This window comes from Bufo gargarizans, chromosome 3 (genome assembly GCF_014858855.1).
Source record: "Bufo gargarizans isolate SCDJY-AF-19 chromosome 3, ASM1485885v1, whole genome shotgun sequence".
NCBI classification, from domain to species: domain Eukaryota; kingdom Metazoa; phylum Chordata; class Amphibia; order Anura; family Bufonidae; genus Bufo; species Bufo gargarizans.
Genome location: NC_058082.1, coordinates 42,976,618 through 43,048,706, shown reverse-complemented (window position 1 = coordinate 43,048,706; position 72,089 = coordinate 42,976,618). Strand labels below are relative to the sequence as shown.

At 46.3% G+C, this 72,089-nt stretch overlaps 1 protein-coding gene across 1 annotated transcript; it reads left to right on the top strand.

The window, feature by feature from the left end:
• Positions 1-16,449: 16,449 nt before the first annotated feature.
• PAK1 (p21 (RAC1) activated kinase 1) lies at positions 16,450-70,322 on the top strand. The gene is made up of 14 exons (XM_044285412.1): positions 16,450-16,656; positions 31,833-32,036; positions 33,681-33,787; positions 34,823-34,970; positions 40,992-41,029; positions 48,645-48,758; positions 54,858-55,032; positions 57,097-57,160; positions 61,326-61,374; positions 62,117-62,229; positions 62,795-62,912; positions 67,988-68,087; positions 68,381-68,577; positions 70,227-70,322. The coding sequence occupies exons 2-14, from the start codon at positions 31,856-31,858 to the stop codon at positions 70,320-70,322; spliced, it is 1,500 nt and encodes a 499-aa protein (XP_044141347.1). The 5' UTR covers positions 16,450-16,656; positions 31,833-31,855.
• Positions 70,323-72,089: the final 1,767 nt, after the last annotated feature.

Below are 72,089 nucleotides of genomic sequence, written 5' to 3'. Positions count from 1 at the left end.
CGTCATCTGCTGTGACATCTCGATGTGCTGGGAGATTTATATGACAATAAACCTGTCTATAATCTTTGTGAGTTCCTCATGTCTACAGTACTTAGCTCAGGGCATTATAGATCTGGCTGGGGGTCTGACTCATTCAGCGTGCCAGCGGATTATGTAAAACACCCATGTCTTATACGTAGTCCACAGTTCCTAGCCCTGCAGGGATAAACAGAGCCTCTCATACCTCCAAAACACTTAATAGCCCTTAATCCATAAAATGACTACAGGATAGTTCTTCGAGGACATCCCTTTGTTGTAGAAAGCACAATTGAAGCAAATATGAGACTTGTGATCCCTAAGAATGGTAATATAAATCATATGGCGGCATTATTTATACAGTGTATAGCACAGTTATCAGGTATCTTTATGTAAGGAGTGTACATCAATGGGGATATTAAAATCACCCATAATAAGAGTTGGTGATTCAGAATATAGGAAGTGGGGAAGCCAGGCAGAAAAGTGATCAAGGAATTGGTGGGGGGAGTCTGATGGTATGAAACTCAAAAGAGGGGAATGTGAAAGAGGGTACAGGGCAAATGACCGGAAACGTGCACTGTGGAGAAATAAATATTCCTACTCCTCATCAGGTCTGGGGGTATGGGAGAAGTGAAGACCACCATAGGATTAGGTTTCTGTAAAGGCCAGCAAGGTCACAGATTTTGAGAGGAAGAACGTGGATTGTGTGGAATTTGTTAAAAACCAACCGTGCTTTCTAGAGCGCACAGTTGAAAGAGACTAGAGAAGATGTACAGTCGTGGCCAAAAGTTTTGAGAATTACATAAATATTGGAAATTGGAAAAGTTGCTGCTTAAGTTTTTATAATAGCAATTTGCATATACTCCAGAATGTTATGAAGAGTGATCAGATGAATTGCATAGTCCTTCTTTGCCATGAAAATTAACTTAATCCCAAAAAAACCTTTCCACTGCATTTCATTGCTGTCATTAAAGGACCTGCTGAGATCATTTCAGTAATCGTCTTGTTAACTCAGGTGAGAATGTTGACGAGCACAAGGCTGGAGATCATTATGTCAGGCTGATTGGGTTAAAATGGCAGACTTGGCCTGTTAAAAGGAGGGTGATGCTTGAAATCATTGTTCTTCCATTGTTAACCATGGTGACCTGCAAAGAAACGCGTGCAGCCATCATTGCGTTGCATAAAAATGGCTTCACAGGCAAGGATATTGTGGCTACTAAGATTGCACCTCAATCAACAATTTATAGGATCATCAAGAACTTCAAGGAAAGAGGTTCAATTCTTGTTAAGAAGGCTTCAGGGCGTCCAAGAAAGTCCAGCAAGCGCCAGGATCGTCTCCTAAAGAGGATTCAGCTGCGGGATCGGAGTGCCACCAGTGCAGAGCTTGCTCAGGAATGGCAGCAGGCAGGTGTGAGCGCATCTGCACGCACAGTGAGGCGAAGACTTTTGGAAGATGGCCTGGTGTCAAGAAGGGCAGCAAAGAAGCCACTTCTCTCCAAAAAAAACATCAGGGACAGATTGATCTTCTGCAGAAAATATGGTGAATGGACTGCTGAGGACTGGGGCAAAGTCATATTCTCCGATGAAGCCTCTTTCCGATTGTTTGGGGCATCAGGAAAAAGGCTTGTCCGGAGAAGAAAAGGTGAGCGCTACCATCAGTCCTGTGTCATGCCAACAGTAAAGCATCCTGAGACCATTCATGTGTGGGGTTGCTTCTCATCCAAGGGAGTGGGCTCACTCACAATTTTGCCCAAAAACACAGCCATGAATAAAGAATGGTACCAAAACACCCTCCAACAGCAACTTCTTCCAACAATCCAACAACAGTTTGGTGAAGAACAATGCATTTTCCAGCACGATGGAGCACCGTGCCATAAGGCAAAAGTGATAACTAAGTGGCTCGGGGACCAAAACGTTGACATTTTGGGTCCATGGCCTGGAAACTCCCCAGATCTTAATCCCATTGAGAACTTGTGGTCAATCCTCAAGAGGCAGGGTGGACAAACAAAAACCCACTAATTCTGACAAACTCCAAGAAGTGATTATGAAAGAATGGGTTGCTATCAGTCAGGAATTGGCCCAGAAGTTGATTGAGAGCATGCCCAGTCGAATTACAGAGGTCCTGAAAAAGAAGGGCCAACACTGCAAATACTGACTCTTTGCATAAATGTCATGTAATTGTCGATAAAAGCCTTTGAAACGTATGAAGTGCGTGTAATTATATTCCACTACATCACAGAAACAACTGAAACAAAGATCTAAAAGCAGTTTAGCAGCAAACTTTGTGAAAACTAATATTTGTGTCATTCTCAAAACTTTTGGCCACGACTGTACACAGCCCCATGGAAATGAATGGGTCCGGATTCAGTGCGTGTGCAATGCGTTCACCTCACGCATTGCACCCGCATGGAAAACTCGCCCGTGTGAAAGGGGCCTAACACAGTATCACTAAAAACTATAGTTTGCCCTGCAAAAAAAAAAAAAAAAAAAGCCCTCACACAGCTCTGTAGATGGAAATATAAAAAAAGTTAGGAGGGTCAGAATATGGCAGTAAAAAGAAAAAAAATACATTTTTCCCCCAAAATTGTTTCCAGCATGAAAATTCAAGAAAAACTATATAAATGATTAAAGTGTAAAAGTATCATTGTAATCATACTGACGTGGAGAATAAAGGGCGCAGGTCAGTTTTACAGCACACGGAACGCCGTAAAAACAAAACCCATAAAACTGTGGCGGAATTAAGTTTTTTTTCCTCCAATTCCACCCCATTTGGATTTTTTTTCCAGCTTCCTGCTACATTGTATGCAATATTAAATGGAGACGTTATAAAGTACATCTTGTCCCGCAGAACACAAGCCCTCATACAGTTATTAGAATGGAAAAAATATATAATTATGGATCCGGGAAGGCAAAAGGGGGTAAAAATATAGAAATACCAAAAAATGGAAAATCCTGTGGGGCTGAAGGGGTTAACCACTGCACACATCCAGGACCAGGCGCTTGCTCAATAATCCAAACACTCAGAACCAGGCACCCAGTCAAAAAGGCACCCACCCTCCCACACACACATACCTGTAGCAGTCACCATTCTTCCCCCTGGGGGTGCTGACCGCCCCCCGATACATTAGTAAGAAGGAGACGCTTATCGTATGTGTCAGAAAAGCTCCTCCTGGCGAGTACGTTATACTCCCATTCACCCGACGGCCCCCATCAGGCTGGGATGCACCGCCATACTCTTGTATCAGATGTATAGTAGGGAAGCACAGCAGACTGCACTTTCCTATATAGGAGGATTTATACAGAAATACCACATGGTGCACTTATTATTTTTTTTACTTGGGATCCTAAGGCCTCTTTCACATGAGCGAGTTTTCCGCGCGGGTGCAATGCGTGATGCGAACGCATTGCGCCCGCACTGTATCCGGACCCATTCATTTCAATGGGTCTGTGTACTATCTTCATTCAGCAGGACCTTCGCTGATGTCACCGCACTCACCACATGGTGAGCGCGATTACGTCATCAAAGGTCCTTTTGCAGGTCCTGAAAGAAGAAGAAAGAAGACTGCGCGAACAACAGGATGAGGTGAGTTAATTTTCTTTATATTTTTTAACCCCTAAAGCCACATTTTAGTAAGCATTCTGTATTAAGAATGCTATTATTTTCCCTTATAACCATGTTATAAGGGAAAATAATAAAATAAATACAATACCGAACCCAAACCTAAACTTCAGTTAAGAAGTCCGGGTTCAGGTCTGGGTACCACATTCAGTTTTTTCTCACGCGCGTGCAAAACGCATTGCACTCGTGCAGAAAAAACTGAACATCGGAACGCAATCGCAGTCAAAACTGACTGCAATTGCGTGCCTACTCGCGCGGTTTTCCTGCAATACACAAGCGACGCATCCGGAGCAAATTCGGAAAGCCCGTGTGAAAGAGGCCTTAGGCCTCAGTTATCACCACGAACAGTGACTGTATCTCTGTTGCCCTTAGCAACCAATTAGAGCTCAGCTTTTATTTCTTTCTTCCAGTAAGACACAACCTATCAGAGCTCAGCTTTCATTTCTTTCTTCCAGTAAGACACAACCTATCAGAGCTCAGCTTTCATTTCTTTCTTCCAGTAAGACACAACCTATCAGAGCTCAGCTTTCATTTCTTTCTTCCAGTAAGACACAACCAATCAGAGCACAGCTTTCATTTCTTTCTTCCAGTAAGACACAACCTATCAGAGCTCAGCTTTCATTTCTCAAACTTCTCTGGAAAACTGAAAGCAGAGCTGTAATTGGTTGCTATGGGTGATAGAGAGTCTTACTGGAAGAAAGAAATGAAAGCTGAGCTCTGATTGGTTGTGTCTTACTGGAAGAAAGAAATGAAAGCTGTGCTCTGATTGGTTGTGTCTTACTGGAAGAAAGAAATGAAAGCTGAGCTGTAATTGGTTGCTATGGGTTATAGAGAGCGTGACGGATTAGGTCCGGATGCGTTCAGGGAAACTCGCACCGTTTTGCATGCAAGTTCAGTCAGTTTTGTCTGTGATTGCGTTCAGTTGTTTAGTTGTTTACCCGCCGGTTCAATGAGTTTTTATGTGTTTTTCCACGCGTGTGATAAAAAACTGAAGGTTTACAAAAAACATCTCTTAGCAACCATCAGTGAAAAACGCATCGCCTCCGCACTTGCTTCCGTTTTTCACTGAAGCCCCATTCCCTTCTATGGGGCCAGGGCTGTGTGAAAAACGCAGAATATAGAACCTGCTGCGATTTTCACACAACGCATAACTGATGCATGAAAAAAAAATAGGTCAGGATTCAGTGCGGGTGCTATGCGTTCATGTCACGCATTGCACCCGCGTGGAAAACTCGCTCGTGTGAAAGGGACCTAAGGGTAATGGCATATGGCATCTACTGAGATCCATGCTCCTCGGGGGGCATATACTTCTGATGGAGGCCTCAAACACTGCACATCCAGAGCCCAAGAGACCACTGATGCCTCCCTACCCTTGGGCTTTAAGCCTCATGCAAACGTCCGTGGAACACGGTCTTTGAGATACCGGACTGGCATCCTGCTTAGTGTAGAAGCGCACGGCGTCATATAGATCATATGAGTGTATTACTATAATGCGGCGGCGGCACAAAGTGCGCTGCGTCATAGCAACCAATGACGCCGTGCGCTCCTGCACTAAGCAGGATGCCAGTCCGGTATCTCACGGACCGTGTTCCACGGACGTCTGCATGAGGCTTTAGTGAGGAAGAGGGGGCGCTGTGGTGCTCCGCCCTGTACCTAATGGGAGACAACTGTGAGAAGAACATTATAACATAGCACTGCTAATTAAAGGGGTCGTGCCCTGAAAAAATATCCTACATTTTTCAAACCAGCACTTGGGTCTGAATATTTTTGCAATTGCATCTAATTAGAAATATAGCATAGCCAGTAAGCTATTCAATAAACTGTAAATGTTTGTTCTTTTCCTTACTTCTCTGTCCACCTTTGTAACATCCCTGAGGTGGTCGCCCATGCTCAGTACCATCTACAGCCGTATCTACTGTGACAGTTACAGAGAAAGAGTTGCAGTAGGAAGGACACGACCCTCAAGAAAGGACACCCCTCCTTAGCTGGTATAAATTTAGCAGAGTAATGAATGAGTAGATCTCTGGATCCACGTGAGGTACAGGGCTGGTTCCAGCTTTGCTAGAAGGAGATTGACATGTACTAGATGATGTCTGATTTTCATCTTTTACATTATTTATAGGAGAACCCCTTTAAGTAACCATTACTGTAAACTGAGCTTAGACATAATAGAGCCGCAGGAGCAGACTACACAGGGTGTGTTTGTAGTCTGTTACCATGGTAATGCACAGTCTGCAGAGGAGCTGTAGAACATTTTTTTTTTTTTTAATCAAGACCAATTACAAAGTTCAAATTTCATGTTATATGCATTGACACAATTGGTTGTAGGGGTGACATAGACAGTCCGACATGTGTAAAGCTAACATTCAGTCCTGAAGAAAATTTGATTCGGCTGCTTAGCCGAATTTTACAAAGAAATTAGATTTGTTACGAATTACTTCATCATGAATCGCATTCCATTGTATGTAGCAAGCGCAATGACGGGGAACGGCGATCGCGCCCCCCCTCCCCATCATTGAACCCCTCAGATGCCACGTTCAGCACTGATTGCAGCGTATGACATTAATTAATTGAGGTCTTTCAGGGGTTAACCAAAAAAAAACGGTGACGTAATCATGTCAAGACACTGGCTGGGCGCGATGACAACATCACAGATGACGTCACTGACCCCAGCCATTGCGGTGACGTGGTGATGACATCACACATCAACGTGAGCTAGGTTTCGCGCGGTTTCTTCAGTCGAGATGGCCTCTCCGTTGGCGAATGGATGAGTATGTGGAGGTTTTTTTTACCGCCATTTACCACAAAGCGCGAGGAAATTCGGCCCTGTGGCGAATCAAATTTTTCCTGAAATTGAGATCGAAGTCAATTTGTTTGACTTCAATTCGCTCATCTCTACTGATGACCCCCGGAGGTTTGCTCCTTTGCTCATAGCAGATATGGGGAGGCAGACCAGATCCGCGGGGGATAAATGTGAGTAACAAATGCTGCTCCATCTGTATTCAGATGTGATAAATGGTGACTCAGGCGATGCAGACTGTTAGCAACTCGGCCAGTGACTCAGCGGTAACGTCGTAGGGTCGGTCGTGTAACCTGTTATGTCTGGGGTCAGAGCCCTGATAATCAGCGGCTGATTCAGCCATCTACAGCTTCCTGACAACTACAAGGTCTGTGCAGAGGGAGCAGCATTCAGTGACTCACTGGGGGGGGGGGGGGGGGTCCTTGTATATAAAGCGTAATCCTTGTATAATAGAAAAGTTCCCAAACTTTGTAACATGCTTTGTTTTTCAACCCTTGCTATTTCCAAGATCTCTGCTTGCTGTCAGTAAATGGAAACCGTCTACTTTACCTCCAGAACCTCTAAGGACCCCTTTCACACGAGCAAGTTTTCCCGCGCAGGTGCAATGCGTGACGTGAACTCATAGCACCCGCACTGAATCCTGACCCATTCATTTTAATGGGTCTGTGTACATGAGCGTTTAGTTTTTTTTCACGCATCAGTTCTGCGTTGCGTTAAAAAAAGCAGCATGTTCTATATTCAGCGTTTTTCACGCAGCCCTGGCCCAATAGAAGTGAATGGGGCTTCAGTAAAAACGCATCGCATCCGCAAGCAAGTGCGTTTTTCACTGACGGTTGCTAAGAAATGTTGTTTGTAAACCTTCAGTTTTTTATCACGCGCGTGAAGAAAGCATCAAAACGCATTATATTGCACCCGCGCGGAAATAACTGAATAACTGAACGCAATCGCAGACATAACTGACTGAACCTGCTTGCAAAATAGCGCGAGTTTCACTGAACGCATCCGGACCTAATCCGTCACGCTCGTGTGAAAGGGGCCTGACATTTGTATCTAGTCTAATCTTCTATTTGGACTCCAGATTGATACATTCTACCTGCAATGATACATCGCAACAAAGTATCAGGATGGGAGGGGACGTGCCTGCTTTCTGAGCTCCACATGATATGAAAAGCCAAGGAACTTTGCATTACGCTTCAGAGCTGCATTCCTAATTCTGCAGGCTTCAGAGCTGTAATCTCCCTGCATTCCCTGCTTATTCAGAGTCTGTGCAGATCTTGCTTTCGTGATTTGCATTTCTGAGAAATGTTGTAGACGGTTGAGTGTGTTACAGGAGCTAAACTAAGCTGTTGGCACACATGCTGGGAGTTGTAGTTTTGCAGCATCCGGAGAGCCATAGTAGCCATTAGTATGAGCGCCTGTGATCAGACATGGCGGGCACGTTATCCAGCCTTCATTAGAGGGCACGCCCCCACCCCCTGACTTCTCATCGTCTTCACTGCCTGTCAGGTCTCATTTCCTCAGCTCCGCGTGGACGTCCTACATCACCGCTGTATAAATAAGCTCCATGAGAAGCTTCGTGTTCTCACCACCAGCCGACACCTCCAGCTTAGGTGGCAACAAACACACAGCGCCCCGGAGGCTGTGAGAACCTGGCAGTAACATGGCAGTGCCATGGAGCAGGAATGTGATTGCCCTGCCGTATGTAATACCGCTCTGCTGGGCCACTCTGTATCGGATTATTCTACACGACATGACAGAGACATGTCAGCCAAAGCCACCAAGAGCCCCAATGTGCTGGGCTTTAACGCTGCCTCCTGGCATTGAATGCCACAGAAATGAATGTTCACTAATCAAATATTCTGTAAGTTTTTAATAGAGTTTGTGTTCCAGTTCCTTGCCGCCTCTGCTTGCTGTCAGTGACTAGAAACACTACCCCAGGGTATGGGTGTAAGTGAGAATCCACCCCCCTCTTCCAACAGCGTGAGTAGACGACTGGGACAGGCGCCACCATTGAGGCTGTATGAGAGTAACCGTCAAGCCTTGTGCTTCTGCAGAGTACAACCACCAAGCTCTGCGCCTACCTGCAGGAAATCACTCTGCTGCTTGTGTACCATTAACCTCCATGTCTGTGGCAGATTCCAACGCCATCACACCTCGCATCACTGGCGCTCTACAATATATTTACAAATATTAAAGGGGGTTTCTGATGTATAAATATCAATATCATCAATTTCAGATCGGTGGGGGTGTGATACCCAGCACGCCCACTGATCAGCTGTTCGGGGAAGCTGCTGCCTCTGCCGGATGGATCTGATAGCAGACAGCGCCATCCACTGTTTAGTGGCAGTGCTGGGTACTGCACCATATGTGGACAGAAATCACGGGAGAACTCAGGGGTTCTGTCACAAAGCATATTCTACATTTTTCAAACCAGCATCTTTATCTGAATACTTTTGTAATTGTATGTAATTAAAAATGTAGCATAGCCAGTGAGTTATTCAATAAAATGTAGCTGTACAGCGCCACCTGCTGTTTGTAAGGGCACTTTCACACTTGCGTTTTTCTTTTCCGGTGTTGAGTTTCGTCACAGGAGCTCAATACCGGAAAAAAAACTGATCCGTTTTATCCTAATGCATCCTAAATGGAGAGCATTCAGGATGCATCAGTTCAGTCCCTCTTACGTTTTTTGGCCGAAATGCCGGATCCGGTATTAATTTACTTAGAAATGCATTAGTGCCGGATCCAGCATTAAGTGTTCCGGCAAAACAGATCCGGTTTAAAAATGCAAAAAAAAATATTTATACCGGATCCGTTTTTCCGGATGACACCGGAGAGACGGATCTGGTATTTCAATGCATTTGTCAGAAGGATTCGCATTTGGATCCATCTGACAAATGCCATCCGCTTGCGTCCAGATTGCAGAATCCGGCGCTCGCCACATAGGAAATTTCTTTGATATTTTAATAGTTTGGACTTTTCAGATGTGGCGATATGTGATATGTTTATTTATTTATTGTTTATATATTTTATATGTAAAATTGGGAAAGGGGGTGATTTATACTTAATATTTTGGTAAGGATTTTTAACCTTTATTTTTTTTTTTTACTTTTTATTTAATGACTATTTCCCCCCTTAGGCCCCTTTCACACGGGCGAGATTTCCGCGCGGGTGCGATGCGTGAGTTGAACGCATTGCACCCGCACTGAATCCTGACCCATTCATTTCTATGGGGCTGTTCACATGAGCGGTGATTTTCACGCATCACTTATGCGTTGCGTGAAAATCGCAGCATGTTCTATATTCAGCGTTTTTCACGTAACGCAGGCCCCATAGAAATGAATGGGGTTGCGTGAAAATCGCAAGCATCCGCAAGCAAGTGCAGATGCGGTGCGATTTCCACGCATGGGTTCTAGGTGACAGTCTATTCACTGTATTATTTTCCCTTATAACATGGTTATAAGGGAAAATAATAGCATTCTGACTACAGAATGCTTAGTATAATAGTGCTGGGAGGGTTAAAAAAAATAAAAAAAGTTAACTCACCTTATCCCCATGATCGCCTAGTTCCCGGTCAGTCTGTTCTTTAGCTGTGGCTAAAGGACCTGTGGTGATGTCAGATCACATGCTCCATCACCATGGTGATGGACCATGTGATTGGAGCATGTGATCTGACATCACCAAAGGTCATTCAGCCCACAGCTAAAGAACAGACCGGGATCTACACGATCATGGGGATAAGGTGAGTTAACTTTTTTATTTTTTTTAACCCTTCCAGCGCTATTATACTAAGCATTCTGTATTCAGAATGCTATTATTTTCCCTTATAACCATGTTATAAGGGAAAATAATACAATCTTCAGAACATCAATCCCAAGCCCGAACTTCTGTGAAGAAGTTCGGGTTTGGGTACCAAACATGCGCGATTTTTCTCACGCGAGTGCAAAACGCATTACAATGTTTTGCACTCGCGCGGAAAAATCGCTGGTGTTTCCGCAACGCACCCGCACATTTTTCCGCAACGCCCGTGTGAAACCAGCCTTAGGGGCTAGAACCTGGGATCTTTTCATCCCTTGTCCTATTCACCCTGATAGAGCTCTATTAGGGCTCGTTCACACGAACGTGTGCTGCTCGTTGCCGGATTGCAGACCGCATTTGCAGATCCGCAATACACGGGCAACGTTCCGTGTGCATTCCACATCATGGATGCGGATCCATTCACTTCAATGGGTCCGCAAATCCGGAACAGTGCAGAACGGAAGCACAGAACGGAACACTACGGAGTGCTTTCTGGGGTTCCGTTCCGTGCCTCTGCAGCACAAAAAGATAGAACATGCTCTATCTTTTTGCGGAACGGAGGGATCGCGGACCTATTCAAGTGAATGGGTCCACGATCCCCATGCGGCTGGGCCACGGTTGGTGCCCATTCATTGCAGACCGCAATTTGCGGTCCACAGCATGGGCACGTGGTGGGCATGGGCTTCACACGGTCGTGTTAACCAATCCTTTGGATGAATAGGAGTTTACACTCTCCCTGCTGCCTTGTGCATAGTGCACACAGCAGCAGGGAGGTTACCATGGCAGCCAGGGCTTCAGTAGCGTCCTGGCTGCCATGGTAACCGATCACTGCTGGGGCTCTGATCAGAAGCTGCCACTGCCACCGCCACCACCAATGAGGAGGGGAGAGGGGACCCTGTGGCCACTGCCACCAATGTTTTTAATACTGCGATTTTCACGCAACGCACAAGTGATCCGTGAAAATCAACGCTCATTTGAACAGCCCCATTGAAGTGAATGGGTCCGGATTCAGTGCATGTGCAATGCGTTCACCTCACGCATCGCACTCGCGCGGAATTCTCGCCCGTGTGAAAGGGGCCTAAACCTACAATTACCATAGTTGGGGGTCAGGACAGATCAATATGTGCCCCAGATTTGCCTAGTCCTGCCCATCTCCTGCGACACTCATTTAGTGAAGGTGCCCTGAAAATCCCATTAGTCAGACCCAGTGCATAAGTCCTCACGCCCGTCGCATGTTTGCCTTGGTCGCTTGTGATTTACTTTTGCATGTAAACAGTTTGGGAGGAGAACTGTGATAAAACTGAGGTAAATTTAGCTGCAGGGAACAGACTTTGTATATTTCCGCAGTGTAGAGCGCGTCCTCCGCACAGATGTCCTGCCCGCTGGTACCTCATAAATATGGAGCTGTTTATTTTAAAGGGCCGCTACCCCAAAAGTGAGCAGCGCACCACGGGGAGCTTTATAAGGCCTCATTCACACGACCGTGTCTGTGTCGTGGTCCCACACCGTTACTGCCCCATGTGAACCAACCCTTAAAGGGGTATTCCCATCCTAGGATATGCCATCACTTTATGAGGCAGGAGTGCTCCTTTAATGGACGTCCTATGTGCGCTCGTTCCCTGCACAACAGAATGTGTAATTTGACAAGGGGTCACAAACTTTTGCATATGACTGTGAAACTGCCGCATCCAGGAGCGGTTATATCCCCCTCTCGGGTATCACTCGGTTGCCATTCAGGAGCCGAGGAAACCTGAGTGACAACCCGGTGGAGGATATAATGGTGGTCATGTTGGTTGTCATCCGGCTTTCCCAGGAACAGATGGCTAAGAAAATTGTGTTATAGTCACAAGGACTTGTATGTCCGGGGGAAGGGGGTCTGGATTTTGAGACGATCAGGACTTTGCTGAGAGCGTCTTGTTCAGATCAGACAGAAAAACATCAGGACGGGCGAATCCGAAGATTTCTGAGAATAAATTTACATATAATGAAGAGAAACGCTCGACCTTCACATGACAGAAAGATCTGAGCGCAAAGACATCTGCTCCTGTGTGTATCCAGAAGAAGACTACAGGCATCATGCCAAGCCGCTGTATCTAAGCCTGTCATGTGTGATACTGCCTTCTGAGCTGTGTATCTAATCCTATCCTGTGTGATACAGTCTGCTGAGCCGTGTATCTAATCCTATCCTGGGTGATACTGTCTGCTGAGCCGTGTATCTAATCCTATCCTGTGTGATACTGTCTTCTGAGCCGTGTATCTAATCCTATCATGTGTGATACTGTCTGCTGAGCTGTGTATCTAATCCTATCCTGGTGATACTGTCTGCTGAAGCTGTTGTATTAATCATATCCTGTGTGATAATGTCTGCTGAGCTGTGTATCTAATCCTATCCTGTACGATACTGTCCTGCTGAGCCGTGTATCTAATCTATCATGATGTGATACTGTCTGCTGAGCTGGGAATCTAATCCTATCCTGTACGATACTGTCTGCTGAGCCGTGTATCTAATCCTATCCCTGTGTGATACTGTCTGCTGAAGCCGTGTATCTAATCCTATCCTGTGTGATACTGTCTGCTGAGCCGTGTATCTAATCACTATCCTGTGGGATACGGTCTGCTGAGCTTTGTATCTAATCCTATCCTGTGTGATACTGTCTGCTGAGCCGTGTATCTAATCCTATCCTGTGTGATACTGTCTGCTGAGCTGTGTATCTAATCCTATCCTGTGTGATACTGTCTGCTGAGCTGTGTATCTAATCCTATCCTGTGTGATACTGTCTGCTGAGCTGTGTATCTAATCCTATCCTGTGTGATACTGTCTGCTGAGCTGTGTATCTAATCCTATCCTGTGTGATACTGTCTGCTGAGCTGTGTATCTAATCCTATCCTGTGTGATACTGTCTGCTGAGCCGTGTATCTAATCCTATCCTGTGTGATACTGTCTGCTGAGCTGTGTATCTAATCCTATCCTGTGTGATACTGTCTGCTGAGCCTGTGTATCTAATCCTATCCTGTGTGATACTGTCTGCTGAGCTGTGTATCTAATCCTATCCTGTGTGATACTGTCTGCTGAGCTGTGTATCTAATCCTATCCTGTGTGATACTGTCTGCTGAGCTGTGTATCTAATCCTATCCTGTGTGATACTGTCTGCTGAGCTGTGTATCTAATCCTATCCTGTGTGATACTGTCTGCTGAGCTGTGTATCTAATCCTATCCTGTGTGATACTGTCTGCTGAGCTGTGTATCTAATCCTATCCTGTGTGATACTGTCTGCTGAGCTGTGTATCTAATCCTATCCTGTGTGATACTGTCTGCTGAGCTGTGTATCTAATCCTATCCTGTGTGATACTGTCTGCTGAGCTGTGTATCTAATCCTATCCTGTGTGATACTGTCTGCTGAGCTGTGTATCTAATCCTATCCTGTGTGATACTGTCTGCTGAGCTGTGTATCTAATCCTATCCTGTGTGATACTGTCTGCTGAGCTGTGTATCTAATCCTATCCTGTGTGATACTGTCTGCTGAGCTGTGTATCTAATCCTATCATGTGTGATACTGTCTGCTGAGCTGTGTATCTAATCCTATCCTGTGTGATACTGTCTGCTGAGCTGTGTATCTAATCCTATCCTGTGTGATACTGTCTGCTGAGCTGTGTATCTAATCCTATCCTGTGTGATACTGTCTGCTGAGCTGTGTATCTAATCCTATCCTGTGTGATACTGTCTGCTGAGCTGTGTATCTAATCCTATCCTGTGTGATACTGTCTGCTGAGCTGTGTATCTAATCCTATCCTGTGTGATACTGTCTGCTGAGCTGTGTATCTAATCCTATCCTGTGTGATACTGTCTGCTGAGCTGTGTATCTAATCCTATCCTGTGTGATACTGTCTGCTGAGCTGTGTATCTAATCCTATCCTGTGTGATACTGTCTGCTGAGCTGTGTATCTAATCCTATCCTGTGTGATACTGTCTGCTGAGCTGTGTATCTAATCCTATCCTGTGTGATACTGTCTGCTGAGCCTGTGTATCTAATCCTATCCTGTGTGATACTGTCTGCTGAGCTGTGTATCTAATCCTATCCTGTGTGATACTGTCTGCTGAGCTGTGTATCTAATCCTATCCTGTGTGATACTGTCTGCTGAGCTGTGTATCTAATCCTATCCTGTGTGATACTGTCTGCTGAGCTGTGTATCTAATCCTATCCTGTGTGATACAGTCTGCTGAGCTGTGTATCTAATCCTATCCTGTGTGATACTGTCTGCTGAGCTGTGTATCTAATCCTATCCTGTGTGATACTGTCTGCTGAGCTGTGTATCTAATCCTATCCTGTGTGATACTGTCTGCTGAGCTGTGTATCTAATCCTCTCCTGTGTGATACTGTCTGCTGAGCCGTGTATCTAATCCTATCCTGTGTGATACTGTCTGCTGAGCCGTGTATCTAATCCTATCCTGTGTGATACTGTCTGCTGAGCTTTGTATCTAATCCTATCCTGTGTGATACTGTCTGCTGAGCTGTGTATCTAATCCTATCCTGTGTGATACTGTCTGCTGAGCGTGTATCTAATCCTATCCTGTGTGATACGTCTGCTGAGCTGTGTATCTAATCCTATCCTGTGTGATACGGTCTGCTGAGCTGTGTATCTAATCCTATCCTGTGTGATACTGTCTGCTGAGCTGTGTATCTAATCCTATCCTGTGTGATACTGTCTGCTGAGCTGTGTATCTAATCCTCTCCTGTGTGATACTGTCTGCTGAGCTGTGTATCTAATCCTATCCTGTGTGATACTGCCTGCTGAGCTGTGTATCTAATCCTATCCTGTGTGATACTGCCTGCTGAGCTGTGTATCTAATCCTATCCTGTGTGATACTGTCTGCTGAGCTGCTGTATCTAATCCTATCCTGTGTGATACTGTCTGCTGAGCTGTGTATCTAATCCTATCCTGTGTGATACTGTCTGCTGAGCTGCTGTATCTAATCCTATCCTGTGTGATACTGTCTGCTGAGCTGTGTATCTAATCCTATCCTGTGTGATACTGTCTGCTGAGCTGTGTATCTAAGGCTTTGTTCACATTTTCGTGTCCGTGAAAAAAAGCGTATGTTTCATCCTTGAAGCTGTCCGTGAAGGATCCGTGGTTGCTCCGTGTGTCATCCAAAATCAGACGCAACACGGACACAACATGGATGTGTGTCAGTGATTTTCAGAGACCCATAGACTTCAATGGGTGTACTTGGTCCTCATCAGGCCTCCTTAACATTTCCGTTTTTCACTGATGTATTTCTGCGGACAGCGCACGTACCCATTAATTTAAATGTGTCTGTTCACAGGGACACGCACTACTTTGATCCGTGATGCGGCCAAGCACGCCCATTGAAGTCTATGGGTCTGTGAAAATCACTGACACACGTCCGTGTAAAGTCTGTTTCGGTATTTATCTTTTACACATTTTTAAAGGTCTGCGCATGCGCAGACCGCAAAACCAGGTCCGTTTTTCTGGAACACTTAGGGCCGGATCCGGCATTAATGCATTTTAATGTAAAATAATGCCGGATCCGGCAAGTGTTCCGAATTTTGGATGGAGAAAATATTGCAGCATGCTGCGGTTTTATCTCCGTCCTGAAACGGCAAAACGGCTGAACTGAAGACATCCTGATGCATCCTGAACGGATCGCTCTCTATTCAGAATGCATGGGGATAAAACTGATCAGTTCTTTTCCGGTATTGAGCCCCTAGGACGGAACTCAGTGCCGGAAAAGAATAACGTTAGGAGCTGCACCTGGTTTTGGCTCAAAATCACTGTTGGAAATCACTGACCAAACACTGACGTGTGAATGAGGCTTTATTCTCAACCAAAACCAGGTGCGGGTTAAAAACACTGAACAGGTGCAGCTCTTTCCATTATACCTGATCTCTGTGGAGGATTTGGATCCCAATAACTGAAGTGTGAACTTGGTTTTTAACATAACAGAGGAAGGCATTACACGGTCAGTAAGGGTTAAATGCCACCCACTTAGTCTGCGCCCGTTCTCACTTCTGGATTGTCATGTGTCACTTTGGGCGGAGCTTATAAGCAGTCAATGAAAAGTGGGCGGTGACCATAACCTGTCTGAGCGACATAATTGGCTCTCTTTTTGATGGGCGGAGCCCTTTCTGTTCATTCGGATGAAGCTGGGTGTTGTTGGGAGGTGTGGCTTTCGCTGAGGAAGCGATGGATTGGTCGCAGCATGTCGTGGGCGTGGTCCGTGCAGCGGCTGCGGGTGCGAGCAGTCAGTGTGGAGTGAAGCGGTTGAGGACGGGCAGCTGTATGGAGATAGCCGGTGCGGACGGAGGGTCTGCCGGGATCGTGTGCCAGGGTCTGCCGCTGCTGTGAGGACGGAGAGAGGCGCAGGAGGCGGATCCGGCGCTGCTGCCGGGACTGGATAGCTGGACAGGTAGGGTCACGTGACTGGAGGTGTCTCACCTGAGTGATTAGGCGGCCGCTGCTGGTTACAGTGTATCCCTCCGCCGACCCCTCAGGGACTAGGTGACACCTACTCTATGGGGGCTGCACAGACAGGACCATGTGTGTAGTATATATATGTTCTATCCTGGGCTCTGTATATAGTAAAGGATGTATATGCGGTATGGACTATGTATACTCTGTAGAAAGTGTGTACCCCATGGCTTGTATATGCTGTACAGACAGTCTGCAGAGATATATGTACATGCTCTATGGACTGTATATACTGGAGCTGTGCATATATACTGTATGTATGGACTGTGTGGGTATAAGGGACCCAGATCATGTACAGGCTGTATATACAGTAGTGTACGGGCCGTGTGCCGTATATACAGTAGTGTACGGGCCGTATATACAGTAGTGTACGGGCCGTATATACAGTAGTGTACGGGCCGTGTGCCGTATTATGTACTGTGTATATACAGTAGTGTGCCGTATTATATACTGTGTATATACAGTAGTGTGCCGTATTATGTACTGTGTATATACAGTAGTGTGTGTGCCGTATATACAGTAGTGTGTGTGCCGTATTATGTACTGTGTATATACAGTAGTGTGTGTGCCGTATTATGTACTGTGTATATACAGTAGTGTATGGGCCGTATATACAGTAGTGTGTGTGCCGTATTATGTACTGTGTATATACAGTAGTGTGTGTGCCGTATATACAGTAGTGTACGGGCCGTATATACAGTAGTGTGTGTGCCGTATTATGTACTGTGTATATACAGTAGTGTGTGTGCCGTATATACAGTAGTATACGGGCCGTATATACAGTAGTGTGTGTGCCGTATTATGTACTGTGTATATACAGTAGTGTGTGTGTGCCGTATATACAGTAGTGTACGGGCCGTATATACAGTAGTGTGTGTGCCGTATTATGTACTGTGTATATACAGTAGTGTGTGTGCCGTATATACAGTAGTGTACGGGCCGTATATACAGTAGTGTGTGTGCCGTATTATGTACTGTGTATATACAGTAGTGTGTGTGCCGTATATACAGTAGTGTATGGGCCGTATATACAGTAGTGTGTGTGCCGTATTATGTACTGTGTATATACAGTAGTGTGTGTGCCGTGTTATGTACTGTGTATATACAGTAGTGTGTGTGCCGTGTTATGTACTGTGTATATACAGTAGTGTGTGTGCCGTATATACAGTAGTGTACGTGCCGTATATACAGTAGTGTGTGTGCCGTATTATGTACTGTGTATATACAGTAGTGTGTGTGCCGTGTTATGTACTGTGTATATACAGTAGTGTGTGTGCCGTATATACAGTAGTGTACGGGCCGTATATACAGTAGTGTGTGTGCCGTATTATGTACTGTGTATATACAGTAGTGTGTGTGCCGTATTATGTACTGTGTATATACAGTAGTGTGTGTGCCGTATTATGTACTGTGTATATACAGTAGTGTGTGTGCCGTATTATGTACTGTGTATATACAGTAGTGTGTGTGCCGTATATACAGTAGTGTGTGTGCCGTATTATGTACTGTGTATATACAGTAGTGTGTGTGCCGTATTATGTACTGTGTATATACAGTAGTGTGTGTGCCGTATTATGTACTGTGTATATACAGTAGTGTGTGTGCCGTATATACAGTAGTGTACGGGCCGTATATACAGTAGTGTGTGTGCCGTATTATGTACTGTGTATATACAGTAGTGTGTGTGCCGTATTATGTACTGTGTATATACAGTAGTGTGTGTGCCGTATTATGTACTGTGTATATACAGTAGTGTGTGTGCCGTATTATGTACTGTGTATATACAGTAGTGTGTGTGCCGTATTATGTACTGTGTATATACAGTAGTGTGTGTGCCGTGTTATGTACTGTGTATATACAGTAGTGTGTGTGCCGTGTTATGTACTGTGTATATACAGTAGTGTGTGTGCCGTGTTATGTACTGTGTATATACAGTAGTGTGTGTGCCGTGTTATGTACTGTGTATATACAGTAGTGTGTGTGCCGTATTATGTACTGTGTATATACAGTAGTGTGTGTGCCGTATTATGTACTGTGTATATACAGTAGTGTGTGTGCCGTGTGCTGCATACAAGAACAATACACACTACTCACAGAAAGTTAGGGATATTTGGCTTTCGGGTGAAATTTAGGGAAAACTTAAAAAGTTCCAACTCCAGTAATATTATCGCAAAAACACAAATGCAACCAGCACTCTGCAACCAGCGCTCTGCAACCAGCACTCTGCCCTGCCTCTATGCTGGATGTTGAATGAGGCATTAGTGTACATTTTGGCCAAAGCGTAATAAGCCACTCACCACGTCAAGGTCGCCTCATTCAACATCCAGCATAGAGGCAGGGCAGAGTGCTGGTTGCAGAGTGCTGGTTGCAGAGTGCTGGTTGCAGAGTGCTGGTTGCAGAGTGCTGGTTGCAGAGTGCTGGTTGCAGAGTGCTGGTTGCAGAGTGCTGGTTGCAGAGTGCTGGTTGCAGAGTGCCATTGCATTTGTGTTTTTGTGTTTGTATCTGTATTTCCTCATAGCAATGTGCACCTGCATACAGGGCTGTGCTGACTGAACCCCCCACATATTTTTTTTCCCCAGTAATATTATATAATGAAAGTCGGGCGTTTCAGTAGAAGCAGCCAAGGTGATTTCCATCTCAGACAATGGAGGCATGGCATCCCACTCTTCTTGAAGGGTGGCCCTCAGGTCATTGAGGTTCTGGGGTACAGAGTTATGAGCCTCAGCTGATCCCATAGATTTTTTCAATGGGATTCAGGTCTGGAGAAAGCGCCGGTCACTCCATTTGAGGTCCCCCAGTCTCCAGCAGCCGTTCCCTAATGATGCGACCTCGATGAGCTGGCGCACTGTCCTCCATGAAGATGACATTAGGCCTGTGGTGTTCCACAATGAGTGGATTATTGATGTTCATCAAGTAGTATGGACTTGTCAGTGGACCATTCACACAGTGTCGGGCAGTTCTGTACTGACTAGACACACCGGCCCACCCTGTAACACCCCCACTACCAAAGGCTGGTCTGGTGACAGGAGTGGCTGATGCACAGCGCTCTCCCTGACATCTCCAACATTGCTGACGGCCATTAGTTCTGCTCAGCATGAAGCGCCTTTCATCATTGAACATCACAGAGGCCCACTGGTCTCTTGTCCAGCGTAGATGCTCCTGGGCCCATGTAAGACGATGACGCCTGTGCCTCGCGGTGTGGTCAGGTACCCTTGCAGGTCCTCTAGCACGCAGACCACGCTGATGTGAACAGTTTTGAATGGTCTAACGTGACTCTTGGGTGCCTCTCGCCTCCCATAAATGTGCTGGAGTTGTGTGGCATTCATCATCCGGTTCCGCAGGGCATTGTTCTCTTCCTTTCTGTGACTCTTCCAGTCTCTTTGATACAACCTGCTGATGACGCTCTAAGCTCTGTGGCCACTTCCATCTGAGAACATCCTTCTTGAAGCCTCGCAATGATGAGGTACTGTTCATCAATTGCCAGGCGTCGTCTTGGTCTCATGATGTCAAAATGTGAACAGCATGATGAGGAGGACTGTTTAACCACTACAGGACCGCCGTACGCAGGATTGCGTCCTGCCGGCGGCCCTGCTCTTCTGGGTGGACGCATATACGCGTCCTCCTGCGAGAGCCGAGATTTCCTGTGAACGCGCGCACACAGGCGCGCGCGCTCACAGGAACGGAAGGTAAGCGAGTGGATCTCCAGCCTGCCAGCGGCGATCGCTCGCTGGCAGGCTGGAGATCCGAATTTTTTAACCCCTAACAGGTATATTAGACGCTGTTTTCATAACAGCGTCTAATATACCTCCTACCTGGTCCTCTGGTGGTCCCTTTTGTTAGGATCGACCACCAGAGGACTCAGGTAGGTCAGTACAGTCGCACCCAACACCACACTACACTACACCCCCCCCCCCGTCACTTATTAACCCCTTATAAACCCCTGATCACCCCTGATCACCCATGATCACCCCATATAAACTCCCTGATCACCCCCCTGTCATTGATCACCGCCCTGTCATTGATCAACCCCCTGTCAGGCTCCGTTCAGACGTCCGTATGATTTTTACGGATCCACAGATACATGGATCGGATCCGCAAAACGCATACGGACGTCTAAATGGAGCCTTACAGGGGGGTGATCAATGACAGGCGGGTGATCACCCATATACACTCCCTGATCACCCCCTGTCATTGATCACTCCCCTGTCATTGATCACCCCCCTGTAAGGCTCCATTCAGACGTCCGCATGATTTTTACGGATCCGAGGATCGGATCCGCAAAACACATGCAGACGTCTGAATGGAGCCTTACAGGGGGTGATCAATGACAGGCGGGTGATCACCCATATACACTCCCTGATCACCCCCCTGTAAGGCTCCATTCAGACGTCCGCATGTGTTTTGTGGATCCGATCCATGTATCCATGGATCCGTAAAAAATCATGCGGATGTCTGAATGGAGCCTTACAGGGGGGGTGATCACCCTGATCACCCTGATCACCCCCTGTCATTGATAACCCCCCTGTAAGGCTCAATTCAGACGTGCGCATGTGTTTTGCGGATCCGATCCATGGATCCGTAAAAATTATACGGACGTCTGAATGGAGCCTTACCAGGGGCGTGATCAATGACAGGGGGGTGATCCGGGAGTCTATATGGGTGATTACCCCCCTGTCATTGATCACCCCCCTGTCATTGATCACCCCCCTGTCATTGATCACCCCCCCTGTCATTGATCACCCCCCCCCCTGTAAGGCTCCATTCAGACATTGTTTTTGGCACAAGTTAGCGGAAATTTTTTGTTTGTTTTTGTTTTTTCTTACTAAGTCTCATATTCTACTAACTTGTGTCAAAAAATAAAATCTCACATGAACTCACCATACCCCTCACGGAATCCAAATGCGTAAACATTTTTAGACATTTATATTCCAGACTTCTTCTCACGCTTTAGGGCCCCTAAAAAGCCAGGGCAGTATAAATACCCCACATGTGACCCCATTTCGGAAAGAAGACACCCCAAGGTATTCCGTGAGGGGCATATTGAGTCCATGAAAGATTGAAATTTTTGTCCTAAGTTAGCGGAAAGTGAGACTTTGTGAGAAAAAAACCAAAAAAAATCAATTTCCGCTAACTTATGCAAAAAATAAAAAATTTCTAGGAACTCGCCAGGCCCCTCATTGAATACCTTGGGGTGTCTTCTTTCCAAAGTGGGGTCACATGTGGGGTATTTATACTGCCCTGGCTTTTTAGGGGCCCGAAAGTGTGAGAAGAAGTCTGGGATCCAAATGTCTAAAAATGCCCTCCTAAAAGGAATTTGGGCCCCTTTGCGCATCTAGGCTGCAAAAAAGTGTCACACATCTGGTATCGCCGTACTCAGGAGAAGTTGGGGAATGTGTTTTGGGGTGTCATTTTACATATACCCATGCTGGGTGAGAAAAATATCTTGGTCAAATGCCAACTTTGTATAAAAAAATAGGAAAAGTTGTCTTTTGCCAAGATATTTCTCTCACCCAGCATGGGTATATGTAAAATGACCCCCCAAAACACATTCCCCAACTTCTCCTGAGTACGGCGATACCAGATGTGTGACACTTTTTTGCTGCCAAGGTGGGCAAAGGGGCACATATTCCAAAGTGCACCTTTCGGATTTCACCGGCCATTTTTTACAGATTTTGATTGCAAGGTACTTCTTACACATTTGGGCCCCTAAATTGCCAGGGCAGTATAACTACGCCACAAGTGACCCCATTTTGGAAAGAAGACACCCCAAGGTATTCCGTGAGGGGCATGGCGAGTTCCTAGAATTTTTTATTTTTTGTCACAAGTTAGCGGAAAATGAGACTTTGTAAGGAAAAAAGAGAAAGAAAAAAAATCATCATTTTCCGCTAACTTGTGACAAAAAATAAAAAATTCTAGGAACTCGCCATGCCCCTCACGGAATACCTTAGGGTGTCTACTTTCCGAAATGGGGTCATTTGTGGGGGGTTTCTACTGTTTGGGCATTGTAGAACCTCAGGAATCATGACAGGTGCTGAGAAAGTCAGAGCTGCTTCAAAAAGCGGAAATTCACATTTTTGTACCATAGTTTGTAAATGCTATAACTTTTACCCAAACCATTTTTTTTTTTGCCCAAACATTTTTTTTATATCAAAGACATGTAGAACAATAAATTTGGCGAAAAATTTATATATGGATGTCGTTTTTTTTTGCAAAATTTTACAGCTGAAAGTGAAAAATGTCATTTTTTTGCAAAAAAATCGTTACATTTTGATTAATAACAAAAAAAGTAAAAATGTCAGCAGCAATGAAATACCACCAAATGAAAGCTCCATTAGTGAGAAGAAAAGGAGGTAAAATTCATTTGGGTGGTAAGTTGCATGACCGAGCGATAAACGGTGAAAGGAGTGTAGTGCCGAAGTGTAAAAAGTGCTCTGGTCATGAAGGGGGTTTCACCTAGCGGGGCTGAAGTGGTTAATACCAATTCTAATGGAACCAGGACATTTATTGGGCGATTCGTGGATCAAACACCTGTTGTGAATTTTGCCGTTAAGCTCCTTGTTAGAGAACAGCAAGTTGTGGGAAAAGTACTGAAACATTAAACAGTTGGACATGTGCATTAAAAAGGTCGTTGAAGGTCACATTAAGTTCACCTGTAAAGATTAGAGGGCATCTTGGGTTCATCTTGAAATTTCACCCGCAAGCCAAATATCCCTAAGGGCTCTTTCACACGAGCAGACGCCGTGCGGGTAATCCGCTGTGCGAAAGGGAGCCAAGCCCCCCTCCGGACAGCAAAGACACGGAGCATTAACACGACTGATAATGCTACAAAATCACAGTGAGATAAAGTTGTTACCGTGATTTTGTAGCAAAAAGGTCACAGAGAGTCAATCCGTGTCTCTGCTGTCCGGAACGGGGCTTGGCTCTTTCACGCAGCGGATTCCACGGACGGGATCCGCTCGTGTGAAAGAGCTGCACTGTGTGCCAGCACCCCGAAGGCTCTGACATGGTTTTCAATGGAGCCAGTTTAGCAGCCTCGTTAACCCCTGGTGTTCTGCATTATGGGAATGAATTAATGATTTTCAGCTAGCTACATGTCAGCACTGCACTGTGTGGCCAGCACCCTAACTTTTTGTGAGTAGTGCATTAACGTCTGTGGATCATGGTACATATGTAGCCTATGATGTATTGGAACTTTTATGCAGTGAGAAATAAATCCTGGCCTATCATCACTCCCATCATCCTCAGGCGCTCAATACCAAGGGTTCAATTTCATATGACGTTGTCTCTTATCTAGAGAACGTGCAGCATGTAATTGTCCCCCCCCCCCGGATGATTGGAACCTAAGACCCTTTGTAGACAGAGTACGGTCTGGGAAAAAGGAACACTCAGACTCTACTTCTGCTAAATGTCCCTAATTGGAGTTTGAACCCCCCCATAAATCACTGATTAGATTTGCACCCACGTGACAGATAGAAAGAGGAAGCACCTTTGCCCTGGAACATGATGTGATGGAAGCCAAATCATCACCCAGCTTTCCTGGTCTCCTGAATGGCGAATGTGCCCAGTGGTGGAGCCATAAATCACTGATTATTTTTTAAATTATTATTATATACATGCACATTGTTATTATTATTATTATTTATTATATCCTTGCACATTATTATTTATTATTATTATTATTGTGTAACGTTGTATCTTCTATATGAATAGTATAGAACCTGCACTGAATTCCGCCAGTCTCCTCGCGATGCGTGATGAGCGCCGCGCAGGCTGCGCTGTCATCTTGCGTCCATCATATTGATGAGCGCTTGTTAAATCCGTCCTGCTGACCTCCGTTTTCGGATTATTCTGAGGTGACGAGGCATCGTCGGACTGATCATCTCAGGAATGCCTTCTCCGGACTGGCGGCGATATATGAGGCAATTGCATAAATTTTGATTACTGTAACCGTACTGTGACTCCTTCCCTGTACACTAAGATAAAATCTCACCTGGATTGCCTCCTGCTCCCTAAGGAGTCCATCGGTAGGACACAGAGGTGCGTCATGACGGGAAGCATCCAATACATGCATGCTCAGCCATCTCCGGCAGTCCCATAGAGATGTATGGAACGTCAGCACGCATGCTCGACCATATGGGGGGCACAGGACCCTGTGTTCTCATAGTCCAGCGCTCAGACCTTCACACTATCCCCCTGTCTTGTGTATAGGAGATGAGTGCAACCCCTTTAAGTGAATGCCCATCGTTCGATAGAATGTCAGCAGGCATTATCGACTGCCGCTACATTCATGTGGGGGACACAGGACCCCCTGTTCTTGTGATCAGTGCAGGTCCCAGCAGTCAGACCCTTTAAAGCAGACTGTGGATGAATTGACACTTATAGGGAAAGAACAACTTGAAATAAAAATGTGGCTCTTCATAAAAAAAAAAATTCCGCTTCCCATAGAATTCCATTTTTTTGCTGCTTTCTAAGACCTCATGCACACGACCGTTGTGTGTTTTGTGGTCCGTAAATTGGGCCTCCACAAAAAACAGATGGCGTTTGTGTGCATTACGCAAATTGCGCGGTCCGCAAAACGGACAAGAATAGGACAGGTTATATTTTTTTTTGCCGGACCATGGAATGGAGCAACGGATGCGGACAGCACACATGGAGTGCTGTCCGCATCTTTTGTGGCCCCATTTAAGTGAATGGGTCCGCACCTGAGCCGCAAAAACTGCGGATCGGATGCGGACCAAAACAACGGTCGTGTGCATGAGGCCTAATACTGTTAAAGGAACAGTCCTGATAAAAACTGGTCTGTTGTGTCCTAGCCAGTGCAGGGTCTGAGGGGGCGGGGCCTGACAGAAATTCATAGAACACTATAGAGAGAATTTCAGTTCCAGGCTCCGCCTCCTCTGACTAGGTTAGGCCTAGTGTATCGGGGCGCTCCTGACGTGTTCAAGGTCTTAGCTCCGCCCACATTCGTCACACCAGTTTTTCCTTCTGTTCATATCCAGGCTTTTCTCTTCCTGAATGCATCCATCAATAATTAACAGGGTGAAAGAGGAACCGTTCAGGCGGATGAGTAAAAATCACCTGGTTATTAGCGCACTGCGAGCTCTTAAGGAAGGCCATTTAGGCCCCTCAGCCCATAAAGTGGCCCCCTGGCTTCCCCTAAGTGTTCATTAGTCTGTTTTCCTTCACTCGATTTCACATCGTTAATATAGCTTCTGTTCTTAAAGGGGTACTCCAGTTATGAACATTTATCGACTATACCCCTTTAAGAAAGGAGAGTAAGATTACATGCCATCCAGGGCTCTAGGAAAGCTGGGTGGGAGATTTAATGGCACCCAGCTTTCCTAGACACAGATGTACCTAAAGTACAATTCTGTGTCCTGGGGAGGACCTTCCTGGTTCATGAACGCAATGCAAGCCCACAGTGAAGACTGGCACTTCCACATGCAGAACAGTAGGAGGCAGCAATGGTGGTAACAGAATCCCTTTAAAGCAGGCATGCTCAACCTGCGGCCCTCCAGCTGTTGTAAAACTACAACTCCCACAATGCCCTGCTGTAGGCTGTTCAGGCATGCTGGGAGTTGTAGTTTTGCAACATCTGGAGGGCCGCAGGTTGAGCATGCCTGCTTTAAAGCAATGTCAGGGTCGACTAGAACAGGTAGTTACTTCTACTAAGCCCCGCCCATTAAAAAAGTCATAAAATCCCCCCCTCCCCCCCCAAATAACAAATTTTTGAGTAAAGTTCCACTTGTGCTCCTTCTACACATCCTCCCCCCGTCTTCAGTGCGCGGTTCTGCTTGGCGCGGCTCATGGCGCCTGTATGTGATGTTGTAATTACTTTGCACGTCGCTGATATATTTAGCACGACGGCTTACTGCGATGAAGAAAACGGTCGGTTTTATCTTTGGCGTTCTCGTTAACCCCTTAATGGGCAGCCATGTTGTGTATTCCGCACAGAGCAGCCCTCTTAGCCACTGCATTCTGGTCTTTTCGCGCGCAGCATCCGTCGGAGAGATTCTGACCTGTGTAGACTTGCGGTGGTCTTTCCTGCCATAGACTTGCATTGTTATAAACATATAGCATGCAGTATCCTTTTTCTCTCCTTTTTTTAATGGAACAGCGCGGTCTACTGGAGAGTTTTAGGATCACGGCACCTGGCAGTCGAAAGGAGTGTTCGTCGTGGTCGCCAAACCAGATGTTGATAAATACTTAGGATCTGTATAGGGATGGGGTCTCATAATATTCAGGTGTAGCAGACCATTTGCACGAATTGGACGACTACCTGTCACGGTCTCTCCAGTGACAGGGGTCAGAAGATCTAAGAGACTGGCTGCACGTGATGTTATCTGACAGTCTTTTTGGTTTCACTTTGTTCAGTGTTGTTGCTGGCCATGACCACACCTTTTGTCTCAGGTGTGGAATAAGTGGTCATTCCAACTCCTATTTAGTCTGGCCTCGCCCATCATGCTATGCAGTTGATAGCTCCTTTTGCTGTGGAAGCGCTGGTGTTGGTTCTCATTTGAGTTCCTGCTCGTCCGCATACTTCGGAGTTGTGTCTATTTTTTTTTTTTTTTTTCCTATTGTTTGTGGGGTTTTTTTTTGTTTTTTTTTTCTTCCTTTTGGTATTAGGCCTGTGGGGGGTCTCCTGTTCCTTCAGCTGGGAAGGAACAGGCTATCCGTTGTCCTGACACTATCTCCAGGGCCCTGTTAGGGTGAGATAGGGCCTAGGTTCTGGAGTATGAACATTGCTACCATCGAGGTCTGTTCATACTATTAGTAGTCAGGGCTCGGATTAGGGGCTCACTAGCGACTGCTTTTTTGCTGGGACCCCCCATCAATCACAGTCACCAAGTCCTCTGTGTGAATGGAGCAGTGATCACACGCTACTGGGCCATTCACACTTGGGGGCCCCCATTTTTCAGGATTGTGGGGCCCCCATGGTCAGACCTCCAGCAATTGCATCCCTCCACACGTGATGTCAGCTTGGGCAGGACAGACTCCATTGCACGTTGGGTGATTCACACATCTAAAGCCTCATTCACATGTCCGTGATAAAATCTGTGAAAAGATGGTCAGCAATGTATCCGTTAAGCTGACCGTGAAGGATCCATGTTTGGTCCGGGTGTCCCTTTTTTTTTCGCTGACACTGCACAGCCAAAAATACATTTTCAAGGCATTTCCACCTAATGGTTCGTGAAACGTGGACCCATAGACAATAAGGGGAGTGATGGATCCGAATACGGACAAAATAGAGCATGCTTCCGTACAAAAACCGCAGACCGTGCTAAAACACAGATGTGTGAATACAGACATTAAAATGATTGGGTACATGTGCTGTCCGCGGAGAACACGTACAGCACGCGTCCGTGAATCACTGACGTGTGAATGTGGCTCAACGAGGGACTGTTGTTCCTTTTGTGTATTTCCCCTTTAAATTTTTAAAGGAATTTCCCAGAAGGTTGGCAGTATTCCAGATCTAAATATTAGGTGACACTAGGATGTCTCATCTGTGTGGTCTCCCTATGACGTCATCTCCCCTTGTAGACGGGTGAGAAACGGCTGCAGCTCCTCCTGTATCTGTGCACCAGAGCCAAGTGATTAGAGCTGATTTCGGAGTAGGTCTGTTTAGCTGCAGGTGTAGCAGAGCTGGGTTTGTCATCTGGCGCCAGTAGGTAATTTGGGTAAAAGCACATGGGTGAATAATGTATTACCTTTTACATACATTAGCTTCTCATGTCTTACACGGCTGTGTTAGAAGAGCTGATGATATTGGAGATGTAGCAGGGCTGAGTTTGTCACTGTTCTGTTTCTTTTTCATTGCTGACTTGGTTTTACCTGCAGTTCTATGGATGTCACTAGGAACTGTGCCAAGCGACATGCTCGGCTCTGCTTCACTTCGGGGCGTGTGCAGGGTCCGAGAAGAGTTTTTTTTTTTCAAAAAAATTTGTAATCGCATTGTAAAATGCAGCAGTCGGCCTCAGATGGCTGATGTTCAACCGTCGTCACAGTAATATCCCTTTTGGAAAGGTGTTTTGCCCTTTTTGAAAGGTGGGTTTATTTCTCATCGTTCTCAAGATCACAGCTTGCTGTCAGTGAACAGAAGCAAGCCCAATAGAATAAATCAACACGGGCTTAAATTCTTCTCACAGCTGGGGGTTTGTGGCAGTCTGGACGGTGCTGTGAGCCGGACTCCAGACTGATACATTGTAACAAACTATCAGGCTGTTTGGCTTCTGATGTGATACAATTGTAACAAGCCCTCGCCTAGGAAAAGACTTGTAAAGAAGAATGTTTCCAGTTACTGACAGCAAGCAGAGTAATTGGTTTAGAAAGTATACTCTATCTAGTGGCGCAGGGCAGGGGGAGTGTAAGACGGTTGTGCATTTTCCTGGGAAGTCTGGTGTCAGGTGCAATGCTCTGCAGACAGCTGATGCTCCGCCCCCTGGGATTAGGGAGCAGATGATTTCTGTGCTGCCTGGTCACCTTTTGTAGATGTAAATTGGCGTCTCCTCCGCCCTCCATGCGCCATCTGGCGTCCCCTGGGCTGCGACACAAACACAGACCTGCAGGCGACGAGGCTGCCTGGGGTCCCCGGGGGCCCTTCCTCTGTTCGGGCATTTAAACTAAATATTCTATAAGCTATAAATCACCCCAGGGCTGTGATTAGTCCACGATTAGTGCCATGGCCCCCGCCAGTTGGGTGGTGCTCCGGCACAGCCTGGGGTCGCCAGTCTTCTCACCATTCTCCATAAGCTCGTGTGGAGCCGTTGAAGAACCAACATAGTTGTCAGATTTTATTTTTTTATAAGAAACAGCGCCACCCTTGTCCATAGGCTGTGTCTGGTATTGCAACTCCAGTAAATGCTCCATTGCCAGGTTTGTATTATTAAAGGGGGTTTGGTTGTCCAGGATTAGAAAAAAAAAAACATTTCTGCTTTCTTCCAAAAACAGCTGTCGGCAGGTTGTGTGCGGTATTGCAGCTCCGTCCCGGTGACTCCAGTGAAGCTGCAGTACCAGGCACGACCCATGGACGGGAGCGGTGCTGTTTTGGGACAAAAGCCGCCATGTTTTTCTAATCCTGGACTTCCCCTTTATTAAGAGTGGACGCTTTAACTTGATATGGCATATGACCCCTTTTATACAGGTGGTCTGGGTCATGTGATCACTTATAATAGGGGGGGTCCTCCATTAAGGGGGAGCAAAGAGTGACTACAAATGGTGTCGGTCGCTGTAGAGGATGCGGCTCATATATTGACATCATTTCGGTGATCCCTCATCTGAGACCACCAGATAGTGGGGTGCTGTGGAGCCCTGGCGTGCACCCCTTTCTCCTTCTGGACACTTCACTTAAAAGTTTTTGTGGTGACGCAGGCGGCGCTCCTGTAAAAATCAGTGGGACTTCACTGGAAGAATAAAAGGGCATAACACTCCTCCGTCAACAGATTGGTGGTGGTCTCTGCCCATGGGACCCTCATTGATGCTATCTTCTTGATCAGGGTGGGGTCAGTGGCCCCTGAATATGAAAAAGCACACGTCGGCAGGATCAACCCTATTAAACCTGGTAGGGTTAATCCTGCTGATTAAAATGATACCTGTTTTGTGAAAATCGGTTGTGCCGTTTGAGAAAAAATGCTTTTATTCTTTATGTAAATGAGAGCGTCACTACAGCAATGGGCGGGGCCTATGGCTTTTCAGTGCTGGCCACGCCCCTCAGCGCACTCAACATAAATGTCGTCGTTTTTTTTTCTCCCCGGAAACGCCTAAACCAATTTTCACAAGATGGGTATCATTTTAATGAGCAGGATCAACCCTACCAGGCAGTATGGTCTGGCTTAATAGGGTTGATCCTGTTGACAGGTGCTCTTGATGCATTGACTGCCAGCAGAGATCTTGATAATGACAGTAATAGGGAATTGTATCACAACAGCGGCATATTTTTCGTTTAGGGGGGCGGAGCGTGACACAAGGAGTCTGTTTTTAGCCTTTTGTTTCATGCTCCGCCCCTGAGGCCCTGCACTTGGCATATCTTAATAAATCAGATTTGCTTGGGAAGGAAATCTCCTTTTAGTATAGTGCTGTTTGGAAGAGTCACAACTTGTGGGTCATTTATAGGAAATCCTGGGTCCCATCTCCTAATATTTAGTACCTCGGGGGCGTGTCCTTCATTTTAGACATTGCAGAAAAGGATTTGCAGGGTGACTACAATCATGTTTGCAGGTGTCTCTCATAGCTAAGGGCCACAGGGCCTTGAAGGAATGCAATGTTGGCGCATAACCGAAGGTGGTATTTCCACCTAGTGGGTATATTTAAAGGGTTTGTCCCCATTTAAAACTATTTTGATTGCTCTCGCGTCTAATTAAAGAAAAAGATTAAGCAACTGTATCCATAAGATTTGTTACAAATGTCTTTCCAGTTTGTGTACACAGCTCATATGCAGTGCTTTGTGTCTCCATGGTAACAGACTACAAACAAACTCTGTGTAGTCAGCCATAAACCATCTGTCACCTACTTCATGCATTTGTAATACATTTTTATTTATTTTTTTAAGTTTGTACATAACCTTTTATTGTAACATTGGAGATGAGCCTTAAAGGGGCGTTCCTCTAAGCTGGAAACAGTTCTGTGAATGCTGAGCCTGGTTGGAAATTCCACATTGTGGGATGTTCACAATAATGTGCTATAGATATAAGGGGAGCTTCTGGTGATCCCTGAAAGTGGAATTCCCCTTTAAATTCTTGTCCATGAAGGAGCCTTTGTATGTTTGAGGAATCTCCTTACTTCTTGATCACATGGCATGTTTTGGCCATGAAAATTACAGACTGTTAAAATTATTGGACTCCTACCATGTACAAGTTTCTTCTAGAAACAGCGCCTCCCCGGTCCACAGGTTGTGTGTGGTATTGCAGTTCAACGCCATTCATTTCTAATATCTGAACTGCAATACTAAACACAACCTGTGGAGCGGTGTGGCGCTGTTTCTAGAATAAAACAGACGTGTTTTTTTTTCTGATTCTGAATAACCCCTTTAATGTTCTAGCTCATCTGACGACCCCTTTAGTATATCGCACTGTGCTAAGACGACCATAGTGATTGAATATTTCATGTTATTTGACACAGGAGCCGCTCTGGGATCGCTGAAAATGTCTGACAACGGTATAGACTTCAACGATAAACCTCCAGCCCCGCCCCTGAGGAACACCAGCACTTTAATTGGAGCCAGTGTGAAGGACACCATAAACCATGGCTCAAAACCTCTTCCCCCAAATCCAGAAAAGAAGACGAAGAGGCTTCTGAACATGTTACCCGGGACTGGAGATAAAAGTATGGAACACTCCTATGTGTCCACCCACGGAAAAGCCGTTCCACCAGGATTTGCATAACTCTGTGGTCCACCTGCCTAGTGATGGTCACCTAATTGACCATTAAGTTCTTGGGGCTTTTTAAAATCAATGAGAGAGGTTTTATTTCACACCTTGTGGCCAAGTTCACATGTTTCTGTTGCTTAAATGAGGGCGTGAAAATTTATGCACTTCCTTTAATTTCCATGAAGGAGAATTTACTCCTCATAGACTGGTTCTTACTGGTCCCCTGCTTCCCTTTATTTGTCTAAGGGTGTGAAAACTTTTGCACTCCTGTTATTGTATAGCGCAGTGTGTGAATTTGAGGGCGGAGGTAACATTTAAGAGCAGGAAAGCAATCGGTATGGCGTCATTTTTTCTTTTTTTAAACACTGTATTGTTTGATTTGTTTGTAAATTATGTGAGGGAGTGAGAACTTATGCACTCCCGTCCATGTATGAAGGACTTGTAGCAGTTTGCACGGTTAGTTTCAGTCGGGGTGGGGAAATAACAATTTGCAGATAAAGTTCTCATGGCCAGGTTCAGACTGGGTGGTAGTGTGCAGTTTGTTTTTCCTCCATTGTTTTATTTGAGATCTAAAAATACATGGTGAGGGTGTGAATACTTATGCACATCCATTACAATTTTGTCATTTTGAGGGTGGGTTAAAGTTATCCCCCACTTATTCCGGTACTATTGGAATTGGGCCTGAGTTATAAATAGATATGAGGGCGTGAAAACTTATGCACTCCCGTTCACTGTAACTATGTTGTGATTGTTTAAGATTCTGTTGCAGTTTTTTGGCTTTTTGAACTCTGATTTTGTCCCGGAACCCTCTTTACAGGCACCTGTTGCGCTGTCAGCGAGTTCAGAATGTTACATATTTAGTAGTTCTCTCCCTGCCACTGTTCTTGCCTCTTTCTTTGCAACTGTCCCTGCCTGTGCCCCCCACCTCCATCAGGCTCCCATTAGACCTCCCAGCCTCAGACTAGACCCCAATCAGACCCTCCCTAGATTCAGATCAGACTCCCCAGCCTCAGACCAGACCGTCATCAGACCCTCCCCAGCTTTAGGGGACCCCTAGCCACAGATCAGCCCCCAGCCTCAGATCAGACCCCCCCCCCCCCCCCCCCAGCCTCAGATCAGCCCCATCAGACCCTCCCCAGCCTCCTTTAACCTCAGATCAGACTTTTAAAATAAATAAATAAACTTACCTCTCCAGTTCGGACGGCGCTGCCTCTTGGCAGATTCACTTACCCTCCCTGGTCTTCTTCCCGCCGCGCTGTACTGTGACCTGACTGCGCACAGCGTCCGGTCATAGTGCGCGTCTATGTGCACTATATCCGGAACGTTGTATGTGTCAGGACACAGTGTGAGGCTGGAAGAAGGCCTTCCTGTGCCTCCCGCATGCTAATGATCGCTTCCATAATTAAATCGGTCGTTAGCATTTTCACAATATGTTGTGACCGGGGGCCACATCCCTGTTTTATAGTAAGGGAATAATGGGAGCAGCTGACCAGTGACGACCAATCGGATCGCTGCTCTCGTTTTTTAGCCTTCCCTGGAATCTGTTCAGGGTCTGTGTATCATCTGATTGTCTTACACTAATGCTTGCCTCTTTCACCAGCCATGAAAAAGACTGTTAAAAAGCCAGTAATCCCAGTAATCTCACCCCCGACGGATTTCGAGCACACCCTTCATATCGGCTTTGATCCTGTAACCGGAAAATTCACTGTAAGTCAAGGGTGGTGGGGAAAAAACAATTTAAAGGCAACAATGAAAACACAATTTCCTCTTTTAGCAATTCTTTTAGAAAATTTTTGAGGGACTTTTATGACTTCTCCATTCACATCCAGAGCTGCTTTTTTGTTTCTTTGGTTTAGCTCCACCCTTATGTCAGTCATGTATTTTTTTTTTATTATTATTATTATTATTATTGCATTGTACTTATTTTGAGCTAAAAATCTTTTTTTTTTTTTTTTTTCAATTGGTCTTTATTAAAGATTTGGAGCCCCTTTCTCTGTGCTGCTCTGAGTTCCTGTAGTAGAAGGCTCTGGATCAGGTAGCTCAGCTGATGGCTTCTTATCTTGGATCTCTGACCTTATAAACATTATAGCTCAATTCTTTTCTTACTGGTTTATAAACTTTTAATAATTTAGAGGTAAACTTTATTAGATGACCGGCACCAAGTAGAAGTACGATTCACACCGCCAAACAAACAGAACGGCTCAATATTTTTTAATAAAGACCAATTGAAGAAATGATTTTTAGCCTAATATGAGTAAATTGCACCCGGAAGTATACATAGCCTTTAAGGAATTTAATTTTTTTTTTTAGCTTTAGATATGTTAGAAGAAATGTGCATGCCACTATGTATGTAAATATTTACTGTGGAAGGCTACCTTTAAATTGTTAACCTTTTAGAGGGTGTCTGGCAAATGCCAAAGCCTTTATTGGGCAGGAAGTGTTGTTGTCATGGGTACGTGTACCCCCCCACACCCCAAACATTGACTGTTTTATTGCCTTTCGCTCTTTATAATCTCCCAGGTGCTTTCCTTTAATGCTGTATCAAGAAGTCCCATTAATGGCAGATTATGCAGCTGCATCTCCCTCCTCCCACCCCTCCATGTCTTCTATTTATTGTATTATGTAGATGGATTTTTGAGGGGACTTCTGGGGGTTTCTGTATATTTACTGGGAAGGGAAAAGGGAATAAGGATACTTAAAGATGAGAAAGTGTTTAACCCATTGTATGCTATGCCTTTGCAGGGTATGCCAGAACAATGGGCACGGCTGTTGCAGACTTCCAAGATTTCAGAAGAAGAGCAGAAGAAGAATCCTCAGGCCATACTGGATGTGCTGAAGTTTTATAACTCCAAGAAACCCACCAACAGCCAGAAGTACATGAGCTTCACAGGTAACCTAAGCAAGAAACTGCACCTGTCCAAGTATATTATGTGCATAGGAGCAGTATTATAGCAGTTATATCGTTGTACATAGGGGCAGTTATATCATTGTACATAAGAGGCAGTATTATAGTAGTTATATTCTTGTACATAGGGGGCAGTATTATAGTAGTTATATACTTGTACATAGGAGCAGTATTATAGTAGTTATATTCTTGTACCTAGGGGCAGTATTATAGTAGTTATATACTTGTACAGAAGGAGGCAGTATTATAGCAGTTATATTCTTGTACAGAAGGAGGCAGTATTCTAACAGTTATATCCTTGTACATAGAAGCAGTATTATAGTAGTTATATTTGTGTACATAGGAGGCAGTATTATAGTAGTTATATTCTTGTACATAGGAGGCAGTATTATAGTAGTTATATTCTTGTACAGAGGAGGCAGTATTATGGTAGTTATATTCTTGTACATAGGAGCAGTATAATAGTAGTTATATTCTTGTACATAGGAGCAGTATTATAGTAGTTATATTCTTGTACATAGGAGCATTATTATAGTAGTTATATTCTTGTACATAGGAGCAGTATTATAGTAGTTATATTCTTGTACATAGGAGCAGTATTATAGTAGTTATATTCTTGTACATAGGAGCAGTATTATAGTAGTTATATTCTTGTACATAGGAGCAGTATTATAGTAGTTATATTCTTGTACATAGGAGGCAGTATTATAGTAGTTATATTCTTGTACATAGGAGCAGTATTATAGTAGTTATATTCTTGTACATAGGAGGCAGTATTATAGTAGTTATATTCATGTACATAGGAGGCAGTATTATAGTAGTTATATACTTGTACAGAAGGAGGCAGTATTCTAACAGTTATATCCTTGTACATAGAAGCAGTATTATAGTAGTTATATTCGTGTACATAGGAGGCAGTATTATAGTAGTTATATTCTTGTACATAGGGGGCAGTATTATAGTAGTTATATTCTTGTACAGAGGAGGCAGTATTATGGTAGTTATATTCTTGTACATAGGAGCAGTATTATAGTAGTTATATTCTTGTACATAGGAGCAGTATTATAGTAGTTATATTCTTGTACATAGGAGCAGTATTATAGTAGTTATATTCTTGTACATAGGAGGCAGTATTATAGTAGTTATATTCTTGTACATAGGAGCAGTATTATAGTAGTTATATTCTTGTACATAGGGAGCAGTATTATAGTAGTTATATTCTTGTACATAGTAGCAGTATTATAGTAGTTATATTCTTGTACATAGGAGCAGTATTATAGTAGTTATATTCTTGTACATAGGAGGCAGTATTATAGTAGTTATATTCTTGTACATAGGAGGCAGTATTATAGTAGTTATATTCATGTACGTAGGGGCAGTATTATAGTCTTTTCCTCATCTTTACAGAAGCAGATGGGGTTTTTTTTCAGATGAAACTACAACACAATATCTCACTCTGCAGCGCTTATGAGCCTGCTTGTTATTCTGCACTTTACCTTCATTCTCTCACTGTGTTGTCAGCAGATTTCTATCCCAGTCAGTTCTGATAAGCTGCCACTTTTTTTTTTTCTGTGCTTTGGGATTTTTACAAGTCAAGCAATAGACTGTAATTGTTTCCGATATGAGTCATGAGTATCTCCCCCCTTCTGCTCCTCTTCCTCGCTCTCTGGCCGGCTTCAGACCTGTCCACATTGTTTGTATTGGCAAGCTTTCCTGAAGCTGACTCTGCTACCGGCATGGCTCAGCAGGGTTGTGTTTGCAGAATGATGCCATGCCGTCATACATACAGTCCACAGTCACGGAAGCTAGAAATAAACTCCTCTCTTTATATGAAAAAATATGCAATAAATGATCATGCCAGGGCACAGCCTGGCACCCAGCATATTGGCGCATTACTGAAGGTAAATACAATGCTCAACATCAAAATTGTAACACCGAAATGTGATGGAATTAAAGAAATCACAGGATTGGCAGACATGTTAATGATAAATATCAAAACAAAATATTCAAAACATCTTAATTTAATCAGCTTGGAGTATGAGTGCCACGTACAGAAATACCCGCACTTGCACACCATGGCATGTTATTAATGGCTGTCTGAGAATGTTCTGCCGCGCTGAATGCTCTTGGGCACACAAATCTTCAAGATCGGCTGCTGGCAGCTCCATTTGTAATTATGAACCAATGACATCCCAGATGTGCTCAACACAAGTCTATAGATGCTGCAGGCCATGGTAGCATGTTTAGGGCACACAGGCTGCTCATAGTAGTACGTGCAAAATGTGGCCTGGCGTTGTCCTGTTGAAAAACGGCCCATGGGACACTTTCGAGAAATGGCCATACCACTGGTTCCATGATCAAACCAATGTGGAACCATATCCCCGAGAGTAGGGCCAGTGTGAGGTTCCCTTGTGAAGGCCTCTTCATGTATTCGCCCCTGTGGTCTCCAGACCAATCTCCAGCTATCATTGTGTCTGAGACAAAACAAGGACTCCTCTCTGAAGAGCACAGGCCTCCACTGCCGTTTTGCTGTGCACCATGACAGCCTTTGAGAGTGGTGACATGAGGTTAGTGGACACCTGTAGCTGGACGTCTGGCTCATAGCCCAATGTCGTGGAGACGTCTTCTGATGGTTTGTGTAGATGCTGTTTGCCGCCCTAGGCTTGGGATGTGATCATTTCACTTGCAGCACAGAATGGATCACTACGAGCCATTCTTCTAATCAGACAGTCTGGCCGCTTAGAGGTTCTCCTATCTCCACGGCTTAATGTCACCCCAGTTCCTCATTGTTCTCCCAACCACCGGGACACACAACATCGAACAGTGCTGACTTTTCGGCCTAGGCGTGTGGAGATCTGCTGGAGCGATAAACAAAGGTCAAGGATTCTCTCTCTCTGTTTGTCACAAGTCCAGGCACAGGAGGCATTGCACAAACGTCCAATACAGCTTAATCCGATTTTTGAGGTTTCATGGAGCTAAAAATCTTTGCTTTCAAACTGTTTTTAAGCCCCTCCCACATGCCAAAGATTGGAGCTAGGTGCTTGAAAATGTAATCTGCATATCGTAGCGACAGCTACTACTTCCCCCATTTGCATAACCTTACGACTTGTCCTTCTTGGTGAGGCAAGTTCGGTTCAAAGTTTTAAAGTGGTTCTCCACTTTAAAAATCAATTGCCGAAGTTATTCAACGAAGTCACGCGCAACTTTGCGAATAACTAACTCTTTTGGAGCCCATACATTCTAAGGCCACATTCCACACCTGCTGGAATTTGAGTTGTCCATGGTTTTTATAAACTATTCTTTTGTATGGAAGGATACCATTTACCAGATTCCTCCATTGTGATAAGGACGGAGGCCTTTCCGCCATCCAACTCATAGCAATAGGTTCTCTAGCGTGAAATAACGCCCCTTGCAAATGTAATAGGATCTGTTCATAATAGGACCACAAATCTTCCCGGATAATACCAATACGACAAATCTCAGGCGATTGTGGAACCGGTTTACCCAGTTTCTCATTTACTAATCATATTTCTGTCCTAAAAGAGGAAACATCAGGTAATAACCAAACGAGGTGGACAAAGTCCATCTATGGCAATTGTTAGTGGGAATCCTGCCCATATGAAGCAGATGCGCTGTGGATAATACAGAGTTGTATCCGTTTATTGCTGTGCCGTTCCCCAATCCTCTGAGGAGAGAGGAAATGCATGTAGGTTCATATAGCAATTTGGCAGATAGCCGGTGGGTGTCTATGAGAGACACAAAAACGCTCGGACCTTGGGAGCAAAGTATCCCAATCAAAGATAAGATGAGAAAGAAGGGCGTGGTGTAACTGAATGCGTTTGAATATCGAAAATGGATCTTAAGGTTCCGTAATGCTTTTAACCACCTCTCGACGTCTGCCTTTCATGTACGGCAGAAATCCGTTCTTTAAAGATATAATAATATTTAAAGATGCACAGCAGGCGCCACAACTGCCAGGTTTAACTGAGGCCAGGAGCTAATGTCTGCGATCGGCGATAATGCCGATCACACACATTAAACGCCTCAAATGTGACCACGGCATCTGAAAGCCCTAAAACCGGAGGCCATGTGCTTTCAGGTCCAGACCACCTTCCACTGACTAAGATCTAGGAAGGCGATTCATGCTAGTAATAGGCTTGAGCCTGTACAAGGCTTCCCGGCCGATTTACTAGCATATTCCAGTGCTGGCCTGCAGGTGGCAGCACTGCATTGGAATACACTGAATCCTTATTCTGTAATCGTCATATATCCATTACAGAATAAAAGTGGCAATTTAATGATAAAAAAAAATGATCAAAATAAAGTAAAAAATTAACTGCTTTCAAAGTAAACAATCAAAAAATTAAGTATCATTGGCATCGCCATGTCCGGAAATGCCTGTGCTATTAAAATCTAAAAATATTATTCTTATACGCCGAACTGAGTAATGGCAGAAAAAAAAAAATTGTGACCGTATCGCCAGTTTTTGGTCACTTCACCCCAGAAGCAAAATTGAATAAAAAGTGATCAAAAAGTCACACACATTGTAAAATGGTATCAATAGAAACTACAGATTGCCCCGCAAAAAATGACCCTTTGCACAGCTCTGTAGGCATAACTATAAAAAAAAAAAAATTATGAGGGTCAGAATATGGCAATGAAAAGTCATTTTTATAACTTTTTTTTAATTATTATTAAAACATAAGAAAAATTATATAAATGTGGAATCGTTGTAATCGTACAGACCCAGAGAATGAACAAAACCCACAAAACTGTGGCGGAATATTATTATTATTATTATATATTTTTTTGGGCTTCCCACTACATTGTATAGACAATTAAATTGTGCCATTAGAAACTATAACTTGTCCCTCCCAAAAACAAGCCCTCCTACGGCTATGTGAACGGAAAATTAAAGAAGTTATGGCTCCGGGAAGGCAGGGAGTAAAAATGAAAAGTAAAAAATAGCAGAGTCCTAAAAGGTGAGATCTCCAAATATGAATATCTGACAGTCTATTTAAATGGGACAGGCCTGAGTTACGCCATAGGGGAGTTTCCGCTAAATATGCAGTGAAACGGGATACCACTTTATAATGTGACCGAGGTGTGTAGGTCTATAGGCCCCCGGGTTCTAATTTAGGCCACAGAGATTTCGGCTGCAAAAATTGACCCAAGTGATGTTTAGAATTGGGTAAAGGAGGGTCAGAGATACATTTAGATGTAAAATGGAGCTGTCCTGCTATACAATGGTATATAGGTCTGCCCGAACAAAAAGTTACCCTCAGTAAAGAATCATCTAACGACTGCATCATCACGTTCCAGTACATACAGTATTTTAGGAAGGACTATCCTTTTCAGGAAGTTAAAGGGGGTTTTCTAAGATCTGTAGGAGTCTGACACCAGGGACCCCCGGCGATCAGCTGTTTGAGAAGGCACCGATCGCAGTAGCATCGCGTCCTTCTTTCAGCTTTTCGAGGCCGTGTAACGTCGCGTTCATCAATCACGTGGCCTAAGAGAAGCTCTGCCCCATTGAAGTGCTGCAATACCAAGCACGACCACTATACAGTGTACAGCACTGTGCTTTGGTGAGCAAAGGAACTCCAGTGCCTTCTCAAACAGATAATCTTCAGGGGTCCCGGGTGTCGTACCCCCACCGATCAGATACTGATGACCTATCCTGAAAATAACTTATCAGTTAAAAAAATCTCAGAAAATCCCTTTAACAAAGTGGGCCAGTAAGCGACTGCAAGAGGCCTTCTCCTACAGTAGGTGTCCATATTCCCTACCAGCAGTGAGCCAAGCCAAACTGGCATCTGGAGCAGCGCGCCAACTCCTCCCTGTCTAGCAGCTGATTTTTTTTTTTTTTATTAAATATGAAAATTAAGAAATTAGGCAGCCCCATAGCGCTGTGCAGGCTTCTGTCCCTTTCTGTGTGTGAGCGGGGGCTGGGCTGGTCATGTAGACGTGAGGGGAGCGGTGTAATAGCTGTGTCTTCTCTCCCTGCAGATAACGAACTTGAGGTTTACATGCCGTCTGACAGCACGGTAAGTGTGCATGTAAAGAACTATATGAATATGGAGTCCCCCCCCCCCCCCCCCCCTTGGACTCCTCTGATGTTCATGTCCTGGGATAGGAAGTTGCTTTCGGACCATTTCCATTGACGACCTATTGGTTTTTATAGGCCTAAAGTCATGTCAAATGTCATTACACCTAGAGGCTCTGCTCTCTCTGCAACTGCCGCGCCCTCTGCTCTTTATTAACAGCACGAGGTGTGATGATATGTTCACTGCCTGGTCCTGTCAACCAATCATCACACCTCCTCCTGTTAATAAAGTGCAGAGGGCGCGGCAGTTGCAGAGAGAGCAGAGCCTTTAGGTGGAATGGCGACGCCCCCGTTGCTCCTAGAGGCTCATTTGCATATATTAAAACATCATTTTTATCAGAAATGTGGGCACATGTGAACATGGGACCAACACAGATGCCTTCAGCTGCCAAGTGCAGATGTAACAGGTCAGCCAGTGTCATAGGGACAGATATAATGTGTCATGCTATTGCAGTCCATACACCTCTGTGTACTGGAGAATGGGTTCTCCTGGGGCTGCACTGAGCGTCATACAGGCCGGAGCATCGCTCCTGTTCTCAAGCCTGAAATAGATGTGTCCCTGGTGGTATCCTTGACATTTGGGGCTTTAGTAGAACGGGCACAGGCAGGAGGAGCGATGTGCCATGTGAGCTCCTGCCCTGCGCTCACTCTGCAAATAGCCTGTACCCATGTGTCAGAATGCTAGGAAACATGGCTTAAAGACTCCGGCAAAGAAGACCGTTTTGCTCCTCTCCTCGCCCATCTCTTCCAGGTTCCTCCATGACCATTTTGTCCATGAGCATTTGGTAAAGCTGAATGCCCCCCCCCCCCCTGCAATGGCGAGCTTACTATTTCACCCAGCTTGTGCCTGATAATGCAGGGGGAGATCTCCCACTCCCATACTGATAGATTGGATGTAGCTAGAAAAGTTGGGTGACATCCCTTGGGAGAAATGTCATGGAGACCATACTGCTCATCATTCAGCTTTTTCCGACCTTCGGGGACAATGGAAAGCTGGGAGACGACCTCTCTCGTCATTACCATTGTGCTTTGTCACACAGCTTTTCCGGATGGCGCACCTTCGCATAAACGGAATACTAGTCCTATATGCCATTCAGGTGCCTGGGAAGCTGGGTGACAACCACTGTGAAAGCTATCATCTTGACGTAACTGCTCATGTTGTATAAAATTTCTCAGGGTGGCGGCCATATTTCTTCTACATTCTTGGAGGAGGAGAAGAAGAATGCAAGTGTTAACCCCATCATGCCCAGTGACTAGCATCGCCACGTCCATAGACCACAGGAGCCTGGCAGCCATTGCCGCCTATGCTTTTCATGTCAATCTGTATCTGCGGGTATTTTGATTTTTATGATTTATCCTAATGGAATTTTTTAAGACATTATGGTTAAAATTTCAAATTTTTTATGAACTTTGAGCAGAATATCTGCATTTGTTATAGCTCCTCACTCACTGATGTCTACATTCAGTCATACTTGCCAACCTTTGATGGTTAGCCTCAGGAAGACGGGAGGGGGCCCACGTGCGGAGCACATCGCTGAGATTTTTTGGGGCATTGGCATGCGCCACTTTTTGTACAGTGCCCGCCGCCTCAATGCACTTTAGATGCAGAATACCGGCTCCACATACTGTACAAGAACATATGGGGGAGATTGATAAAAACTGGTGTAAATGAATACTGGCTTAGTTGCTGATGGCAACCAATCAGATTCATCCTTTCATTTTCCAAAGGCGCTGTGAAAAATGAAAGGTGGAATTTGATTGGTTGCTATGGGCTCTTCCATAGAGTGCTGCTGTCCAAGAGAAAGCGGCGCTCTATACTGTGCTTGGGAAATTTACCACCTCTTCTGGGAGGCCGGGGGAGTCTCTCCCATTTCTAGAAAAGTTGACAAGTATACATGAAGTCAGTGAGGGATCTTAAAACTGGTGTTAAGGCAAACTGGCTTAGTTGCCCCTAGCAACCAATCAGATTGTCTTTCATTTTCCAAAGGAGTGCTGAGAAATGAAAGGAGGAATCTGATTGGTTGCTGTGAGCAACTAAGCCAGTTCTCCTAAGCGCCAGTTTGGATAAAGGTCCTCAATATTGTTTGATTAAAAACTTCTAAATCTCCAAAATGCTAGCTCTACTGCCCCCCCCCCCCCCTAGCTTTTCTAGCCCTGTCTTGTTGCCCATAGCAACCAATCAGAGCTCAGCTCTAGAAAAATGAAACCGGAGCTATGATTGGTTCCTATTGGCAACAGAGACGGGTTAAAGGTGTGGCGTCATTTCAGCAAGTGGCATTTATTATGTAGAGAAAGTTAACACAAGGCACTTACTAACGTATTGCGATTATCCATATTGCCTCCTTTGCTGGCTGGATTCACTTTTTCATCACATTATGCGCTGCCCGTTTCCACGGTTACGACCACCCTGGAATCCATCAGTGGTGGTCGTGCTTGCACACTATAGGAAAAAGTACCAGCCAATGTGCGCTCCCATGGTCCTAACCACCAGAGAGGCCGGCACTTTTTCTTAGTGTGCAAGCACGCCCACCGCTGATGGATTCCAGGGAGGTCGTAACCATGGAAACAGGCAGCGTATAATGTGATGAAAAAGTGAATCCAGCCAACAAAGGAGGCAATATCGACAAGCACAATACATTAGTAAGTGCCTTGTGTTAACTTTCTCTACATAATAAATGCCACTTGCTGAAGTGATGCCACCCCTCCGTCTCTGTTGCCAATAGCAACCAATCATGTAGTTTGTATAATCTGTATGTAGTGAGCTCCCTCTAGTGGTGGCTGTATACATCTGTATGTAGTGATCTCCCTCTAGTGGTGGCTGTATAATCTATATGTAGTGAGCTCCCTCTAGTGGTGGCTGTATAACTTGTATGTAGTGAGCTCCCTCTAGTGGTGGCTGTATAACCTGTATGTAATGAGCTCCCTCTAGTGATGACTGTATAACCTGTATGTAGTGAGCTCCCTCTAGTGGTGGCTGTATAATCTGTATGTAGTGAGCTCCCTCTAGTGGTGGCTGTATAATCTGTATGTAGTGATCTCCCCCTAGTGGTGGCTGTATAATCTGTATGTAGTGATCTCCCTCTAGTGGTGGCTGTATAATCTGTATGTAGTGAGCTCCCTCTAGTGGTGGCTGTATAATCTGTATGTCGGGATCTCCCTCTAGTGGTGGCTGTATAATCTGTATGTCGGGATCTCCCTCTAGTGGTGGCTGTATAATCTGTATGCGGTGAGCTCCCCCTAGTGGTGGCTGTATAATCTGAATGTAGTTATCTCCCCCTAGTGGTGGCTGTATAATCTGTATGTAGTGAGCTCCCTCTAGTGGTGGCTGTATAATCTGTATGCAGTGAGATCCCTCTAGTGGTGGCTGTATAATCTGTATGCAGTGAGCTCCCCCTAGTGGTGGCTGTATAATCTGTATGCGGTGAGCTCCCCCTAGTGGTGGCTGTATAATCTGTATGCGGTGAGCTCCCCCTAGTGGTGGCTGTATAATCTGTATGCAGTGAGATCCCTCTAGTGGTGGCTGTATAATCTGTATGCAGTGAGATCCCTCTAGTGGTGGCTGTATAATCTGTATGCAGTGAGCTCCCCCTAGTGGTGGCTGTATAATCTGTATGCAGTGAGCTCCCCCTAGTGGTGGCTGTATAATCTGTATGTAGTGAGCTCCCTCTAGTGGTGGCTGTATAATCTGTATGTAGTGATCTCCCCCTAGTGGTAGCTGTATAATCTGTATGTAGTGATCTCCCCCTAGTGGTGGCTGTATAATCTGTATGTAGTGAGATCCCTCTAGTGGTGGCTGTATAATCTGTATGCAGTAAGCTCCCTCTAGTGGTGGCTGTATAATCTGTATGTAGTGAGCTCCCTCTAGTGGTGGCTGTATAATCTGTATGCAGTGAGATCCCTCTAGTGGTGGCTGTATAATCTGTATGTAGTAAGCTCCCTCTAGTGGTGGCTGTATAATCTGTATGTAGTGAGATCCCTCTAGTGGTGGTTGTATAATCTGTATAATCACAATACATTAGTAAGTGCCTTGTATCAACTTTCTCTACAGCAGGTGTGGGGAACCTTTTTGCTGCCGAGGGCGATTTGGATATTTGTAACATCGTTCGGGGGCCATACAAAATTCTCAACTTAAAAATTTGACTTTAATTAAAAAAATCTAGAGCCCTGTATTTTTGCAGCACAAAATGCCGCCTGCACTATACATTGCTATATGTGGTCAAAATGGCGCCTGTACTTTTTGTAGTCTAATATTTAAGTTGAGAATGTTACATATTTAGTTCTTTATTTGGCATTAATGGCAGCCAAGCTCATCCCAGGGGGGTCCAGAGAGGGGTTCACTCTGCCTGCCATTGTCCCTGCCTCTTTCTTCGCAACTGTCCCTACCTTTTGTCCCTTTCTCAGCCTCAGCTCTGCTCCCCACCTCCATCAGCCTCCTATCAGACCTCCCAGCCTACATCAGCCTCAGATCAGCCTCTCATCAGACCCCCAGCCTCAGATCACACCCCATCAGACCTGCCAACCTCAGATCAGACCTCCAATAGCCCCCCCCGGCCTCGAATCAGACCTCCCTAGCCTCAAATCAGACCCCCCCCCTTTCCCCCAGCCTCAAATCAGACCCTCCCCACCCTCAGATCAGCCCCAATCAGACCTCAGATCAGACATTTAAAATAAATAAACTTACCTCTCCAGCCCCGGACGGCGCTGCCACTTGGCAGATTCACTTACCCTCTTTGGTCTTCTTCCTGCCCTGCTGTACTGTGACCTGACAGCGCACAGCGTCGGGTCATAGTGCGGGTCTACGTGCAGTACGTCCTAACACTGTACGTGTCAGGACACAGCGTGGGGCTGGAAGAAGACCAGGGAAGGCGAGTACAGCCAGGCCTTCCTGTGTCTCCCGCATGCTAATGACCTCTTCCATAATGGAAACGGTCATTAGTATTTTCTGGCAGCGGGCCGCAGGTTCCCCACCCCTGATCTACAGGATAAATGCCATTTGCTCAAGTGAGACAACCCCTTTAAGCCAGCCATTAGATAAAAGCATGACTACTCTCCCCTGACGGCAGATGCCGGCAGAGATGAGGAATCCAACACCCGATTCTTGGGGAGACAGACACTTGTATGCTGGGCTGGGCTGAGCATGCATGTGTTTGGAGAGATCAGGATAGCTTTTCAACTGACTGCTATCTAGTGTGACAAGCCGGGCTAGGGGTGGGCGATATGGCCTAAAAATCTATATTGCAATATAATTTGAAGCATGTGCGATATATATTGCGATATATTATTTTCTTCTGTATGTATACACAAAATACAAATGACAAAACTTGGCCCATAGTCAGTACCATCAGCCCCATGGCGTTTGCCATCATCATCATACATGATTGTCCCTCAGAGCCAGTGCCATCTGCCCCATGGGCTTTGCCTATTGCCATTATCATACATGTCCCCCAGAGCCAGTGCAATCAGTCCCAAGCCCCATGGCATTTGCCATCATCTGCCATCAGACATGTCCCCCAGAGCCAGTGCCATCAGATCAGCCCCATGGCCATCCTTTGCAAATAGATTCCCCCCCCCCCACCCAAAGAATCTCTATACTTACCTTTCTGCAGGGTGCTCGGCAGTCCACAGGTGTCGCGTCTTCTTCCCAGCATGCATTGGGCGGGACCTGACGTCACACACGTGTGTTTCTATAGAGCCCGAGCATACAGATTATACAATAGATTTCCCTATTTTTTTACCTTATTGATGTTCTAATTAATGTAAAGCAACAGTTGTCACAGCCCCGCCCCTTCATAGAGTATGGGGATACTAGGCACCGCTAAAACACGTCAGACTGCCGCACGTGGAGCATTATATAAAGGAGTGTTAACATTTAAAGAGCCTCTGTCAGCATGATCAACCCTATACAACCAGGCATGCTGGCTGGTAGGGTTGATCATACTGATTTAAAACTATACCCTTCTTTTCTCTGTATGTTAAACAGCTGCAGAGATATCTGCATTGTATTCATATGCAAATGACCAAGTTGGAGCACCAGGAGGCGGGATGAGTCCTTGGAACACTGCTTTGTAACACCCCCTGTGCACTGCACCCCCCCTCCCCTTGATTGACAGGGATGAACATCAGCATGCTGAGGGCAGAGCTGTGTCCTAGCATGTACATATCATATACACTACTTACTATAGCCGTACCTGTTGAGAATAGACGTTTTCTATGCTTAGAAATCTAGTAGACAGTACTGGTTCATTCACAGGCACCATATATGGTTATACAGACACCAGTAATATGTATTGGCTTTCTAAGTCAAGAAAACTACCCTTGACGGTATGATAAGGCTGTAGCCTGGCGGTAAGTGATCCGCCCTTGCATGTAGATGGCCCAGGGGAGGCTTCTAGATTTTATTTAATTTTTTTCTTCCTCATTTAACCCAAAATGAAACCCTATAACTTACTGTATTGAAAATAGAGGTTTTCTATACTTAGAAAGTTAGTACATATTACTGGTGTCTATAATCATATATTGAGCAGATATCTCTGCAGCTGTTTAACATACAGACAAAAGCAAGGTATCATTGTAATCAGCTTGATCAACCCTACCAGGCAGTATGTCTGGTTTAATAAGGTTGACCATGCTGACAGAACCTCTTTAAACCCTTTATGTCATGTGTTCAGCATATGCAAGAAATGTCTTCTAGATTGGGTACAAATAATGGTGGTCCCTGGCCCCCATGCTATAAGTGAAGGCATTCCATGCGTTAAAAATATAATCTTAAAATCAGACCAACCCGGGCGCAAGATGCTCCACACTGATCACAGCATCTCGGGAAGGGTTTGTCGCATCTAGACACTTTTTTTTAAACTTTTTTTCTCTGTCACGCCACCTCTTGGTCAATTTACTTTAGACCAATTTTTTTTATTTTATTTTTTGCACCAAATTTTTGGTACCTCCTCTAAGCCACACCCTTTTCTGCATACTTTTCAAAATGTCGCAAAGACGAGTTAGGCGCATTTGTTTAGTAAATCTCCCCCATTAAGCCTGAATCTGGAGGCGGTCGCGCTGTCTGTACTGAGGTCTAGGGGTGTTACAGGCAGGTAAGTGGTACCTTGGTTTACAGAACAGTGGTCTACATTTAAATCACCAAATTTGGTAGCCTACTGTCAGAAATACCCCCAAAACAATGACTTTTGGGTGGGGTTGGGCCCCTTTTCTACTCCAGTTTGCTGGACTGTTGGCAAAATTGGGACTGGGATTCAGTTTCCATATACACCTCTCCTGACATGTCTGTCTTTAGTAACTACTTAGATTCCCATGCAATAAAGATACTGGAGCATCTTTCCGTCTCTTTGTTGTGCCTGTCCTCTATTATTCCTACTAGAGGTTTATGAATAGTGGTACAACTTGGGTGTTACCAGTTGGGACAGAACGGATTGGACAGTGACCTTAGTAAGGCATGATGTACCTAACTTCTCCTGAGACACAGTTGTTGTGCTCCAGTCTCTGGAGATACATTGTATTTCATATAGATACATTATAACAGAAAATTGTACTTTTACCTGCAGAATTCCAATGTCGTCTCCGAAGTCCATGATATAGCTCCAGTTTGTGAGGATGAAGATGAAGAGGAGCCCGCTGCCCCTCCTGCTGTGGCCCCGCGTCCTATATATACAATGTCGGTGGGTACAACAACTACGGCTTGGGCTACCTTCACACTAGCGTTTTTACTGAATCCGGCACAGTTCAGCAAAAAACGCTTCCATTATTGATGATGCAACCGATCCGGTTGTATTATCTTTGACATTGCCAAGGCGAATCCGTCATGAACTCCGTATAAAGTCAATGTGTCAGTGAAAACGGATCCGTCCCCATTGACTTGCATTGTGTGTCTTGCTCCGCATCCCAGGACGGAAAGAAAACTGCAGCATGCTGTGGTTTCCTCTCCGGTATGAGAACGGAACTGAATGCTCCGTTCTGTTCGTTACGTTTTGTCTCCATTGACAATGAATGGGGACAAAACGGAAGCGTTTTTTTTCCGGTATTGAGACCCTATGACGGATCTCAATACTGGAAAATATTAACGCTAGTGTGAAAGTAGCCTTATTAAGTACATGTACGTCACCTCCAAGATTAAATTTAGGATGTTGCAAAGGTACTCCATATGCATTCCGTTTCCGTATTTCCGTTCCGTTCAAAAAGAGAACATGTCCTATTATTGTCTGCATAACGGGCAAGGATAGTACTGTACTATTAGGGGCCAGATGTTCCGTTCTGCAAAAAAAAAAAGGATGCACACGGATGTCATATGTATTTTGTGCAGATCCGTTTTTTTTGGACTGCAAGATACAGCAAATTGCATACGGTCATGTGCAAGAGGCCTCATGGGGAAGACTGCTGACTTCACAGTTGTCCAGAAGACAGTCATTGACACCCTCCACAAGGAGAGTAAGTCACAAAAGGCCATTGCTAGAGAAGCTGGCTGTTGAGAGTGCTGTATCCAATCATATTAATGGGAAGTTGAGTGGAAGGAAAAAGTGTGGTACAAGGTGGACAAGCAACAGGGATAACCGCAGCTTTGAAAGTATTCTCAAGTAAAAGCCATTCAAGAATTTGGGGGAGATTCACAAGGAGTGGACTGTGGCTGGAGTCAGTGCTTCCACAGCCACCACACACACACACGTATCCAGGACATAGGCTACAACTGTCGCATTCCTTGTGCCAAGCCACTCATGACCCAAAGACGACTCCAGCGTCTTTCCTGGACTATGGTGAAAAAGGACTGTGCTTCTGCTCAGTGGTCCAAAGTCCTGTTTTCAGATGAAAGTAAGTTTTGCATTTCATTTGAAAATCAAGGTCCCAGAGTCTGGAGGAAGAGTGGAGAGGCCACAACACAAGCTGCTTGAGGTCCAGTGTGAAGATTCCACAGTCAGTGGTTGTTTGGTGACCCATGGCATCTGCCGGTGTTGGTCCACTGTGTTATATCAAGTCCAAAGTCAGCGCAGCCATCTAGCAGGAAATTGTAGAGCACTTCACACTTCCCCCTGCTGACAAACTTCATGGAGATGTTGATTTTCAGTTTTCAGCAGGACTTGGCACCTGTCCACACACACTACCACTATCAACGCAACCAGAACACCACAGCAGTGCCACAGGCTGATCGCCTCCATGCCACATTGCTGCAGTAATTCATGCAGAAGGAGACCTTGTATTGAGAGCAAATACTGGACAGACTTTTCAGTAGTACATTTCTGGATTAAAAATCATTTTCAACTGGTATATAGTAGTTATATTCTTATACATAGGAGGCAGTATTATAGTAGTTATATTCTTGTACATAGGAGCAGTATTATAGTAGTTATATTCTTGTACATAGGGGCAGTATTATAGTAGTTATATTCTTGTACATAGGAGGCAGTATTATAGTAGTTATATTCTTGTACATAGGGGCAGTATTATAGTAGTTATATTCTTGTACATAGGAGCAGTATTATAGTAGTTATATTCTTGTACATAGGGGCAGTATTATAGTGGTTATATTCTTGTACATAGGAGGCAGTATTATAGTAGTTATATTCTTGTACATAGGGGCAGTATTATAGTGGTTATATTCTTGTACATAGGAGGCAGTATTATAGTAGTTATATTCTTGTACATAGGGGCAGTATTATAGTAGTTATATTCTTGTACATAGGAGCAGTATTATAGTAGTTATATTCTTGTACATAGGGGCAGTATTATAGTGGTTATATTCTTGTACATAGGAGGCAGTATTATAGTAGTTATATTCTTGTACATAGGGGCAGTATTATAGTAGTTATATTCTTGTACATAGGAGCAGTATTATAGTAGTTATATTCTTGTACATAGGAGCAGTATTATAGTAGTTATATTCTTGTACATAGGAGCAGTATTATAGTATTTATATTCTTATACATAGGAGGCAGTATTATAGTGGTTATATTCTTGTACATAGGAGGCAGTATTATAGTAGTTATATTCTTGTACATAGGAGCAGTATTATAGTAGTTATATTCTTGTACATAGGGGCAGTATTATAGTAGTTATATTCTTGTACATAGGAGCAGTATTATAGTAGTTATATTCTTGTACATAGGAGGCAGTATTATAGTAGTTATATTCTTGTACATAGGAGGCAGTATTATAGTAGTTATATTCTTGTACATAGGAGCAGTATTATAGTAGTTATATTCTTGTATATAGGAGCAGTATTATAGTAGTTATATTCTTGTACATAGGAGCAGTATTATAGTAGTTATATTCTTGTACATAGGGGGCAGTATTATAGTAGTTATAGGCTTGTACATAGTGAACAATATTTGTCCTCCGTAGACTTTTATATGAATTATGTCTGAAGTTGCCATTTAAGCAGCTGTGTAATAGGAAGACTATGAACCTCTGTGTAATTAGGTTGATGCTGGGAGATAATTACAGGTGTAGGGGTGTGATTTTTCACCTCCATTGTGGGGTTTTGCTGCTTAAATCTGGTTTCCTGAGGGGGTGGTAATGGGTTTTCTGCTCACCCTTGTTTAGAGGAGTCTGGTAATACCCGTCCTGCTGATTTGTGGATTTAACCTTTTGTTTCTCTAGTCATAAACCCTTATTTACTGTTGGCTCTGTAATCCATGGCATCAAACACTGGAAAGCTTCCCCAGTCTTACTTAAAGTGCACTCCAGTTGCTCTTCTGAGCCCCCACAATTTGCAGCGCTCTGGTAGCTGGAAAAAGTTGAATGCAGCTGTTTGTGTTAATGGAGTCCAAAAAGAGTAGGTTCACATCTGCGGCACATCACTCCAGTTCCATCAGAGGAAGACTATCAGAGTTACCGTACCCGGCATACCTGTTCACTACCGGGCACCGCTGGATCCCCATTGACTATAATGGAATCTGATGGGATTCCGGCATAAATATTGGAATTTTGCCAAACCGATACCACTGCGGCAGAAAAACAGACAGACTTTTTGCCGGATGCCTGCCGGATTCTAGTATAGTGGATGTGGATCCAGCAGTGATGCCTTCCATTTTTATGTCCTTCAAAATTATTAAAGGGGTTTTCCCTCACAGTAATAAGCGATGACTTATGCATAGAACACGCCATCACTTATTGATCTGGGCTTCTTTGACTTCCATGATTTTTACAGCTTTTACCCTCTTCCTATGCCCAGCTCAAAGGAGTATTCTCCCTTTTTTTTTTTTTATTTCCCCCCCCCCCCTCAAAACGGAATTATTATGTAAAGAAAATTTCAATATCTCTGCTTGCTTTAGTGTAATAGGCTCATGGACAATTTGCATTCATAGGCTGAAAACCTTCACTAATCGTCGTGTCCTGCTGACTTGGTTTGTTACAAGAAAGTGCCCTGATACAATGTGACGAGCTCTGCATCTCTATGGGTTGGAAGGATTTTTAGTATGCCGAGGTCTGTACAACCTTTCAGTAGGGAGTCAGAACATGCTGGGAGTTGTAGTTTTGCAGCAGCTAGATGAGCTACAGGTTGTTGACCACTTGAATGGGAGTGGAGCTGCAGTACCTGGGATGACCACTGCACAATGGATGGAGCTGTCTGCTTCCGGCTCAGTCCACGGTGCTATTTCTGCCGCCTGCGACTACTGCCAGGTGTCAGACCCCCACGATCGGATATCCTGAGGATAAGTCATCAATATCTATAACCCAGTCAACCCCTTTAAGGAATTGTGGGGTTCTATCACAGACTCCACCACCACTGCGTAGTATCTTCAAGGGGAATTTCTTATTTAACCTCTTGGATACCGCCGCACGACTGTATACGCCGTGGCGGTAAGCTGTTCTCTGTAACCCAACGTGTAAAAGCGTCGGGTAACGTTGCGATCTGCCGGCACCTCATGGTGCTGCAGATCGCTGTGACCGCGCTGTAATTAGACAGCTTGGGTCACAGTAAGTATCTGGAGACCAGCCAAGGGGGTCTCCCTGCGTGGCATCCTGTCAATCATAATGTAACTTCAAAAAGCCAGCAGGGGCGCGCTCTTCTTGATGTGACCGCGCTCCCAGCTGGCTGCAAAATGAATTGACAGCCTGCAGTCTGTAAATTTAACCCTTGACTGTGGCAGGAAAGGGTTAATTCACTTTTTTTCTTCCTAAAAAAAAACATTAAATAAGAAAAGTTGATAGACTTTCGTACACACGCACATTTTTTCCCCCCTTTTATTTTTTTGTTCATAAAATATTCAAATGTACACTCCATTTTGTTTTCGAAAAAAAAATATAGGTATTCGTTTTAGGCCCCTTTCACACTTGCGTTGTCCGGATCCGGCATAGAGTTCCGTCGTCGGGGCTCTATGCCGGAAGAATCCTGATCAGGATTATCCTAATGCATTCTGAATGGAGAGAAATCCGTTCAGGATGCATCAGGATGTCTTCAGTTCGTCTTCAGTTCCGGAACGGAACGTTTTTTGGCCGGAGAAAATACTGCAGCATGCTGCGCTTTTTGCTCCGGCCAAAAATCCTGAACACTTGCCGCAAGGCCGGATCCGGAATTAATGCCCATTGAAAGGCATTGATCCGGATCCGGCCTTAAGCTAAACGTCGTTTCGGCGCATTGCCGGATCCGACGTTTAGCTGTTTCTGAATGGTTACCATGGCTGCCAGGACGCTAAAGTCCTGGCAGCCATGGTAAAGTGTAGTGGGGAGCGGGGGAACAGCATACTTACCGTCCGTGCGGCTCCCGGGGCGCTCCAGAGTGACGTCAGAGCGCCCCAGGCGCATGGATGACGTGATCGCATGGCACGTCATCCATACGCATGGGGCGCTCTGACGTCACTCTGGAGCGCCCCGGGAGCCGCACGGACTGTAAGTATACCGCTCCCCACTACTACTATGGCAACCAGGACTTTAATAGCGTCCTGGGTGCCATAGTAACACTGAAAGCATTTTGAAGACGGATCCGTCTTCAAATGCTTTCAGTACACTTGCGTTTTTCCGGATCCGGCGTGTACCTCCGGCAAGTGGAGTACACGCCGGATCCGGACAACGCAAGTGTGAAAGGGCCCTTAGCTATATTTAGTATATCGGGGGTTTGTGCATAAAACATATTAAAGCATTCATAATTATTTATTTATTTTTCATTTATGGAAAGAAATGAAAAAAAATTGTCAATAGCTTAAAATGTTTACTGAATACCTTAGGGGGTCAACATAAAAGAAGTAACTTTGAAGGAGTTTCTAATATTTTGGCAGTGTACAACGTCTGTTCTGGCAGCACGGTGCCATAGAACCACCAACGGAAACCGATTTGATACATATGCAAATTAACCTGGGATGAGTCCTGTAGGTGAGATGAGTCAGGGACAGGACTCATCTCAGGGTAATTTGCATATGTATCAAATCGGTTTTTTTACACAATAAAAGCACACAGAGCTATGGGGACTGGGTATTGCGGATGTGCTAGCGGCCATCTAGCAACCCACGTCCTCGGCTCTATACACAAAATCCCGGCGACAGGTTCCCTTTAAATCCGTGTAGGTCGGCTCATAAATCGGTTATTTACCCTGGTAAGAACGGGGGTAAGCACTCCGGTAATGACAAATCCCAGATGTGTATGTGCTCGAGGTTTCTGTTTCTATGTCTTGGTGTCTCATTAGCTCTGTTGTGTATCTTCATTGTATGTATAGTTTGTGGACGTTGATCAGGTGACCCCATAAGGGGTAGACTTTACCACCAGCCTCCAGGCACTGAGCTCACCTCGGTGGTATAGTGACTGACGCTGCAGTCTTTCTTTTTTACTTTTAGGTGCACACTCGCTCTGTCATAATCCCAGCGCCTCCTCCAGTCAAAGACGAGGCACCCTTACCACCCCCCGAACCTCAAGGAAACGGCGAGAAGTCGGCTGATGCCTCCGCAACACCCACAGAGAAAACCAAGAAAAAGGCCAAGATGTCAGATGAGGAGATCTTGGAAAAACTGAGTATGTACAGCTTATACTCCAGTTTCTGTGTTACTACCCTTATTTAGAAGCTTATTCTAGCAGCACAGAGTATTTCAGGAAATGTCCTTTCACATGCCTGTCGAAGGCACATGGTCATAATGTGAGAAGGGGAATATAGACAATTGGGAGGCCACAGGTCTTGGAAGGAGCAGGGTCCACCAGCAGCACAGAGTATTTTAGAAGTAACATAGTAACATAGTTTATAAGGTCGAAAAAAGCCCTCTGTCCATCCAGTTCGGCCTGTCATCCTGCAAGTTGATCCAGAGGAAGGCAAAAAACCCTGTGAGGTAGAAGCCAATTTTCCTCACTTAAGGGGAAAATAATTCCCTCCCGACTCCAATCAGGCATCAGAATAACTCCCTGGATCAGCGACCCCTCTCTAGTAGCTATAGCCTGTAATATTATTACACTCCAGAAATACATCCAGGCCCCTCCTGAATTCCTTTATTGTACTCACCATCACCTCCTCCTCAGGCAGAGAGCTCCATAGTCTCACTGCTCTTACCGTAAAGAATCCTCTTCTATGTCTGTGTACAAACCTTCTTTCCTCCAGACGCAGAGGATGTCCCCTCGTCACAGTCACAGTCCTGGGGATAAATAGATGATGGGAGTGATCTCTGTACTGACCCCCGATATATTTATACATAGTAATTAGATCTCCCCTCAGTCGTCTTTTTTCTAAAGTGAATAACCCTAGTGTTGATAATCTTTCAGGGTCCTGTAGTTGCTCCATTCCAGTTATTACTTTAGTTGCCCTCCTCTGGACCCTCTCCAGCTCTGCTATGTCTGCCTTGTTCACAGGAGCCCAGAACTGTACACAGTCCTCCATGTGTGGTCTGACTAGTGATGTGTAAAGTGGTAGGACTATGTTCTCATCACCGGCATCTATGCCCCTTTTGATGCAACCCATTATCTTATTGGCCTTGGCAGCAGCTGCCTGACACTGGTTTCTACAGCTTAGTTTGTTGTTCAATAAAAGTGTGTGTGTATATATATAGTGGGGATTCGCTCTGGTAAACAGGATAAGCGGACGCAGTATAGAGGCACCAACCAGTTTGTAAACCAAAGGTTCAGTGTTTATTCACACGTTAGAAAGTTCACTGAACAAAAAAGTCACCTTGCAATTTTTTTTTTATATTTTACAGTGCAAGCCTTCTACAAGATCATTAATAAATATATTGAAGAGAATAGGGCCCAATACTGACCCCTGAGGTACCCACTAGTGACAGTGACCCGATCTGAGTGTGTACCGCTAATAACCACCCTCTGTTTTCTATCATTGAGCCAGTTACTTACCCACATACAGACGTTTTCTCCCAGTCCGAGCATTCTCATTTTATATACTAACCTTTTATGCGGTACAGTGTCAAATGCTTTGGAGAAGTCCAGATACACGACATCCATTGATTCGCCGCTGTCAAGTCTAGAACTTACCTCCTCATAGAAACTGATTAAATTAGTCTGACAGGACCGATCCCTCATGAAGCCATGCTGATATGGCGTTATTTGCTTGGTTTCATAGCGGTAGGGCGGTGTCATGGGACGAGGAGGGTAATGGAGAGAAGCGCGATCTCGCTGCGGAGCCATCAGCAGCACAAATCTCTCTCCTGTCCTGATAGTTTGTTACAGTGTATCAGTGCAGTGAAAATGTATCCATTCAGACTCTCCAGTCTAGACTGGATACAATTAAAGGTCTGTTGTGGATGGTGGCAAAAATGCTCCCGTTCACTAACAGCAAGAAGAGATCTTGCAAAATAGTAAGAAGTTAAAAACAAAAACTGTATCCGTGCATTATCCCTGGGACTGGGTGTAATATGTCGGGAGGCCGGGGTTGTTTCTAGAAGGTGACAGATATTTTCCGTGGCCATACACATTCGATTAATTCTGGCTGAATCCCCCGACCATGTGACTCTCTTCTTTTGTATATGGGGTCCCCCCCGACTCCCTCTCAATTGGTACATGTTGGGGGGATGAGAACTGGGCAGTTGGATTTTAACCCAGGTGATTAGAGGGTTAACGTGGAAATATGTGCTGTGTTTACAGGAAGCATCGTGAGTGTGGGGGACCCCAAGAAAAGGTACACCAGATTCGAGAAGATCGGGCAGGGGTGAGTACATAGCTTGATGTCAAAGGGGTTAAATATTGATGCGCCATCCCGTCCAAGCATTCAAAGAGACCGTGGCGCTCAGGCAAGAGCTATGGCCTCTTCATAGCGCCATACAATGTATAGTGGCAGTACTTGGTATTGCATCTCAGTCCCATTCACCGGAATTGCAGAAAAACCATGTGACCGCGATGTCACCAACCAAGGAAGGGGCAGAGCACCGTGTGCCCTTCCACAAGTTTATTATTGGGGGTGTCAGGAGTCAGACCCCCACGATTTGATATTGATGACGTATCCTGAGAATTGGTCGTGGGTATTTAGCTTGTAGAAAACCTCTTAAAGGATATCCCTATCACAGGGATTTATGGATGGTGATTGCTGGGGGTGACTAATGTGGCAGATGCACCATCAGCCAGTTTTCCTAAATGATTGAAGAGTACACAATGGCATGCAGGAGTTTGGAAAAGCTGGATGACATTCAATATGGCTGCCATTAGCGCCCGGCAGAGATTTGATTTGCCATTCAGGACTCTTGAAACTGAACATGGCCGCTATTAAAGCCTCGCCGGAGGTGGTCAGCCAGCTTTCCCAACAGCAAGTTGTCCTCACATTGGAGGTATCCATACGTGACTAGGTCGACTTGTCATTCAGAAATCCGGGAAAGTGGGGTTGTGTTAACTGCCATCCAAATTTCAGCTCTTAAAGGGGTTGTCACCCAGTTTTTGAAAAGTCTGGGAAAGCTGGGTGACAGCCCTTGAACTGTGAACTTAGATTGCAGTTATTTGTTTGTTACCCATCTTTCTAAGGGGGGGGCGGGGGGTGGGGGGGGGGTTTCACACGACCATAAGTGTCTTGTGGTCTGCAAACCATAGACACCGGCCATGTGCATGTCGCGGTGAAGTTTAGGACATGTCCTATATGTTGCAGCAACATGCGGACCGCAGACCCATTGAAGTCCTCACCGTGATGCAGCATGCGCCCGACCGATATCCGTGGTTTGCGGACCACAAAACACTTAGTCGTGTTAATGCCACCAAACAGCACAGCCCCTTCATTTCGGAAGACAGGCATTAGGACCCTGCAGCAGCCCAGGTGATGCAGGGAAGGTCTACTGTAAGGACTAGCTGGATAAAACTTAAATTGGCAAAAACGAGGTCATATGTCACGGGACAAAGAAGACCCCTATAATTAACCATGGCTTTATTGCGCCCTATTGACTCTAATATGGTGGAGGAAAGCAGATATAGCAATGCCCTAAAAGTTCCCATAATCCCCCACAGCAGGGGCGGATTGGCCATAGACAGGGCAATATCCCGGTGGGCCAATGCCCAAGGGGCCACCTGGGCCATCATGCCAGTGGGAGTTTTTGGGCATTTATTTTGTCGTGGACTCTGGCATTTGGCCCTGTTGGGTGGTATAATGTGCCACACTATGGTATTGCTGGCCCGGCCTTCCATCAATTTGGAACCAACCACAAAACGGGCCACTTTTATTTTATTTTTTAATTTTTTCCAGGGCCACTTTAAGTTCCCAGTCCGCCCCTGCCCCACAGACATAGCTGGCAACAGTCCAATATTTGCGGGGACTGTCCTTAATTCTCAGAGACAATCCCTTTGGACTGTCATGGGCCGAAAATGGGTGGGACTTGTCCAAAAAAGGATGCACTGTTTGGGTCGTGTTCCCGGGGTGGAGCCTATTTGTCCCAAATTTACCTACTGCAAAGTTGGTAATTTATGCATGCACCAATCCGACCCTTCGGGTAACCCCCCACTGTGTAGCCTCTCAGGGGTCGCCCCTCTTTCCCAGGTTTTAGTAGGTAGGTTTGTCATCCTGGACTTTGGGAAAGCGATGTAGGATCTGGAACGGAGACTGCTTTAGATCCCAGAGTGTCATCCGGTCACATTATCCCTCTACAATGAGGTAGGGGTTGCTTTTCAGGACTCCAGGAAAGCTGGGTATGGGATGGGCTGGCAATATTTAGTTCCCAGATAGGCTTTCCCAGAGCCCTGAATGGCAATGATGCCTAGTTACCCGCAGCCTGTACCCCTTAACTATTTTATCGCTATCATTGCCAGGTAGATTTGCCTTTCTGGACTCTAGGAAAGCTGGGTGGAATCTGAAATAATGGCTATTCTGGTTCTGACCCAGCTTTCCCAGTAACAGATAAGACTCCATATTGAGGGATTTCTTTAAAATGCAGTACTAGCCCTTTATAACAAGGTGCCATTTCTTTGGGGGAGGGGGCACATCGAATGCCGCAGGGGTGCCCATCACGAGATGATAATCACTCTCCTGGCAGACGGCTAGTGTCACATTCCTGCGCTGCGCTGGGCCTGGCACGCAGAGTCAGAGAGCCGCCCGGTGCCAGCACAGTTAATAATACCGGTCATGGGCCAGCGGGCACCGTGCATTTGCTCACAGTCGGGGAATGCCCCGGCATGAGATTATCCGCATGAGCGTTCCTCTTTGTCTTCCTGTCAGCCTGGTTTTAACCTGGCAAGAGATGCGAGGCCGTCCCTGCCAGCAGCGTGCGCCCTCTGACAGAAATGGGTCAGGATGAGAGAGTTTACATGAATCCAACCCCTACAATGTCGCCCCTGATTACTAAGGGGCCACGCAGGACTGTAGAAAAGCTGTCCATCGCAACATTATGAAAGTAAATGGGGTCGCGTTGCGACTCGCAAGTGCCATCACCCGACAGTCGCAAGGAATCCAGGAGGTGAGGATGTACAGATCAGTGGCGGTAGTGATTGCAGTTCACACAAGGTCCCCATGACGCCGCCACCCGTTTTTATTGACTTTTTTTTATAGCGCCCCCACTTTTAGGATGGACACTCCTCAAAATTGAAACCGCAAGGGCAACAGCTTCACCGCATGGATGCAGGTGAGGCAGTCGCCCTGTGTCTCCTCCGTCTGTATGGCTATGATGTCTATTATGACGTGGTCCAGAAGGGAGTCAGCTGTGGGTTGTTAGGAGCGGCATCCTGGTGGCATCCATACTAGTCACTGTGCTGGGGAGACCCTATTTTCTCCTCCTCTTCCCTCTTGTCTTTTTTTTGAGGTCCATAATCCTATTATACATGCACTCTGATAAGGAAGTATACTTATTTAACCAAGAATTAAAGGGGTTGTACAAGAATGATGGGGGGTGTTGGCCGCACCTGTGAAGCAAAGATAACTTACCTGCTTCCCGCTGCCGGCTCACCGCTCCTTCTCCTCCAGGCCTGTGATGCTCCCCTAGGCTTTATTGATGTCCACATCCGGTTTGACATCGCTGCCGCCGATCACTGAACACAGTGGTGACTGTCTCTCCTTACGTCATCACAAATTGTCACATGTCGCAACGCGATCCAGTCTCCACAGCAGCCAGCGATTGGCTGCAGGCTATGCCATGCCGAATGTTGACATCGAGGATGCCCAGCGGAGCATCGCAGGCCGGGAGGAGAAGGAGGCGGCATCGGGAAGCAGGTAAGTAATCCTTCCGTTACAGGTCCGACCAAATGGGGGGGGAGGAGGTTGGCCAAACCCTCCCCCTCCCCATTCTTTCACAACCCCCTTTAAGGAAGTCGGTCTTCATGTTTTATCTTTGTGATGTGAATCGTACCAAGTGAAGACCTGTTACTGGACGGACCCTTTATTATATGAGCGTTCTATGTGCTTCCTGACAAGAGGGTCTCCACCAAGGGACAAGAACGGGCCCAGAATCGGTCGCATTTTGAGGGGGAGGGAGTGTTTTTTGTTTTTTTTGCTGTAATGTATCTTGGTCTTGTTGTATTTGGTGTGATGGCCTATGGCAATCCCCTGATAGACCCACATCTGGGGAAACGCATCGGGGTCATTTTGGAGGTGTTCTCATAACCAGTAATATATATTTGTCACCTCTTCCCATATTTGTGTGTTTCTTTTTTTTATGTGTGTAAAATCCTGTTCTTGATATTAATAAAAATTATAGTTTTATTCTTCTGAGATTTTATTTTTTCCTTTTTGGAAAAATTAAAAAGAGCAATCTGCGCTAACGAAGAAACTGCTAAAAAGAATTGTAAAAAGCTCCAGGGAAGAGATCAACTCCTGGTCTCCTATGTGCTAGATGCTTACTGGAGACTTCTGGTTCCAGATGGACAAGCCCTTTAAGCATTTTGTGTCTGAATGTGTCTCTCGTTCCTCGCAGGGCATCGGGAACCGTGTACATTGCATTGGAAGTGGCCACTGGACAAGAGGTAAGGAGTCCATGTCTTCTGTCATACAAGATGTGGTTGGTGGGTTGCGCGTGGCACTTGTGTGAACACTCCCCCCCCCCCCCCCCCCCCCCACCACAGCCCTATTCCTTCTTTACTGAGGTTCACTACATCAAAGTGGTTGGGCTTAAAGGGCATCTGTGGCTGACCTGTTACATGTGCGCTTGGCAGCTGAAGGCATCTGTGTTGGTCCCATGTTCATATGTGCCGCATTGCTGAGAACAATGATGTTTTGTTATATGCAAATGAGCCTCTAGGAGCAACAGGGGCGTTACCGTTACACCTAGAGGCTCAGCTCTCTGCAACTGCCGCACCCTGATTGTCAGGGGTGATCACGTCTACACTGCCTGGTCCTGCCAATCAAACGGCAGAGGGAGCGGCAGTTGCAGAGACAACAGAGCCTCTAGGTGTAAAGACAATGCCCCCGTTGCTCCTAGAGGCTCATTTGCATCTATTAAAACATCATTTTTCTCAGCAATGCAGACACATGTGAACATAGGACCAACTCAGATGTCTTCAGCTGCCAAGAGCACATGTAACAGGTCAGCCGGTGTCATAGGTACAAAACTGCTGACAGATGCCCTTTAATCATAACCAGGCCCCATAGATAGCACTGGACCCTCCACTCCTCATCCTTATCGGGACACGTTGCTTTTATGAATTGCCTCCCCTCCCCCCCATTCCTTGCAATATTAAATAATATGTAATTTTTTTTTTTTTACAGGTTGCAATTAAGCAGATGAATCTAAAACAGCAGCCAAAGAAAGAGTTAATTATTAACGAGATCCTTGTAATGAGGGAAAACAAGAATCCAAACATCGTAAACTATCTTGACAGGTGAAATGATTATTTTTTAAAAAAAATAAAATTTATTTATTTTGATGGGGGAGGCATTTGGCATTTCAAGAGGCTGCGGTAACCTCCGCTGTGATGTGGACCACACACGGTAGATGCATATTGTCCGAACCTGCCAGGAGTGGCCGACCATGCGGTGCATATGGGGCCTCCCGGCTTTCCCAGCAGATGTCGGGGGACAGAAGGGGCGGACATGTTGGGTTCTCTGTATATAAGCTGCCCGTCTGGTAGGGGTTTTCTACTCTCTGCCTTTAACAGCACATGCATGCTCGGCCGAACCTTGCACCAGCGTATGGGGGGGGGGGGGGGGGGATCCGGAGAGCTAATGGCTGGCCAGTATCCCAACACACATAGGGGCAAATGCACATGAGATGGGGGGGGGGGGGGAGTCTATGGCTCTTATTTATTGGGGTATATAGTGGTGGCAATTTTTTAATTTTATTTTTTATTTTTCTAAGACTTGTTGTCGTCTTTGATACTTTTTTGCGTCTCCTCCCGTTCTGCAGTATGGCTTCTCCCACTCATGGAATAACCTTTCTGATTGCAGTTACCTGGTTGGGGAAGAGCTGTGGGTGGTCATGGAGTACCTGGCTGGGGGGTCGCTGACGGATGTGGTCACGGAGACCTGCATGGCTGAAGGACAGATAGCCGCCGTGTGCAGGGAGGTAACGCTGATCTCTTTGCATTTTCCACATCGCTAAATACATCAGTGTTCATGGATATGCACGCGTCACCGTCGCGATTCAATCCGTGCGGGGCCTAGATATTGTATGAGGATTTTTTTTAGTCTACATAAATTTTCAATGACTTAAAGGGGTTCTCCCATGACTAATGTGAAAAAAGTCATCATATAGCACATGATAATCTCTTCCTAACAAAGCCAGAACCAGCCCTGTACCTCACATGGATCCAGAGATCTCCCCATTCACTGCTCTGCTAGATTTATATTAAGTTGGTAGCTCAGGGGGCGTGTCCTTTCTTCTGCGGCAGCTCAGGGGGCCTGTCCTTTCTTCTGCGGCAGCTCAGGGGGGCCTGTCCTTTCTTCTGCTGCAGCTCAGGGGGCCTGTCCTTTCTTCTGCGGCAGCTCAGGGGGGCCTGTCCTTTCTTCTGCGGCAGCTCAGGGGGGCCTGTCCTTTCTTCTGCTGCAGCTCAGGGGGGCCTGTCCTTTCTTCTGCTGCAGCAGCTCAGGGGGCCTGTCCTTTCTTCTGCTGCTGCAGCTCAGGGGGCCTGTCCTTTCTTCTGCTGCTGCAGCTCAGGGGGGCCTGTCCTTTCTTCTGCGGCAGCTCAGGGGGGCCTGTCCTTTCTTCTGCTGCAGCTCAGGGGGGCCTGTCCTTTCTTCTGCTGCAGCTCAGGGGGGCCTGTCCTTTCTTCTGCGGCAGCTCAGGGGGGCCTGTCCTTTCTTCTGCGGCAGCTCAGGGGGGCCTGTCCTTTCTTCTGCGGCAGCTCAGGGGGGCCTGTCCTTTCTTCTGCGGCAGCTCAGGGGGCCTGTCCTTTCTTCTGCGGCTCAGGGGGCCTGTCCTTTCTTCTGCGGCTCAGGGGGCCTGTCCTTTCTTCTGCAGCTCAGGGGGCCTGTCCTTTCTTCTGCAGCTCAGGGGGCCTGTCCTTTCTTCTGCAGCTCAGGGGGCCTGTCCTTTCTTCTGCTGCTGCAGCTCAGGGGGCCTGTCCTTTCTTCTGCTGCTGCAGCTCAGGGGGCCTGTCCTTTCTTCTGCTGCTGCAGCTCAGGGGGCCTGTCCTTTCTTCTGCTGCTGCAGCTCAGGGGCCTGTCCTTTCTTCTGCTGCTGCAGCTCAGGGGGGCCTGTCCTTTCTTCTGCTGCTGCAGCTCAGGGGGCCTGTCCTTTCTTCTGCTGCTGCAGCTCAGGGGGCCTGTCCTTTCTTCTGCTGCTGCAGCTCAGGGGGCCTGTCCTTTCTTCTGCTGCTGCAGCTCAGGGGGCCTGTCCTTTCTTCTGCTGCTGCAGCTCAGGGGGCCTGTCCTTTCTTCTGCTGCTGCAGCTCAGGGGGCCTGTCCTTTCTTCTGCTGCTGCAGCTCAGGGGGCCTGTCCTTTCTTCTGCTGCTGCAGCTCAGGGGGCCTGTCCTTTCTTCTGCTGCTGCAGCTCAGGGGGCCTGTCCTTTCTTCTGCTGCTGCAGCTCAGGGGGCCTGTCCTTTCTTCTGCTGCTGCAGCTCAGGGGGCCTGTCCTTTCTTCTGCTGCAGCTCAGGGGGCCTGTCCTTTCTTCTGCTGCTGCAGCCCAGGGGGCCTGTCCTTTCTTCTGCTGCTGCAGCCCAGGGGGCCTGTCCTTTCTTCTGCAGCTCAGGGGGCCTGTCCTTTCTTCTGCTGCTGCAGCTCAGGGGGCCTGTCCTTTCTTCTGCTGCTGCAGCTCAGGGGGCCTGTCCTTTCTTCTGCTGCTGCAGCTCAGGGGGCCTGTCCTTTCTTCTGCTGCTGCAGCTCAGGGGGCCTGTCCTTTCTTCTGCAGCTCAGGGGGCCTGTCCTTTCTTCTGCTGCTGCAGCTCAGGGGGCCTGTCCTTTCTTCTGCTGCTGCAGCTCAGGGGGCCTGTCCTTTCTTCTGCTGCTGCAGCTCAGGGGGCCTGTCCTTTCTTCTGCTGCTGCAGCTCAGGGGGCCTGTCCTTTCTTCTGCTGCTGCAGCTCAGGGGGCCTGTCCTTTCTTCTGCTGCTGCAGCTCAGGGGGCCTGTCCTTTCTTCTGCTGCCGCAGCTCAGGTGGCCTGTCCTTTCTTCTGCTGCTGCAGCTCAGGGGGCCTGTCCTTTCTTCTGCAGCTCAGGGGGCCTGTCCTTTCTTCTGCAGCTCAGGGGGCCTGTCCTTTCTTCTGCTGCTGCAGCTCAGGGGGCCTGTCCTTTCTTCTGCGGCAGCTCAGGGGGTGTGTCTTTTCTTCTGCTGCTGCAGCTCAGGGGCCTGTCCTTTCTTCTGCTGCTGCAGCTCAGGGGGCCTGTCCTTTCTTCTGCTGCTGCAGCTCAGGGGGCCTGTCCTTTCTTCTGCTGCTGCAGCTCAGGGGGCCTGTCCTTTCTTCTGCTGCTGCAGCTCAGGGGGCCTGTCCTTTCTTCTGCTGCAGCTCAGGGGGCCTGTCCTTTCTTCTGCTGCTGCAGCTCAGGGGGCCTGTCCTTTCTTCTGCTGCTGCAGCTCAGGGGGCCTGTCCTTTCTTCTGCTGCTGCAGCTCAGGGGGCCTGTCCTTTCTTCTGCTGCTGCAGCTCAGGGGGCCTGTCCTTTCTTCTGCTGCAGCTCAGGGGGCCTGTCCTTTCTTCTGCTGCTGCAGCCAGGGGGCCTGTCCTTTCTTCTGCAGCTCAGGGGGCCTGTCCTTTCTTCTGCTGCTGCAGCTCAGGGGGCCTGTCCTTTCTTCTGCGGCAGCTCAGGGGTGTGTCTTTTCTTCTGCTGCTGCAGCTCAGGGGGCCTGTCCTTTCTTCTGCTGCTGCAGCTCAGGGGGCCTGTCCTTTCTTCTGCTGCTGCAGCTCAGGGGGCCTGTCCTTTCTTCTGCTGCTGCAGCTCAGGGGGCCTGTCCTTTCTTCTGCTGCTGCAGCTCAGGGGGCCTGTCCTTTCTTCTGCTGCTGCAGCTCAGGGGGCCTGTCCTTTCTTCTGCTGCTGCAGCTCAGGGGGCCTGTCCTTTCTTCTGCTGCTGCAGCTCAGGGGGCCTGTCCTTTCTTCTGCTGCTGCAGCTCAGGGGGCCTGTCCTTTCTTCTGCTGCTGCAGCTCAGGGGGCCTGTCCTTTCTTCTGCTGCTGCAGCTCAGGGGGGCCTGTCCTTTCTTCTGCTGCTGCAGCTCAGGGGGCCTGTCCTTTCTTCTGCTGCTGCAGCTCAGGGGGCCTGTCCTTTCTTCTGCTGCTGCAGCCCAGGGGGCCTGTCCTTTCTTCTGCAGCTCAGGGGGCCTGTCCTTTCTTCTGCTGCTGCAGCTCAGGGGGCCTGTCCTTTCTTCTGCTGCTGCAGCTCAGGGGGCCTGTCCTTTCTTCTGCTGCAGCTCAGGGGGCCTGTCCTTTCTTCTGCTGCTGCAGCCCAGGGGGCCTGTCCTTTCTTCTGCAGCTCAGGGGGCCTGTCCTTTCTTCTGCTGCTGCAGCTCAGGGGGCCTGTCCTTTCTTCTGCGGCAGCTCAGGGGGTGTGTCTTTTCTTCTGCTGCTGCAGCTCAGGGGGCCTGTCCTTTCTTCTGCTGCTGCAGCTCAGGGGGCCTGTCCTTTCTTCTGCTGCTGCAGCTCAGGGGGCCTGTCCTTTCTTCTGCTGCTGCAGCTCAGGGGGCCTGTCCTTTCTTCTGCTGCTGCAGCTCAGGGGGCCTGTCCTTTCTTCTGCTGCTGCAGCTCAGGGGGCCTGTCCTTTCTTCTGCTGCTGCAGCTCAGGGGGGCCTGTCCTTTCTTCTGCTGCTGCAGCTCAGGGGGCCTGTCCTTTCTTCTGCTGCTGCAGCTCAGGGGGCCTGTCCTTTCTTCTGCTGCTGCAGCTCAGGGGGCCTGTCCTTTCTTCTGCTGCTGCAGCTCAGGGGGGCCTGTCCTTTCTTCTGCTGCGGCAGCTCAGGGGGGCCTGTCCTTTCTTCTGCTGCTGCAGCTCAGGGGGCCTGTCCTTTCTTCTGCTGCTGCAGCCCAGGGGGCCTGTCCTTTCTTCTGCAGCTCAGGGGGCCTGTCCTTTCTTCTGCTGCTGCAGCTCAGGGGGCCTGTCCTTTCTTCTGCTGCTGCAGCTCAGGGGGCCTGTCCTTTCTTCTGCTGCTGCAGCTCAGGGGGCCTGTCCTTTCTTCTGCTGCTGCAGCTCAGGGGGCCTGTCCTTTCTTCTGCTGCTGCAGCTCAGGGGGCCTGTCCTTTCTTCTGCTGCTGCAGCTCAGGGGGCCTGTCCTTTCTTCTGCTGCTGCAGCTCAGGGGGCCTGTCCTTTCTTCTGCTGCCGCAGCTCAGGTGGCCTGTCCTTTCTTCTGCTGCTGCAGCTCAGGGGGCCTGTCCTTTCTTCTGCTGCTGCAGCTCAGGGGGCCTGTCCTTTCTTCTGCAGCTCAGGGGGCCTGTCCTTTCTTCTGCTGCTGCAGCTCAGGGGGCCTGTCCTTTCTTCTGCGGCAGCTCAGGGGGTGTGTCTTTTCTTCTGCTGCTGCAGCTCAGGGGGCCTGTCCTTTCTTCTGCTGCTGCAGCTCAGGGGGCCTGTCCTTTCTTCTGCTGCTGCAGCTCAGGGGGCCTGTCCTTTCTTCTGCTGCTGCAGCTCAGGGGGCCTGTCCTTTCTTCTGCTGCTGCAGCTCAGGGGGCCTGTCCTTTCTTCTGCTGCTGCAGCTCAGGGGGCCTGTCCTTTCTTCTGCTGCTGCAGCTCAGGGGGGCCTGTCCTTTCTTCTGCTGCTGCAGCTCAGGGGGCCTGTCCTTTCTTCTGCGGCAGCTCAGGGGGTGTGTCTTTTCTTCTGCTGCTGCAGCTCAGGGGGCCTGTCCTTTCTTCTGCGGCAGCTCAGGGGGCCTGTCCGTAACTCAGGAGGCAGCTAAAAGATGAAACGGAGCATGTGCTTCCATTTTTTATTTATTTTTGCTCCCATTAAAAACCAGTTGATGTGACAAATAGGCGATTAGGGTGGGGTGCCTAAACTTTTGCAACTTTTTGCATTTTTAAATTATCTTTTGTCCTGATGCGACCAGAAACCTGCCGAAGGAATCCTCTCTGGAGCGTACGTCACTGTCTCTGTACTACAGATGAGATTATAGGGGGGTTAACGAGGGTTCATGTGTACGAGGCGGTCTGTCTGCTCGGGGATGGGAATAAATGTGTCTGTTCCGGCTCCGCCGTCTGTGACCTTATTGTTCTGTCTTGTCCACAGTGTCTTCAGGCCTTAGAGTTCCTGCACGCGAACCAAGTCATCCACCGAGACATAAAGAGCGACAACATCCTGCTGGGGATGGACGGGGCCGTGAAATTAAGTAGGTGACGCAAGTCTGGCACTGTCATAAAGTGAGGGGTGACAGAAAGAAGGTAAAGAGAGTCTGTGCCAGAGAGAGAGGAGGTGTAGAGTATAAAAGAGGGGTAGGGAGGGAGAAAAAGGGGTGAAAAACGGAGATGAAGAAAGTCATTTCCCAGAATGAACACTCCGATTCCCATCACAACCACCTTTAGTCTGGGGCTGCAGGTAGTATGTGATGGGAGGTGCCGTAAAGAAACCCTGATATTGTGGAGAGGCGGTAATGTTAAAGGTGAATATTGTGTCTTCTTTTAGCGGACTTTGGGTTTTGTGCCCAGATTACCCCTGAAGAAAGTAAGCGCAGTACAATGGTTGGAACCCCCTACTGGATGGCACCTGAAGTAGTAACACGCAAAGCGTACGGTCCAAAAGTGGATATCTGGTCTCTGGGGATCATGGCCATAGAAATGGTAGAAGGAGAGCCGCCATACTTAAATGAAAATCCTCTCCGAGTAAGTGATGCTATATAGTAGATATATTCTTATACATAGGAGCAGTATTATAGTAGTTATATTCTTGTACATAGGAGCAGTATTATAGTAGTTATATTCTTGTACATAGGAGCAGTATTATAGTAGTTATATTCTTGTACATAGAAGCAGTATTATAGTAGTTATATTCTTGTACATAGGAGCAGTATTATAGTAGTTATATTCTTGTACATAGGAGCAGTATTATAGTAGTTATATTCTTGTACATAGAAGCAGTATTATAGTAGTTATATTCTTGTACATAGGAGCAGTATTATAGTAGTTATATTCTTGTACATAGGAGCAGTATTATAGTAGTTATATTCTTGTACATAGAAGCAGTATTATAGTAGTTATATTCTTGTACGTAGGAGCAGTGTTATAGTAGTTATAGTCTTGTACATAGGAGCAGTATTATAGTAGTTATATTCTTGTACATAGAAGCAGTATTATAGTAGTTATATTCTTGTACATAGGAGCAGTATTATAGTAGTTATATTCTTGTACATAGTAGCAGTATTATAGTAGTTATATTCTTGTACATAGGAGCAGTATTATAGTAGTTATATTCCTGTACATAGGAGCAGTATTATAGTAGTTATATTCTTGTACATAGGAGCAGTATTATAGTAGTTATATTCTTAACCAAATTTATTTTTATTCAAAGAGTAAGGCATATCAATCGATCACAAACCATCGTAGCATCACTGGTAAGGCATAGTCACAAATCAGCCATGGACGTGACCACAATTGCATGTCAGTGCAACACATGTTGTACAAAATGATACATCAAATGTGACAGACAATAAAAATCTAATATAACACAAATAAGAGGAAAAGAGAGGGAAAGAAGGGAAAGGAAGGGGGGGGGGGGGGGGGTAGGGGAGTTTTCCCCAACTCCGTCAGGGGAACTTCCTATATGTCTTCCAGGGCGACCAGATTTTCAGAAAGCGGGAACGCGTGCCAGAGTCCCAGTGGGCCAGCTCTTCAAACCTGTAGATCTGATCCACCTTATCCCTCCACATCGAAACAGTGGGAGGTTCAGTATCCTTCCAAAGCAGCGGGATGAGCAGTCTCGCCGCCGTGATGAGCATAGTAGGAAGATCAGATCTACAGGGGGAAAGCGAGTCATTAGGGCACCAAAGCAGGATCAGTTTAGGATCCAGCTTAACCTGCTGAGCACACACCTCATTTATCAGAGATTCTATACTGGTCCAGAACGCTTTAATCTTTTCACAGTGCCACCAAATGTGTGACAGAGAGCCTACGTCTTTTCTACACCTCCAGCACTCACTTGGGAAATCTGCGTTAAGCCTATGCAAAAACTCCGGGGACTTGTACCATCTCGTAAGCAGCTTATACGAGTTTTCTTGTACCTTAATACAGCGGCTAAAGCCGTGAGAGTGCGTAAGGACAAAAGCCCTTTCCGGGTCTGTAAGGTGGATGGACAATTCCCTTTCCCATGAAGAAAGGAAATGTAGCTCAGAAGGGGAGGCTGAGAGTAACTCCTTATATATGGTAGACAGCGGTTTAGGGATCCTACGGGCATCTGATAGTCTCCTAGACAGCCAAGAGGGGGTTCCAGAGGTGGTGGGGGGTGGTAGCTTAATCATCTTAATCTCCTTCTGCAGGGCAAAACTCTGCAGGAAGGAAGCTTTTTTGACTTTAGGGTCATTCAAGACCGTGGACCAATCCAGGGACCCATCCGGGGACCGGATCTCACTTAAAGGGATCTCGGCCAAAAGAGGCCAGATACCTGAGGGCTTCTCAGCTTCCGGATGGACATAAAACTGTAAAGAGGAAAGCGGAGTACCCGGTATGGGAAACTCAAGTGTTCTATCCTTAAACTGCTTGGCCCACTCAACAAACATACCCTTCCATAGGAGTGGCAAAGAGGAACTACCCGGAGAACAAGGGGACAGCCCCCAGAGAATCCGCTTCATTCTAGTGGAGAGCAGGGAGCGCTCAAGACACACATATGGAGCACTATAAGTGCTATTGAGGAGGGATAGACCTCTAAATAGTTGAAAGGCCACATAGTAGGAACGTATGTCGGGCAGACCAAAGCCACCAAACCTCCTCTCTCTGGTCAGCACCGAATAAGCAATTCTGGAGGGTTTACTTCCCCACAAAAAGAGGGAGAAAACTCTGCGGATGTCTACAAAAAATGAGTGCGGCAGCCAGATAGGCAACACCTGCAGAAGGTACAAAAATTTAGGAGCTATAAAGGTCTTGAGGTAGTTCCTCTTCCCACACCAAGAAATAAACGGCAGTTTAATAGAGTGCAGCTGCTTCCTAACTGAGGACAATAAGGGGGCATAATTCAGAGCAAATAAGTCCTTCGCCTGAGCCGGGACATGCACACCCAAAAATACTATGTCTGTTGTAGCCCAGTGAAAGGGGGTATTATTCTGAAGGGCCTCTTTAACCGATTCTGGACATGTAACGTTTAGGGCCATGGACTTGCCATAGTTAATTTTAAAGTTTGACACATGGCCAAACTCCTCAAAAAGAGACAAAAGCCTAGGGAAGGATGTTTCGGGATTGGAAGTCATAATAAGTAGGTCATCTGCAAATGCGGCTGTCAAGTGGGTCCGAGAATCAATGGTCAAGCCCCTAACCGCAGGATCCTGCCGGATCTTACACAGCAGAGTCTCCATCACTATGACGAATAGAGATGGGGAGAGAGGACACCCCTGCCTTGTCCCATTGGATATGGAAAAGGAGGGAGAAAGCGTACCATTTATTTTGAGTCTGGCAGACGGGGCTGAATACAGAGTGAAGATCGCAGATATAAACGAATCTGGGAAACCAAACCTCGACAGGGCCCGTGACATATAATGCCAACCGACCCTGTCGAAGGCCTTCTCCGCGTCCGTGCTCAGCAAAGCCAGAGGCGTGGAGGAGCTTCTAGCCCAATCCATAAGATGGAGCAAACGTATCGTGTTTTCACAGCCCTGTCTGCCACGCACAAACCCCACTTGCTCGCTATCAATAAGATCCGGCAGGATCAGCTGTATTCGCTGCGCCAGTATCTTGGCCCACCACTTGACGTCCGCATTTAGCAGTGAAATCGGGCGATAACTGCCACAGTGGAGGGGGTCTTTGTTTTCTTTATGGATTATAGTTATGTGGGCCTCTAACGTTTGGGGGGGTAGAGAACCTCCAGTCAGGAGGAAATTACAAAGTGCCTGAAAGTGAGGGGTCAAAACGTCTTTGAAGGTCTTGTAATACGATATAGGGAGTCCATCCGGGCCAGGACTCTTACCTGATGGAATGGAGGAAAGGACCTTGCCAATTTCCTCTCCTGATACAGGGGCGACTAGTTGGGAAGCTTGCAGGGGACTGACAGAGGGCAGCTTCAGAGTGGACAGGAACTCATCTGTGGCTTGCTCAATAGAGGCTGAACCAGGACGGTCTGGAGTGGGGAGGTTATACAGATCCGCATAAAAAGCACTAAACGCTTTCGCTATATCGTGAGTCGACTTGTGCTT

Coding starts and splice junctions, on each gene's coding strand:
- PAK1 (XM_044285412.1), top strand. CDS start 31,856: ATGTCTGACAACGGTATAGACTTCAACGATAAACCTCCAGCCCCGCCC. Junction 57,161..61,325: donor TTCGAGAAGATCGGGCAGGG/GTGAGTACATAG, acceptor CGTTCCTCGCAG/GGCATCGGGAACCGTGTACA. Junction 62,913..67,987: donor TAGCCGCCGTGTGCAGGGAG/GTAACGCTGATC, acceptor TCTTGTCCACAG/TGTCTTCAGGCCTTAGAGTT.